The sequence below is a fragment of the Cucumis melo genome, chromosome 5, assembly GCF_025177605.1.
Source record: "Cucumis melo cultivar AY chromosome 5, USDA_Cmelo_AY_1.0, whole genome shotgun sequence".
In the NCBI taxonomy this organism is placed as follows: domain Eukaryota; kingdom Viridiplantae; phylum Streptophyta; class Magnoliopsida; order Cucurbitales; family Cucurbitaceae; genus Cucumis; species Cucumis melo.
The window spans coordinates 23,281,855-23,353,943 of record NC_066861.1 but is presented as its reverse complement, the minus strand read 5'-3'; the positions used below and the strand labels follow the sequence as shown (position 1 = coordinate 23,353,943).

At 33.1% G+C, this 72,089-nt stretch overlaps 1 protein-coding gene and 1 pseudogene across 1 annotated transcript; both read left to right on the top strand.

The window, feature by feature from the left end:
• Positions 1 to 27,349: 27,349 nt before the first annotated feature.
• On the top strand, positions 27,350 to 40,849 carry LOC103499152 (ABC transporter C family member 2-like). Its single transcript, XM_051084488.1, has 26 exons — positions 27,350 to 27,682; positions 28,185 to 28,363; positions 28,723 to 28,762; positions 28,951 to 29,113; positions 29,865 to 29,979; positions 30,163 to 30,243; positions 31,375 to 31,399; positions 31,564 to 31,620; positions 31,901 to 31,966; positions 32,369 to 32,443; positions 32,579 to 32,686; positions 33,235 to 33,369; positions 34,038 to 34,144; positions 34,234 to 34,327; positions 34,627 to 34,794; positions 34,979 to 35,127; positions 35,226 to 35,433; positions 35,528 to 35,626; positions 35,737 to 35,889; positions 36,160 to 36,557; positions 36,669 to 36,849; positions 37,037 to 37,360; positions 37,665 to 38,421; positions 38,820 to 38,941; positions 40,098 to 40,343; positions 40,587 to 40,849. Exons 1-26 carry the CDS (start codon positions 27,350 to 27,352, stop codon positions 40,737 to 40,739), a joined length of 4,536 nt encoding a protein of 1,511 aa, XP_050940445.1. The 3' UTR covers positions 40,740 to 40,849.
• Positions 40,850 to 45,999: 5,150 nt separating this feature from the next.
• Positions 46,000 to 50,158, top strand: LOC127149581 (ABC transporter C family member 2-like; annotated as a pseudogene).
• The last annotated feature ends 21,931 nt before the right edge of the window (positions 50,159 to 72,089 follow it).

Below are 72,089 nucleotides of genomic sequence, written 5' to 3'. Positions count from 1 at the left end.
TTCCTTCCTCTCCATCATGCCTTCGCATGAAGGAGGATAATTTTGTCAAATTGAGATAGAAAAGGTAGTTAGTTGGTCACAACAACTCTAGTCTTCCCTCTTAATTCTCCATTAATGCATTTTTAAAAACCTGTCACAATCACACTGAATCATTTTTTTCCTTCTCTTATCTTATTAGGTTTTGTCACAATCCATTGGAGCAATGAAGCCATATTTACGCCAATTCATTGATGTATAGACTTTTTTGTAGGTTTGGTAGAATTTTTTTTTTTGTTTAAATGTAGTAAAAGTAAATCTTTTTTTTTTTTGCAAGTTAAATTAGTGAGTTTCTTACCCTTTTTCTTGGCTTGCAACTAGTATATTATTTTTTTCACTTTGACTTTTTTTTGCTTTTTTCAACTTCTGCCAATCTATGAAGTATCGTAAGTTTCATTATTATCTAATTTTAACATTTACGAATAGTGATAGACTAAATTAAAAACTATAAGATGATAAGATACAAAACTAAAACTTCTCAATTTAAGCCATTAAAGATTTATTTATTTGTTGTATGTCAATGATGATGTTTTCTTGTGCTATTGTTTACAGTGAAAAACAAGGATTATTTGGATCAATATATTGTCTACTTGATTTTTTGGGTTGAATTTGATAGAAGATGAACTACAAAAGATCTTTGATAGCAACACTTCTCAATCCTCATGGTAACAAAGTTTTGAAACTTATTTATTTTGCAATTGCATTTTATATATTATTTGGATTTTTGTAGTCACTTTCTGATGTAAATTTTTAGATTGTTTGTTATTTGTTACATTGTTTGTTGTTTCTCAAAACATTGGTTGCAACTTTTGTTCTTTGAATAACTTTTAGAATAATATTAACTTAATTTATCATGAACTCTATTAAGGATCAAGTAATGAGTTAATATGTTGCATACAAAACAATAATTGTATAACCTATGTAGTTTGCTATTCATTATTAGGACTTCCAAACTGGCAAAAAAGAAGAAGCCTCTGTAGAGGGTAATCAAGATATGGGGTGAGGATTTAGTAAAAGAAAAAAGTGTGCTTTATATTTTGTAACGTAACTTAACTATTTTGTCTTAGGAATCATGTTAACATGTACTTTAGCATGCTTTGACTATCCTGTAGTGGTAGCCATTGAAAAGCTATTTTGTACGATCCGCTTAGACATATGTTTTAGGAATCATGTAGACATGTACTTAGGAACTAGATAATTTGGTGTTGACTATTCTGCAGTTATGCTAGTTATTGAAAAGTTATTTTATTCAATCCGCTTCGATATATGTTATAGGAATCACATTCACTTCATAATGAACACACTTCAACAACATAAAACACATACACACTTCAAGAATAATAACTTCTTAAGCTTAGCTAAATTCATCCCACAAACTAAGATAAATTACATACACACTTCAACAACACTTCATGATCAACAAAACACTTTAAGAACACTTCATAATCAACAACATTTTTTTATCAACACACTTCAACAACACTTCATGATGAACAACACACTTCAACATTTTTTTTTATCAACAACACACTTCAATAACATAAAGCACATACTTAGCTACATACACACTTCAAGATCAACAACACAAATCAACAACACACTTCAACAACATTATTGTATCTACAACACACATCAACAACACACTTCAACAACACTATTTTATCAACAACACACTTCAACAACACTTCATGATCAACAATACACTTTAACAACATAGAGCACATACTTAGCTAAATTACATACACACTTCAACATCAACAACACACTTTAACAACATAGAGCACATACTTAGCTAAATTACTTACACACTTCACATCAAAACACACATCAACAACATTTTTTTTATCAACACACTTCAACAACACTTCATGATCAACAACACGCTTCAACAACATAGAGCACATACTTAGCTAAATTACATACACACTTCACGATCAACAAAACACTTCAACAACATTTTTTTTATCAACAACACACTTAAACAACACTTCATGATCAACAACACACTTCAACAATATAGAGCACATACACACTTCAAGAATAATAACTTCCAAGCTTAGCTAAATTAAGCCCACAAACTTAGGTAAATTACATACACACTTGAATAACACTTCATGATCAACAACATTCATGATCAACAACACACTTCAACAATATTTTTTTTATCAACACACTTCAACAACACTTCATGATCAACAACACATATCAACCACACACTTCAACAACATAGAGCACATACTTAGCTAAATTACATACACACTTCAACAACACATCAGTGCAAATACCGAATTCAGTCCATAAACTTACCTACATTACATACACACTTCAAGAACACATAATCGCAAACACCAAATTCAGCCCACATACTTAACAAAACTCAAAGCTAAAACACCTACAAGCATATTGATGGCTAAAAGTAAGAAAATTGATCGAACGATGCACTAGCACAAAGTACAAAAGGAGAGAAAACCAATATTTTGAATGAAAATAGATTATGAAGTGTTGGGATTTGAAGTAGAAGGCTGAGAACAACTTTTAGCGTTTGGCAAGTAAAACAGAGTGTCTCATCTTAACAAAAAGTGTATTCAAGTTACATATACTAAATCAATAGAGATAATTTGATGAACTTCAAAAACTGCATTTTAGTAATTCTAAGATAACCTTACCTCATTGATATTGAACATGGCAACCGTATTTTCCTCCAGCACTGTATTTTCCATGGTAGCTCGAACACAAAAATATGTGACAAAAATATGTGACAAAATATGTGACAATGGCATTTGTCGATACAAATACTTTACTTTCTTGAGGATCGTAAAACAAACAACCTCTTGATTCCTTTGGATAACCTACAAATAGACATAATTTTGAACAATGTTCCAATTTTTTAGGATTTTGCACCAACACGTGTATCGGGCATCCCCAAATTCTAAAGTGACGTAAACTACCTTTACGCCCTTTCCGTAGCTCATAAGATGTTTCTGAAACACTTTTAGAGGTAATGTTATTCAAAATATAGATAGCTGCCTCAAAAGCATATCCCCAAAAAGAATCCGATAACTAAGCAAAACTCATTATAGAGCGAACCATGTCCAACAACGTTTGGTTTCTTCTTTCTGATACACTGTTCTGCTAAGGCGTACTAGGTGTAGAGAGTTGTGACTAGATTCCATATTATCAAATAGTCTTGGAATCGTAAATCCATATACTCTCAACCTCGATCTGATCGAAGTATCTTTATTGTTGTATTTAATCCATTCTCAACTACAACTTTATATTTTTTAAATCGTTGTCAGTCGGCTTCACGTCGTCTTTCGATCTAAGCTAGAAGGTAGTCCGGGAAGGGGTGTGACATTACATCCTCGAATCTCCTTGGACTAGACTAAAAATCCACTTTCAAACCTTTAAACTTCAAATTTAGATACTTAACCCCATGAGCTTCCAAGTTAGTTCAAATTCAACGCATCTTTTATGTAGATATGCTTTTTTAATCAATATTCATACCTTAGAGGTTTAGATTCATTAACAATCTCAATATGAAACTAACAAATAAATAACTTAGAAACTTACCCAAATTCATTTAAAATAACCTCAACCGTGTTGACCAATGACCCTAAATGCTTTAGTCTAGGCTAAACATTCCACCCTTGAACCTTAAACTTCACATTAAACTCTTAACAAGATGAGGATCCAAACTTAGTGTATACTTAATGGGTCTTGTATATTAATATGCTCTTAGTTGCAATATCAATAATATGAGAGATTTAGATCATTTAATAACAAACTCAACATCAAAGTAACAAGTCAATAACTTAAGAGATTACCTACACTTGTCCGAAACGAACTTTAAGTGCTGTGAACAATGCTTCGTAATTCTCTAAAGTCCCTAATTTTCCATTCAAACATTATGAGTAATATCTAGTTCATGCTAAAACTAAATGAGTATTTAAGGACTATGAGAGAACTCATTAAATTTACCCAAACCTTAATGATACCTTGTCGAAATAGCCTTAACCACACATTAACGACTTTCTAAATTCAAATTTAGTACCTAAAACCATTTTATGTTTCAAAGCTTATAGAAGTAATACCCAAGCGAACTCTAAAGTTAATGGAATGCCCATTTTCAACCCTTAACATTTAACTATAGGACTCGAGTATCATGGGTAATTCAATTTTAACACTTAAACTTAATGGACATTCAAGAACTCTAGGAAAACTCAACGTAATTACTCCAAACTTTCCAAGAACTTAACAACGTAATCTAAACTTCAATGTTCAATACCAAAACTGCCATCAAACTTCAAAATCTATCATCCAACACCATGGGTTATTCAATATTATCGCCAAAATTAGATGGGTACTCAAGACCCACTCCACAAAGCTTAAAATCCTACTCAAGTTGTGCCAAAACGCCTAATTTCGACCTTTCGAATAGCTGAACAATGACTCAAGCTTTTCTAAAACTTGAATCTAGCATCGAAAAGTAATGGGTAATGTTAAACTCAAGTTTAAACTTAATGGGTATTCAAAATCATCTAAAAAGATAACCCCGAACCATAAAGATCATACTTTAAATGGTTTATTTGAATTAAGAACAGATACGAAAAGTGGCTAAAATCTCCAAATACTCCACATCTAACAACAAAATGTAACGGGTATTGCAAAATCAAAGCCGGAACTTAATAGGTATATGAAAATCTTCAACAAACCCAACTAAAATAAAGAAAAATTACCCGAAATCTGAGATTCGACGAAAAAGAGTTGGAAGAAACAATGTTAGTGGCGATTCAGCTCGTGGAATGACAACAAAAGTTAATTACATGTTGAACATCTTCGAAGATGACGAAACCCATGGAGAACAAATAAAGCAACATCGATCAAGGTCGTCGGCTTCAAAACAACGTGAACAACGACGAAGCGAGTTACGTCGTTGTTGGCTAACGTTGCAACCCAAGTGCGAGGAAGATGGAAGAGTGTCGGTGTGTCAAGTTTTCTAGAGAAAAAATGGAGGGTGAGTTTGATGTAGAAGAAAGATGTAGAAGAAGGATGGAGAAGAAGAAGACAACTTCTGTTTTTTTTTTTTAAAAAAAAAGTAACACTAATAATATAAGAAAGACCATCTTGCCCCTCACTTCAAATTAAACTTACCTTTTTGCTCTTAGTTTCCTACTTTCAAACATTCAATTTCCAAACTAAATTTGTTCCAATTTCCTTATTAAAACAATTCAACCTTAAAGAATTGGCAATTAGATTTAAACTTGTTTTCACAACTTAGGAAATATTAATATAAATAAAAGAAGAATGGAACGAGGGTTTACAAGTTACTACCTCCTTTTTAAGAATTTCGTCCTCGAAATTCGATTGAAGTGATCAAATGAAAAGTTGTAGGCATCGAGTCCTCATTGCCTGATCACTTTCCCATGTTACTTCCTTAGCAGTATGGTTCCTCCAAAGAACCTTGACTAACGGTATGACTTGGTTTTCTTAGCACTTGTTTCTTCTTATCAAGAATTGGCTTAGGTTCCTCTTCGTAGGACAAGTTCTCTTTCAAAAGGACCAGTTGTGCCTCAAGAGTATGAGAGGGATCAAGAAAGTACTTATGCCACATTGACCATGAAACACATCATAGATCCTTGAAAGTTCCATAAGCAGCGCTAAACGATATGTGAATGGTCCAACACATTCCAATATCTCACAAGATCCAAGACCTTTTTCTACCAAGCAAAACTTCCCAAAGAAGATTAAGAGAAAACTTTAACACTGACTTCAAATTTATATAAATAACTCCTTTGGCAATAATGGGTTGTGTTTAGTATGTCTCTAATAACCTTTATTGTCTCTTTGGGGACTAGTATCAATTCTTAGACACTTCATTTCCTCACCCTTACTTAACACATAAAAATATTGTTACAATTTCCACTCTAGTAATTGAATTGGATTCAATAGTCCGGTTGCTTTTGTCTAAACAGTTTAACCTGTTGGCAAAACAAACATCTTAAGACATACTCAGCTATCTTGCGCTTCCTTCCAAGACACCAATGGTGTTGTTTTAAACTTCGATACACCTTGGTGCTTCCAAATGCATAGCCTAAGCAAAAGTGGTAAGTTTTCTCTTATATTTCATTGTTTACCTATAATTTACCATAAACACATGATCAAATATATCTTATCATTGCTCCATGACCTCCTAAGTTATAGCCTAATTGGAAGTCTTGATTCACTAAGTCTCTTATTTGCTTAAACCTTCAGTATTCTTATCATGAGCCTTTACTCTTGTTAATAAGATTCAATCTTACTCGAACTATACATGCAACCTCTCTGAGAGTCGCTATCAACTGCGCATTACAATTATTAATTGCAAAACATAAAAAGTTGATGACATCCAAGAAGCTTGCAATGAACTATCTTTTAATTTAAAGCATCAGTTACTACATTTGTTTTTTCCTAGATGGTAATCCAATGCATAGTCCATAAACTTCAATAACTTTACCATCTTCATTGTCTTATACTTGAATCCTTTTGATCCAAAGGTACTTTAAACTCTTGTGATCTGTCAAGATACGACACTTCTCTACATATAAAATTGTGTTGCCACTTTTTTAATAATAACACTATTGAGGCTATTCTCACATCATGAGTTGCATAGTTACACTCATGCTTCTTCGATTATTTGGAAGCATAAGTTATCACCTTACCTTTGTACATTAGAGCACAAACTAAACCTTGATGAGAAGCATCACAATAAGATTTAAACACAACATAAGGTATCAGAAGTGTAAAATAGTCATGGGAAACAAGTCGTCTCCCCAATTCCTAAAAACTTTGCTCACAATCTTCATCCACTTAAATTATGAGTCCTACTTGGCCTTGGTTAATAAAAGAGCTAACTTTGAAATTCCTTTTATAAAATGCTGGTAACATCCAATTAAACCAAGAAAACCACATATTTTAGTAATTGTCATGGGTTGCTTCCACTTACATATTATTTTAGCTTCCCGAGGATCCACTAGGACACCTTCGGTTGTAGCAACATGACCAAGGAATGTTATTTGTCTACGGCAAAATCTACGTGGACTGAACTTTACATACTTTTTATTGTCTTGTAACGTCAACGACAATATTCTAAGATGTATTATCATGCTTTTCTTTCCCCTTAGAATAAGTAATACATCTATAATGAGCACAATTGACAATTTACTCTAGCTTGAAATACTCGGTTCATTAAGTCTACAAAGGCAGTTGGTGCATTAGTCAAACCAACCATATTTCAAGAAATTAACAATGCTCATATTTCATTTTAAACATCATCTTTGTTACTTGGCTCCTTACTCTTTAATTGATGATATCTTGCTCTCAACTATTTTAAAGAACACTAAGGTGTCCTTTAGCTGATCGAACAAATCATCAATACATGGCAAAATGTACTTAATAAAGACGGTTACCTTGTCCAACTATCATTAATTATTACTTACCCTTAGGATGTCGTTTTCTTCTTAACAACTCAAGACTAGTGCATCCAAAGAGAAACATTGGGCTACATAGAACCCTTAATCATAAGTTTCTACATTGAGCCTTTAACTTCCTCAGTTTCGTTGGAGTCCGCTTGTATGGTGCGAAGGGATTTGTGTTATACCAATACTAACTCCATGAAGAAATCGATTCTCTCTATAGATAGTAATCCTCGTATTCTGTTTGGAAATACATTCTCAATACCTTTGTACCATAGAAATGTTCTCAAATTTTAGCTCTTGATTTGGGTATTTATTACATAAGCCAAGTAGGCAATACAACCCTTTCTTAAACTACCTCGCTCTTACCACGGAAATAACATACGCGAGAAATCTTTCCATTGCCTTTAAACTCACTTCAACGTCACCTTGTTACTTAAACACTTGATCTTTTATGATATAAACCTATAGTGGTGTGATACATTGACAAGAAATCTATTCCAATAGACTCATCAAATTCCAGGGTTAACCAGCCATTAGCCCCTTCAGATGATAAGTTCGCAAGATTAGCTATTCAAGCACCCCTTGAGATTCATTTCTCTACCTTATTCTCAAACAAGTTCTTTGCAACTTGTATAGCCGTAGTTATAAGTTCAACAACATCATCCATTCAGTACTAACAGTAGCAGCATATGAACCTCCGTTCTTAAACTATACTTAAAACTTTTTCATTTGTTCACCTCGTCTTTTATAACTAAAATAGAATATTTGGACGATTAGATGTGCTTCTTTCCATATTTTGCCATAAACACAGTTTCCTGTTAAAGCTTCCAAAATTCATTTCGCTTCCTATTTTCGAATGACCACTGATCGGGTTCTTACGGATAACTCTTTAAGATTCTTTGTAACTAATTAATCTACCATCAGACATAACGTAGAGAAACGCCATCAGTTCTTCACTCCTCTTTACAACAAGAGAGTGGCAGGTCAAGCCTTCATTTCATTTAGACAACTCATGGTTCCATGTTCTTTCCAACACACTAGTCTACCACTAAGGCTTAACTTAGTATAACGCCATCAACACTTTGCCCCTTTTTACAGTAAGAGAATGGCAAGTTCCACTCGCTTGTCTTATGTCGAATGTTGTTGTTCCTAGACTCTTTAAAAGCTCAAATCCTTAGTTTTTAAGACTGGCTCACATAATTCTCATGCCAACAACAATATTCTGAGTTAAATGAGATATCATCAGCTCACCAAAATTCTTTTTCCGCCTGAGGGTAACTAATGTCGCTTTAACTTCCTCAACTGCATGTCTAAACTATCAAGAGCATCACGAGTTTTCTTAGTAGGTTGCTTGGATCGTATGCCACAATTGTGTATGTTTCAATGTAACTTACTTATTCGATTCAAACTCTTGCTAACTCTTGAATGCAAAGGCTCTTGATTTTCCTAACTCTTGCACATAACCCTTAGGTTTCCCAAAACCATGCTCTGATACCAAAATTGTCGCACCCTGTTCTAAATTTTCCCCTCTAACCTAGATCGTGGTGTGAATCTACTCCTTAAACTCATTCCTTTCATAAATAGGATTAAGAAAACCTATTTCAAGAAATTCTATAGAAATTTCGACATAGTCTCCTCTGAAAAACGAACTAACCATACCTGAAAATAGAAGAAAGACACACTTCTAACCTTTTCAAAAACTCAAATATCATCGAGTGTGTCTCACTATACACTCATCCAACATAATCCAGAGTCCCAAACAAAGTTTATATTCAACTACGAATTAGTTGCAAAGGAAATACAATCTAATAAGAGACATTACATACTCAAATTCTCATCGTGACTATCGCTTCTTCTAATCACCCGGTAATGCAATAGAATACATAAAGAATATACATACTACAAAATGAGATACTACAAACACTGACAGGAAAGCACAACCAATGCTTGGTCCTTGACCATTACCTGGAGGGGAGAAAACATTGAAAACATGAGTTGAAACTCAATGAATGACAATTTTGTTTATTTTTCTTAAAAACTTATAAAACATATATTTAACTATTTAGTTATAAAATCAACATCGAAATGATAATTAAAACATTAGAATCATATATTACCATAAACCATAAGTAAGGCCAACAAACCTATATCCAAACTAACTATGGCAAGGCATCTAAATATACGGCCAAAGATAGCTCGCACATGACCAAAAATCATACGACCAAAACTAGCTCAAGCATATTTAGTACCTGCCACGATAACCTCTATCCAATCCAATCCAACCAATCAAACCCAACCATAATAGCATACTAAGCATACGGCCCAGGGATAGCTCACACGTGCTCCATATCCACCAGGAAACGCGCGGCCAAATGGAGCTCACGCATACTCAGCACCTACCACGGTAACAACATCCCACTCCTATGTGCACATAGAGCCACCCAACATGGGTTAAGCTAGGCCTAAAGCCATATCACAATCCTCCATCCATATCCTCACTTAGGCTCAGGTTCTCGGATCTCCGATCACAGCCTCTTTCAACCCTGAAATCCTCTGAAAACCATAGGTGGCGCTACAGAAACACATTCTCGTAGCCTTAAGGGTAATCACCAACATTCATAATATCACATATTTTATGTTTAACAACCAAACATGGTCGGGAACACATTTCATAAAGCCATTTTAAATCCTTAGCAACTAAAAACATGTTATAAGAATAACCTTTCATTCAAAACATCCACGTTTAATAACAGATCAAGTATTCCTTAAATCAGTTGCCGTATAAATCATGATTAATAAATTCGAGTTCAAACATGCTTTCGAAATATAAGAGTTCATGGAAAACAGAAAGACATATTTGAAAAAATTTCTAGCAGATGGTTCATAAAGTAATTATATTCGAAGTTCTCACAATCATGACATATTATAGGACATATATACATTGATAAGGAAATACTTGAAAATAAGCCACTCACAGTCAATAACTCGATCCCCTAAGATTATACGTTTTCCCCCATCAATTTGGCCTGAAACAACATTCAACGTCACATCATTGTTTTCACTTAGCAAGACAACACAATAATCTCTAAAAATACTTCTTTAAGAGCATTCAAGCTATTTTACATTTGTTGAGTCCTTACATGTAAACCCAATATTTTCTTGGTTTAATTTCTTTAAATGTGGAAAAAAAAGAGAGAAAAAAATGGAAATTAAGTGTGTTTGTATATATATAATTGTTTTATTAAGTAAAATAAAGAAAAAAGAAAAGAAAGGATAAAAGGAAAAAAAGAGAAGAAATTTTTCATTTTTCTTTTCTTCTTCTTCTCTTCCCTTGACCGCCAAACTTTTTCTTCAAAAAGTTCTCATCCATCTTCCATTTTTCCTTCTTCAATTTACAGGGAAAATTTAAGAGAGAGTTTGGAAGGAAGAAGAAGAGGAATTTTACTAGAGTTTTGAGGTTGAAGAAAAGAAGGAGAACTCAAGCAAAGTGTATCCATGGCAGAATCTTGGTTCATTCTGCACATCACTGTTTTTTAATTGAGTTTGAACTCTTCAAAAAGAATTAAGAGGCGAGGTTTACATTTACTGAAATTTAACTCATTTTCAAACGAATTGTATGAAGAAAGTTGGAGCAAATTCTGATATTCATTGGGTGCTTTTTGACAAAGAAAACAGGGTAGTTGGTTTTCACGTAAAATTAGGAGGTCTCTTGTTTTTCTTGTATTGTAGAGTGTACCGATGAAGTTAGGATCTCTATTTAGTATGGTTGTTATTCGATTTACTACAATGTTCATGAAGAAATCTTGAACCAAAAATGACTAAAAATAAGTTAAATCGTAGGGAAAAGTTAAAGAGGTCGTGTGCTCGTGATTCTGAAAGTTGTTCTGTTTCGAGGGTTATCTGAGTTTATTCACAAGGAATTAGATTTATATATCTTTAGGTAAGTTTTAGAGGACCTCAAAATGAAGATTTTGACATAAAGAACACTCATTTTGGTTAAGTATTGAGGGAGTTATAGTCATTTGAAGGTTATGTTAGAAATCTGGAAATTTCAGAGAGTTGTTGAAATAGGATTTTATTTCTTAAGCTTTGTTTTCGTGAGCGACATCTTTAGTGCGACATGTTATGTATATCTTTAGAAAACCAAAATGTTTAGAGTTCTAATACTCGGTTGGGTTGTTGGCAGGCCGAGAAGAACTAAACGAAGCTTATAGACCAAGGATCTAACCCAAGATTGTGAGTGACAAAACCAATTTTGAAATATTTTCCATAACTGTTATTTATGATTGAATGCGATGAATGTTTATTTCCGAAGCCATGAAAGGTATTTGAATTTCATGACTATTTTCAAGTATACGTTTGGAAACTAGATTTCTTAATGAAATTTATGCTAGCACGTGGATATTAAATGTTTGGAAAGTATTTAAACCACAATGTTTTAAGCAAAGCATGAATTAGTAAGAAGTTTTGTTTTAAGAACTACAGTTTTCCACGAAAGAGCTGAGTAAAGTTTGAGCTCTGTGTAAGATTTATAAGCAGGCATGTTTTAATATTTTTAGATGATTTATGAAATTTTCATTAACTACATGACTAAGATCTTAAGCATGAGGCTAGAGATTACCGTGTGCACACTGGTTAGATTCCGTTGTTGACACTGAGTGTACTCCGTAACAACATGCTGTCGTGACTGTTGGGCGGGCGCCACTACGACAAAGACAATGGGAGTGCTAGGTGGGTCCCACTACATCGTAGAGCTTGTAAGCCTTGTTGTACTAGGTGTACCCTACACAATGTAGATTTGTCATGTTAGTTAAAATATTTTGTTATACTTGATATGCCTTGCTAGATTTCAATGATGTATATGCTGAGTATTTGAGAAAGCTATTCTTACTACTATACATTTACATTTACGACTTGTATAAACAGATTTATATGTGTAAAGCTTTCACGTGTTCTTATCTTTAAATTTATAGTTTTAAACTGAGTCACTCACTAAGCTTTATAGTTCACCCTTTCCAAAATGTTTTACCCATTTTCCAGGTAGAGATCGAGTTTCTAGTGCCTGATAGACTGCCTTAGTCTGCCGAAGCTCCGTTATCGATTACCAGTACGTGTTTCGAGTTGGGCATAGAGTCTGTTGTGTTATGATGCATATACAACCTTGTATGTTATAGATACTCCACAGTTTGTATAAGCTTTAGGAGCTGCAGTTGTGTAAATTTATGTTGGTTATATTTTGATTAAGGTGTCTTTAGGTTTACTCGTGAAATCAGTAAATTTCGAGGTACACTTCATGTATGTGTATGATTAGTCTAGGATTCACTACGTTGTGTACATGTATAATAGTTTATATACTAGATTCGCAAGTTCATCTGATTAAAGTTTTAAGCAAAGTCGACAGATACAGGTAAAGAAAATCATTATCGATCGGCTTCACGCTGTCTTTCGGTCTAAGCTAGCAGGTAGTCCGAGAGGGGGTGTGACATTACATCCTCGAATCTCCTTGGACTAGACTAAAAATCCACTTTCAAACCTTTAAACTTCAAATTTAGATACTTAACCCCATGAGCTTCCAAGTTAGTTCAAATTCAACACATCTTTTATGTAGATATGATTTTTTAATCAATATTCATTCTTTAGAGGTTTAGATCCATTAATAATCTCAATATGAAATTAACAAATAAATAACTTAGAAACTTACCTAAATTCATTTAAAATAACCTCAACCGTGTTGACCAATGCTTCCAAGTTTTGAATTGAACTTTCCCCTAAATGCTTTAGTCTAGGCTAAACATTCCACCCTTGAACCTTAAACTTCACATTAAACTCTTAACAAGATGAGGATCCAAACTTAGTGTATACTTAATTGGTCTTGTATATTAATATGCTCTTAGTTGCAATATCAATAATATGAGAGATTTAGATCATTTAATAACAAACTCAACATGAAAGTAACAAGTCAATAACTTAAGAGATTATCCCCACTTGTCCTAAACGATCTTAAGTGCTGTGAACAATGCTTCATAGTTCTCTAAAGTCCCCAATTTTCCATTCAAACATTATGGGTAATATCAAGTTCATGCTAAAACTAAATTGGTATTTAAGGACTATGAGAGAACTCATTAAATTTACCTAAACCTTAATGATACCTTGTCAAAATAGCCTTGACCGCACATTAACGGCTTTCTAAATTCAAATTTAGTACCTAAAACAATTTTATGTTTCAAAGCTTATAGAAGTAATGCCCAAGTGAACTCTAAAGTTAATGGAATGCCCATTTTCAACCCTTAACATTCAACTATAGGACTCGAGTATCATGGGTAATTCAATTTTAACATTTAAACTTAATGAGCATTCAAGAACTTTAAGAAAACTCAACGTAATTACTCCAAACTTTCCAAGAACTTAACAATGTAATCTAAACTTCAATGTTTAGTACCAAAACTACCATCAAACTTCAAAATCTATCATCCAACACCATGAGTTACTGAATATTATTGCCAAAATTAGATGGGTATTCAAGACCCACTCCATAAAGCTTAGAATCTTACACAAGTTGTGCCAAAATGCCTAATTTCGACCTTTCGAATAGCTGAACAGTGACTCAAGCTCTTCTAAAACTTGAATCTAGCATCGAAAAGTAATGGGTAATGTTAAACTCAAGTCTAAACATAATGGGTATTCAAAACCATCCAAAAAGATAACCCCGAACCATAAAGATCATACTCTAAGTGGTTTATTTGAATGAAGAACGGATACAAAAAGTGGCTAAAATCTCCCAATACTCCACATCTAACAACAAAATGTAATGGGTATTGCAAAATCAAAGTTGAAACTTAATGGGTATATGAAAATCTTCGACAAACCCAACTAAAATAAAGAAAAATTACCCAAAATCTTAGATCCGACGAGAAGGAGTTGGAAGAAACAATGTTAGTGGCGATTCAGCTCGTGGAATGACAACAAAAGTTAATTACATGTTGAACATCTTCGAAGATGACGAAACCCATGGAGAACAGACAGAACAACACCGATCAAGGTCGTCGGCTTCAAAACAATGTGAACAGTGACGATGCGGTATGCTGGTCGTCATCAGCAACGGAGGAGCTTTGTCAGCGCCAGCGAGTTATGTCGTTGTGGCTAGCATCGCAACCCACGTGCATGGAAGATGGAAGAGCGTTGATGTGTCATGTTTTATAGAGAAAAAATGGAGGGTGAGTTTGATTTAGAAGAAGGATGGAGAAGAAGAAGACAACTTTTTTTTAAAAAAAATAAAAGTAACACTAATAATATAAGAAAGACCATCTTTCCCCTCACTTCAAATTAAACTTACCTTTTTGCTCTTAGTTTCCTTCTTTCAACATTCAAATTTTTCCAGTCTTATTCCAAACTAAATTTGTTCCAATTTCCTTATTAAAACAATTCAACCTTAAAAAATTGGCAATTAGATTTAAACTTGTTTTCACAACTTTGGAAATATTAATATAAATAAAAGAAGAATGGAACGAGGGCTTACATAACTTATATAAGTTTTTTCGAGTATAGCAGAACAGATTTGAATACCTTTATAGAAAATGAACGCTTCATTAATTTTAAAAGATATTTTAGACATTTGTTCAAAAATATAAGAGATAGATATTAAACTTCTTCTCATTTGAGGTACATACAAGATATTCTTAAGTATGACATATCTATCTTCAAAATACAACTTAAGATCTCCCACTGCTTCAGCTGAGACCATCTCTCCTGTTCCAACCTTGAGAGTGATCTCACCTTCTGAAAGCTTTTTCCAAGAACTATTTTCCTAAAATGAGAAATAAATATGGTTAGTGGCTCCTAAATCTAGTATCCAAATTGAATTTTCATATTCCTTTAAACATGTTTCAACAATTAGTAAATCATATTTACCTTGCGTCTCCTTCTTTGTCTTTTTCTCTACAAGGTACTTTAGGCAGTTCCTTAACAAGTGCCCGTTTTGGCCACAATGGTAATACTTACCTTTTTCTACATCTTTCTTTCCCTTGTTCTATTTGGGAGTCTTTCCCTTTTCCTTCTTCTTTATTTAAGCATTAGGTTTTGAGGGTTCAACTTTGGTTTTAGAGGATGATCCTCTTGAAAACTTCCTTTTTACGGTAGCAATATTTGCTTCCACTTGCTACCTCTTACCCATGGTAAGGTTTTGGAATCGCAGGAGCTCGTTTAGAAGGGTTGTCAGATTAAACTCTATCTTGTTCAGAGACGCATTTGTCTGAAATGGTATGAAGCTCTTCGAAAGAGACTCTAAGATAAAACAAACTTGATTAGCCTCATCAATGGCACCACTATTTACTTCGGCGATGTTAAACTGCATCATCATGTCTAGGACATGTTCTCTAATTGAGGTCCCCTCGTTTATACGCTTAATGTAAATGCATTTGATTCCTCGTTCTTAGGGACCATTCTGGTTACACAAACATTGCCTTTAATGAATCCATAATCTCTTTAGCCGTGGCTAAGGATTCATGTTTCTTTGCCAAAACTTCAAACATGCTGGTAAGAATGTAGACACGAGCTTTTTCATTAGCCTTTACCCATCGATCATATACTTTTCAACTAGTTCGGTTAGAATCAGAGGTGGGGGTTTGAGGACATTCCTCCATTAAGACAAATCTTAAATTGTCAACCACTAATATTATGTTAAGATTTGATTTCCATGCCACATAATTATCGCCATTAAGTTTTTCGGAAGCTAAAAGTTGGACTATTGAGTTATTCATGCTGAAGAAACAAACATATTCTCTTTAGAAGAAAAACTATAATTCTCTATAAATCAATCTATTTTAGCAATTATTAATAATGTACCCTTCACTATTATGTTTTGCAACCATATTTCAAACATTTAGAATAACCTCCACCGAAGGGTAGTTGTTTATTCCTCCCTTGAACCAAGACAATCTTGACTAGATGCTAACTCTAGAATAACTTTTTCTTCTTTATAGCATTTAGTCATCGCTTGTTTGGTCGAGAATGTACTAACAACTTAGTAATTCTTGTAAGTGTAACCCGCTATTTTTGGGTCTCAGAGATTAAAATCAATATGCTCCGAAAGTGGAAAGTCAATATGAAAACCAATCTAAGAAAACCTATCCATCTTTGGAATTTGCAGTGTTCCGAATTCTATACTAAAGGGAACGTCGCTCCAAGGCAGACTTGCAGACGCATTATAAGAATCTCACGGTGCGACCTAATGGAAAAGATCGTAGGATGTGTTGTCACATATCCCTCATCCACTTACTATGAACTATTTCCCCTATCCACCTTGTTATTGATCCATGCAAACACTCTTCGAAGGGAGTCCGCTCCTATGCACGGTCCAAAGCCCTGCATAGACCTCACGGTGTGAACTCTTAGGGACGCTAGAGTTAAAAATACATTATTTTTCTCTAGTTGAATTGTTCTATAACGGTTTTAAGGGTTTTCTATTACTTTAGGATTATGTTTAGGCTAACTTAAACAAATCCTAAGTTTAGGTGAAACATTCGAGCGTAACTATTATACTAGATTTTAACCTACGATGTCTAGGTGATAAACCAGTTTTATTACCTCTGAACTCTCACGAATGCTCATAAAACTAGGTTAACTAGGCTCAAGAACTGAATATGATCTCCAGGTAGCAGGTGTTCCGTAAATCGTCAACTTAAGAACCTTCAACCTTAGTCATCTTATATGACTTGTTGACAAGATCGAATCAGGTGAGCCTCTTGTAACCAGTTTTTCAAGATATCTACCTAATTCTATGAAAAAGATGGGTGGTATGTTTGACCTAGGTGAACATGCAACTTATCTTTGTTATAGATTTTAAGAGTACTTGATTTTGTAACACTTATAGGAAAATGCCGCCAAGAAGAGGTGCTCATAGGGGTGGTCAAGGAGGCCAAGGAAGAGGAGTAGGATGTGTCCAACCTGAAGTACAGCCTGTAGCTTAAGCTACCGACCCTGCTACACAAGTTACTCATGTGGACCTCGCTGCTATGGAACAGAGGTTCAGGGATTTGATTATCTAGATGCGGGAGCAGCAGCAGCCTGCCCCGCCATCTCCTGCTCCGGCTCTAATTGTACACCAGGGCTTATCGAATTAGTTGTCGACAGAGGCCAAACATTTGAGGGATGTCAGAAAGTACAACCCCACGATATTCGATAGGCCTTTGGAGGACCCCACCAAGGCTCAGATGTGGTTGTCTTCTTTGGAGACCATCGGTATATGAAGTACCCTGAGGATCAGAAAGTTCAGTGCGTCGTTTTCATGTTGACAGACAGAGGCATTGCCTGGTGGAAGACGGTAGAGAGGATGCTAGGGGGTGACGTGGGTCAGATCACTTGGGAACAGTTCATGGATAGTTTCTATGCGAAATTCTTCTATGCCAGTTTGCGAGATGCCAAGTGGCAAGAGTTCCTGAACTTGGAGCAGGATGATAGAACAGTGGAGCAGTATGATGCGGAGTTTGATATGTTGTCCCATTTCGCACCTGAGATGGTAGCGACCGAGGCTGCCAGAGTTGATAAGTTTGTCAGAGGTCTCCGGCTAGATATCCAGGGTCTTGTTCGAGCCTTATAACGACTAAGGAGACTGTTGATTAAACCTAAATTGTCTGACCAACTAAACTTAAAAACTGAGTCGTTAGCTTGGATGATATTGTGATGTGACTATTGTAGACGGTTTAGTATGGACTGGGGGGTAACAGTTAGCATTATCGATGGGGTAGTGTAGCTTGCAAGCACGGTGTCCTTCGGGATTCCTTGACTGATATGTGCATCCTTCAGGATCACTCAACTGATATGTGCATCATTTGGGATCACTAGACTAATTGATGTATCTGATGGGATCACTAGACTGATTGATGTGTGCATCCTACGGAGCCACTAGATTGTTTATGTAGGGTACTCCTTAATAGGAAGCTAACTGTATTACCCTAACGGGCCCAATAGTGGGTCCCTTACTGGGTATACTTTTATACTCACCCTTTTACTCTTTAACATTTTTAGGTAAGGGTAACGCGAGGGGCAGACCGGCGAGAGGCAAGAAGGATGCGTGAAGGCCATATGAACATGTCTACTTTTTGATGCTTTCGCTGAACGTATTTGTTATGTCTATTTCTTTTTAATTATTAAATGGAGTCATGGTTAGAACATCTGTTTTGCTGTATTGTTTTGACGATTTCATGTACTATGGTTTTGGAACTTTTGGAAAGTGATCTAAAATAGGGTCCGAAACTGATTTTGTTATATTTTGAATGTTCTTAATGAATCGTAAACAGGTCTTTTATGAGTTTGTGTGATTTAATGTCGAGTCTTAGCAGTAAGTAGTAACCTCGGCTTAGTCTAGAAAGTTGAGTCGTTACAACATCTCTTATACATGTAATGATTGTGCAAGACACGCGAAGTTTTGCTAGCATGTTATTGTTCAACACTCTGACACTTACAAAAAATGCGAAATGTAAGAAAAAGATCTCATATATGTAATTAATAGATTTATGATATTTTAAACCTAATTGCAATTTCTGGAAGTTGGTTTTAGGTTTAAAATATCATAAATCTATTAATTACATATATGAGATCTTTTTCTTACATTTCGCATTTTTTGTAAGTGTCAGAGTGTTGAACAATAACATGCTAGCAAAACTTCGCGTGTCTTGCATAATCATTCCAGGTATCAGTTTCCAATTTTTTATTTAAAAAGCATCTTTTAAATGAATAGAACCAAATAATAACAATAATATTTATAGACCCAAATAATATTTCCAATTTCTTAAGCATTCCAATGCTATTTATAGACCCAAATAATAACAATAATATTTATTATTATTATTTCCTTTTTCTTTTAGGATATATATATATATAATACCAAATATATACATATATCTTTATTTTCATTATCTTTCTTAAATAAATGTCTTAAATGCACAAAATCTTAGGCATTTATAATCATTAATAATAATAATAATACTTCTTTATTATTATTATTTTTCTCTCACCAAAATCTAAAATAAACATATATATTTATTTAAACTATCATTCTCTCCTGTAAATAAATATATATCTTTTTCGTCCAATCAAATCAACCATCTCTCTTCTCATGGATTATCTTATTTTCCAAACAAATATAATTATATTTTATAATATAATTAACTTCACTTTTCCAAATTATTAATTAAATATATATCCATATATATATACTCAATTAAATCCAATTACACCAAAACCAACTTTTCCCTCCAAAATCTCAAATTAACTTAAATCCTCAATTAATTTAATCAATCAAATCTTTTCCAATAAATCACTTATAACTTCAAACATGAATTATCTTAACCCAACCATAACAACTTCACTCCATAATCAAGATTTATCTTTCTGCAGAATAATTAATTATCTTCACAATAATTAATTATTATTTATCTTTCTCCAAAATAATTAATTATCTTCCACAATAATTAATTATTATTTATCTCATTCCAAAGTAATTATCCTTTTACAAATAATTACATTTTCCCAAAATATAATTATTTTACTTTTTCTCTCTTACTAAATATCATTTCTTCAAAATACAATTATCTTTTCCTTAAATAATTATATTTCAACAAATATAATTATCTTTTCCTTTAACATAATAATTATATATATATTTTCACATATACATATAATTATTAAATCTCCAACAAACTTTCCACCCCGCAATTTAATTAAATAACATCCATAATTATTTAATTAAATTCAACTTCAACAACACTAAAATCCACAACTTTACTTAATCCTCACAACATACCATTTAATCAAAAACTCAACAAACACCAAGTGCCAAAACCTCTAATTAATTAAATATTCATCCAACAAATATTTAATTAATTTCAATTCCTACATAAATCAAATAATTCTCATTAAATGAATTCAAAATAACGACCAATAAATTAAATCTAATTAAAAAAAATTAAGATAATTAACTCCAAAATTATCTTAATTTTTGGGGCGTTACAAAATATGTATAAAGAAAGATTCAAATGGATTTTTCCTTTTTGTTTTGAACGTAATATTATTATAGAGCAATATTTCCAAATTTTACAATTTTAAAATGTTACTTTATTTATATCCTTTTATTTAAATTTTGGTAGTTGAGAGAGTTATAATAATTAACTCAATTCTTTTCAACCTAAAGTCATGATACCCTTAATTTTAATTATAAAAAAAAAAAACAAAATTCAAATGGCTACGGACTAAAATCTAAATAAATAAAATAAAGGATAATATGAGATATAACAATGTTTTTAGGGGTTATTTTGAAAAATGGTAAAACCATTTATTATTTTTTGCAATATGCACGTGTGTCACATGCATGTTATTTTGTAAAATACCAAAATAACTTCATTCGATGACCGTAATTATTTCAATACTTGCTTTCTTATTAGAGTATCTCGAATGTAATTAATTTGTAGTTTAACTTTTTCAGGAGGTTGCCTTAGACTTTGGTTTGTATTGTAACATGTGAAATTGATTTGCTGGAAACTTTGCTCCATTTTAATTTGTTGGATTCTTTGTATTGATTTCTTAATATAAGGATATATGCATGCAACTTTGTAACTAAAAATATTAGAGCTGGGTTATAATTAATCTGGTTGAGAGGCTATTTCTTCCCCATTTTCTGATCTCAAGTTGTCGTATTGAATCAAAGAATTGATTGTAGCTCGACCTTTGATAGCATTGCTATTCGTAACTCTTTGCATTTTCTCCCTAAGTCTCTTGCTAAGTGAAACACACTTTTGTCGTGTCTAAGTATATTTGAATAATTTCTTTAAATGCTTATCAAGATTACAACTACCGTTCTTTAGGCTAAGCTACTTTTAAATTAGAAACAAACTAAAAGAAAGTGTGCATACAAAATACAAGATGCATCTCTTATACCTGAAGTGATGGTGCAAGACACCCAAGTTTTGCTAGTATGCTTTTGTTCAACATTCCGATACTTGTTGGGACACATTTCGCCAAAAAAGTATATATTATTGTAATTTAGAATTGACGTTATAAATAGTTTTAGTCTTAATTTTTTATCAATATAAACATAATTCAAACAACACAAATTGTATTTTCAATTATGCAAGCTTGGTGTGTGTGTGTGTATATATATATATATATGTATGTATATATGTATATATATGTATGTTTTAATATTTAAAAAACATTTATATACATACATATACATATATAATAACACTGCGTTTTCTTTTGAAGAAAAATTGTAAATATTGCTCTATAATAACATAATGTTGGCAAGAAAAAGGAAAAAGATGCTTGGATTTGAATCTTTCATATAACAAGTAGTGCAAACACCATTTGGTTCTCTACCCATTTTTAGGTTATTCTTCGATTATAAGCTATTTATATAAGCAATTATGATAGTTTGCAATATTATTACAATTAGAATATCTTACAGCTAATATTACTGTTTTCTCTCCGAATGTTCTTTTTAAAAAAAAAGAATTAAAAACCTAAAATTTCACTTTTTTTTTTCTCATATCTCTCAATTTCTTTAAAATTATAAATATTTCAAAATATTTTTTATATATAGTACAATTTTTATATTCGATTAATGGTTTGCTTTTTCAAGAAAATATATATTATTATAATTCAGAATATCTACATTCTAAATGGTCTTGTCTTGATTTTTTAAAATATAAACACAATTCAACCACTATAGATTGTACACTCAATTATGCAAGATTCGTATAGATATATGTGTATGTATATTTTATTAAAATAATGTTGTTTGGAAAACTTATTAAAAAAAATAATGCACTTTGAAAACAATTTTTAAAAAATTCGAAGATCGTTGAACACTTGATCAATATTTAAGAAAAAAATAATTTAAAAGCTAAGAAGTGGACGAGTCTCGTTTATTTTTCAATGTCTTCCCTTTTTTTAATCATTTTCTTTAATTTTGAAAAATATAATTTTCAATTTTTAATTATTATATATATATTTTAAAATAACTTAATTATATTACAAATACTATTAATATAAATAGATGGCCATAACCTTTGTTAATCCATTTATTATTCAACACTCGTGCCATGTGTCAAGTAAACATGGATTCTTAGTGGCCATATAACTCACCTCATACTTGTCAAATTGCCATATTTGGTGTAGTTGTAAGATACATCTACATTGGAAAAAAATTGTAAAATTTGTAAATACTGCTCTATAATAATATTAATGTTGAAAAGAAAAAGGAAAATTTGATTTGAATCTTTCATGTATGTAACAAGTAATACAAACTAACATTTGATTTTTCTATGAAATATTGCAAATATATAATGTTTTTGTTTTTAATTTTTATAAAAAGGAAAAAAGAAAACGGATTGGCCCATTAATTTGGTAAGACACATTTCAATTTATTATACTAAATTAAATTTCAACACAGTTGCAACAGCAAACAACAAACCGGATTTGAGATGAGCTTTCGGATTTGGGATGAGTATTATTTCCTTCATTTAATTTTTGGGATCGACATTATTTCCTTAATTAAATCTTTTTCAGTAAACTTGCAAACTGGATTTGGGTTGGCCATATTATAAGGAAAGAATATATAGACAAATTTAGTAATAATTTGTTTTTGCAATGACAAATGTGGTAATAATTAATTTTTGTAACGATAAATTTAGTAATAATTGATTTATTTGATTGCATTTTAAGAGTAATAATTAAAGAGTATGGTAATTTAGAAAGAAGTGTGATAAAAGAAAGTTTACATACACATCTCTTATAACTGGAATGATTGTGCAAGACACTCAAGTTTTGCTAGCATGTTATTGTTCAACGTTCTGATACATACAAAAAAATGCGAATATTTCACTTTTTTTTAGGAAAGAAGTCTAAAAAATTTAAACTAAACGTGTCATATAAGAAAAAGATCTCATATATGTAATTAATATATTTATGATATTTTAAACCTAAAAATAATTTTCAGAAATTGCAATTACCGTCTAAGATTCAAAAATTCAAAACTACTACTAAAATTGATTTAAATATTAAAAACAACTATTAAATCCCGAAATATATGAAAAAGTTTACCATTTAAAATAACATTGTATTGAAATTAAAAAAAAAAAAGGTGAGATTCAACCAATAAATAATAATAATATGATTATTTTAAAATTAAATAAAGTTGTTAAAATCTTAAAAAATATATTAGGAAGGTTATGATAGAGGTTGCTATACCTCTACAAGTCGAAATTAATTACAAAAATTCATAACACAGATTAATTACATTGGAGAGACTCTGATAAGAACGCAAGTATTGAAATAATTACAGATTAATTATTGTAATTCAGAATATTTACATTTTCAAAATATAAACACAATTCAACCACCACAGATTGTACATTCAATTATACAATATTCGTGTGTGTATATATATATATATATATATATATATATATAAAAGCTCCTATATGGAGAAATTTTTTTAGTTCATTTTACCCTTTTGATTATAAGTATTCTTAATGTTCATTTGATGACAATTTATCATTCAACTTCAAGGATGGATAGTGGGTGAATTTTAACCATTTTTCTCCATTTCTTTAACCATTTCAATATTTAATTGAAAAATATTTATGACCCATGGTAGTGGAAGAATTTGTATAGGTATGATAATAAATTCAAAGAAGCCTTTTAGAATTCTCTAACTCACACTTTCACCAATTTATTCAATATAAATGTATGTCGCCCCTTGCTTCCTTATAGCAACAAAAATGGAGATGGAAGTGCAATGAGACAAGAAATATGAGAAGATAAGATAAATAGTGAATTTAGAAAATCACAACATCAACTAGGAGAAAAGGAAAATGCAAGAAGACAATTTTTTTTTCGGTGTTGGAGATCTATAAAAATATTTTCTTTCATTTCTTTGTAAATATTTTTTTTCTTTTGTTATCTTTTAGTTATATAGATGAGTAAATGAAAAATTTTCTTTCATATTATTTTCTATTTTTTTTCCTTTTATTTTTCTAACTAAAATGAGAAAGAAAAATGACATAAGAACTTATGTTTTCTAGATCAACATTTTAAAATTTCTCATTTTTTTTTGGAGAATGTGTTTTTAAATTTAAAAATTAGTATTATTATATTACTTAACTCTCTTTTTCTTCTTTTTGTTTTATAACTTCTACTTCGTTCAATAATCTTCAGTAATATTAATTTAAAATTATTCTATAATTTAGAGATAAAATATTAAATTTTAAAAAAAGTAAATTAAATATTATCACATTTTAATTCATAACTAACCTTGAAACAAAGAGACTAAAAATATAGTTTGCATTCACTGTTTAATAGAAATTAATTTTTAAAATATTTCTATCATTAATTATAATTATCAATAAAACATTAATTCTAAATAGAAGCAAAAAAGGATGAGATGTAACGTGCGTGTGCGCATATTTAAAAATAATATTGTTTGGAGAACTTATTAAAAAAATAGTGCACTTTTAGAAATAATTTTAAAAAAACCAGAAGATTGTTGAACACTTGAGCAATATTTAAGAAAAAAAATAAATTCAATGGTAAGAAATGGGCGAGTCAGCTCATTTATTTTTCAATGTCTTGGCTCTTTTTTAATCATTTTCTTTAATTTAAGAAAATGTTAATTTTAATATTTAATTATTATATATATGTTATAAAAAAACTTAATTATATTACAAATACTATTAATATAAATAGACGGTCATAGTCATGTGTCAATCTATTTATTATCTAACACTCATGCCATGTGTCAAATAAACATAAATTTTTAGTTGCTATGTAATACACTTCATTTGAGAGAAATTGTAAAATTTGTAAATATTGCTCTATAATAATATTAATGTCGAAAAGAAAAAGGAAAATTTGATTCGGATATTTGTATGTAACAAATAGTACAACCAATATTTGATTATATACCCATTTTTACCAAATATTGTAAATATATAAATCTTTTTATTTTAATTTTTATAAAAAGGAAAAAGGAAAACTGATTGGCCCATTAATTTGGAAAAGAAAACTGATTGGCCATTAATTTGGTAGGACATCCTTCTATTTGTTATACTAAATTAATTGACTTTTGTAATGAAATTTGGTAATAATTGATTTTTGTAATGACAAATTTAGTAATAACTGATTTTTGTGATTTCATTTCAAAAGTAATAATTAAAGAGGATGGTAATTTAGAAGGAAGTGCTATAAATGAACAACTTTCGGGGAGGAACAATGAAGAAGAAAGAAAAAAAGAAGAAAATTAAAACAAGAGGTCAGTAAAAGAAAGATTGTTATCTACAATCGGAGGATAGTTCATGCTTTGTTGTTCTTGAGTTGCCTGCAACTCTTGAAGTAGCATATCTTCACAACTCATTCTGTGGTAAGCTAAAGCCTGGGCGAGGTTCAATAGTGTTGGGCTTGAAGTAAGTCTTTGATAAACACTGGGTGGAAGAGGTATCTCATTTTGTCCCCTACGACCCTTTTCTGTTGTCCCCATCACCGGTGAAAAGTTCTTGAATAAAACATAGTTTTATCACTTTCTAGATCATCTTTGGCTAGAGGACTTACTTTTAAATGTTTTCTTTGAATAAAAACCATATACTGAGTTCTAATCCTTAATGTAAATTTATTATAATGTATTTATTTATTTTTCTTCTCATAGTTTGTGAATGTTTTAGGCATAGTATAATCTACTCCACAGTGATTGGAAGATTATGAAAGAAACAAATAAATTATTTTTAAAACTTAAATTCTTTGTTTGTGTAATTGTATCAAATTTGGTAATAAGATAAATTATATATATATAGTTATGGTGTATTTTTATGTATTTATTTTACATATTTTATTTAGTTAGTAATATTTTTGTGTATTTATTGCAGTTAATTATATAATATTTTGGTTTAATTATCATACATATTTTGTGTAACTAATAATACTAACTAACAAGAGCATAACTTAATTGTACTATTGATATTAAGATAAGAGATTCAATTATTTTCACTTAATATATCATAAAAAAAAACACCTAGCCTGAAAATGCATGAAAAAAAGAACTTACATCGCAATCTTTTGTTTTAATTTTGATGATATATATTTCAAATAGTACACAATTTGTAAGGATTATTTCAAAACGATGTCATAAAAGAATTCTTTTTTTAAATGGAAAGATTTGTTATTTTTCCTTTTTTTTTTCTTGGAAAGAATCTCATAATTAATTAATATAAAAGAGATGATGGTCCATAACATAGGAAAAATCAAGAATGATCACAATGTACTATTAATTAAGGATACAAATATTTTTTAAAAAATTACTGATGCTATAGAAAATAAAACCCGACTTTTTTTTTTTTTGTTCAGAGGAAGGATTCGAAATGAATTTCAAAATTACGAAGTCATAGTCATACTTATTTTTTTTTTCCTTATGCTCTTATTTGTTCTCTCATTCAATTTTATCTTTGTTTTTGTTTTGATTTAAGAGGTGGTTCAAAGAAGTTTGTCATTTCAATTACCCCTACTGCCTTCCTTTCCAAGATCTTTTTATTTTAATAAGTGGATTTTTCATTATAAATTATTAGTTCGGTTGTCTATGGTCGCCTTCTTAATTCCTTCCTTATGTTGTTCTCAATATGAGGTTTTTGTTAATTATTTCATTCTGTTTAACTAATTTTATATTATCCTTTATTCTTTTTTTTTTCTCCTTTGATTTTGGCATTTTGTTGTATTTTTAAGCAATATTCTCTTGTTATATTGTATTTAATATAATGATCTTGATTGTTTCGTTTATTGTAGGTGTGTCAAAAATAAAAATAAAAAAAAACTCGAAACTTATGACCATGAAGACTATATTTTTCTGGTATTGTCGACCACCAGTTATAGGTGGTGTTTGGAGCAAGTCTGCATTTGGCGTTTACACGCCATGTGCCATTGACTCACTTGTGCTCTCTATTTCTCACATGCTTCTTCTAGCTCTATGTATGTATAGAATTTGGCTCATCTTCTACAAATATAAATCACAAAGGTTTTGCTTCAAGTCTAACATCTTCAACTATTTCTTATCTTTTTTGGCTACTTACTTTGCCATTGAGCCTTTGTTTAAATTGATAGCCAAAATTCCAATCTTCAATTTAGATGCCCAACAACCTGGATTTGCCCCATTTGAGGTATACCTAATTTTCTTTTTCTTCTTATAATATTCTAATTTTTTTTCTTTTTTTTACTTCAATGAATAGGTTAAGATTTATTAGCTAAATTATTTTACACAGTTTGATGGAAAAAAGAAAAAACAAAGAATATGCTTCAAATATGAGAAAACGAAAGAGAAGACTTTCTGATTTTCTTTTTGATTGGGTTAATTAATAGAAACTTAAAAGGTTTTTGAGTTAGAATTCTGTCTTGATTGGTTTCTCCTTTTCTTTCTTTTTTTTTTTTTTTTTTTTTTTTTTTTTGTTTTTTTGTTTTTTGTTTTTTCCTTTTCTTTTCTCTTCTTCTCTCTCTGGTTGGGTAGAGAATCAAATCTTTGACCTCAAGATTAACTATATAAGTTTTATGTCAGTCAAATATGTTCATATGGGTCGTTAAACATTCTACTAGCTTGATGGGTGAATTTTATGATACGGAATCGACCAATATTAATTAAGGCATTTCTTCTTTTTATTATCTCAGGTGGTTAACTCGATGATTCGAGCTCTTACATGGGGCTCCATGCTTGTAATGTTGGTTGTTGAAACCAAAGTTTACATATTTCAATTTCGATGGGCCATTAGGTTTGGGGTTGTTTACGTATTAGTGGCCAAGATTGTAATGCTCAATTTAATTCTTTCAGTCAGGGATATGTACAAGAGGTATTTTATTTTATTTTATCCTTTAACTTTTGATGGCATCGTCAGTAAATAACATATAAAATAAAATTAATATATTAATTAGAAATTGAATTGAAATGTTATATATATATGTACATATATATATACACATATATATATGTACATCTATAATACATATGTACATATATAGATGTATATATGTACATATATAATTTACATGTATATATGTACATATATACACACATATATGTATATCCTAGATAGATGTGAAAAATAAGTTTAATATTTGTAGACTCAACAAGATCATATATTCTATGTTTGTACATCATTGAAGTCTTATTCCAATCATGTTTGACCGTTAGTGTGTTTGTCTTTTGCAGATATATTCTATGTTTGTACATCATTGAAGTCTTCTTCCAGGCATGTTTGTCTTATATTACGCTCAAATTTAGGAAAAAAAAGAAAAAAAGCTTGAGTGTGGTATAGCCGATCAGGCAGCCCCCACATACAAATTTGACACATGGCTTTTAGAGTACATATTGTTAGATTTTATCTTGTTCCACCTCATTGCTAGCTAGCTCTTACAAAAGATTTTATTAATCGTGCAGGCTTTATTTGGTGTTCTCTTACTTGCATATTTTCCTAGCTTAGATGTTCTCAGTGATGAAGGTACAGATGTGATTACTAATAAACTTGTGGATACTTTAGAAAATGAAGAACTTGTCCAAGGAGAACATTTATGTCCCGAGCGACATGCAAACTTATATTCAAGTCAGTATCAATTTTACAACATCTTGTGATATTATTACCTTTAACGATACAGATCGATATTTTATGTTTTTTCCTTTTTGCACACCAAGACATGAAGACAACAGATAAACATTGTAGTACATATTAATATGCACATATTTACGAAGAATAAAAACTAGAAAAATAATGCAACTCGAATTGTACCTTTGAAAACAATAAATCTATAAAGATATAATAACAAAAATAGAAGAAATAAAAATGGAATTTTGAATATGGAACAAGTATGTGTTGTATTGAAATAATTGATGTATACAAACACGGTGAGTTTAATAAATGAAAAAAAATAGACTAAGGAAGTATTTGGGGCATTGAGTTGGTTGTTATAATTAATAAATATTGTAGCTTGTGAGTTTTAATATAATCCATGTTGGGAGTATAGGCTATTTTATCGTGCGGGCAGAAAATAGTAAAACTATGTAAGAAAGAGATAAATAGAGGACAAGTAGAAAAGAATAAACATTGTAACAAAAATTTGAATCGGTAAAACTACGTTTAATTGTAGGTTATAATAGTTGAAAATACCAATATATATATATAATTGGAGCTCAAATATAGAGTGGGTGATATATATTGACCCACTTAAAGTTTGTAATCCAAACACTTATCCTGTGGCAGATCATGTGATTAGCAGTTCGAGTCCGATAGTCTCCCTAATCAAAAGTGATGAATTTAATGTTTGTTCTTTTAATTGTGGCTACCATGACTTTACTAGAAATGACTTTCGCATGGATGAATCACATAATAAAGATAGGATACAAAAGACCTCTGACAGAGAAGGATGTATGGAAATTGGATACATGGGACCAAACTGAAACATTATTCAATTGGTGTGTTTACCTCTCTCTCTCAACATTATTATTTTTCTTTTTCTTTTTTTTTTTTTTTTGTGGTTTTTTTGCAAATATTATTAAACCGGTAGCCCATCTATCTTAAACGATGTTTCTTTTTTTTTTTTTTTTTCAATATATATGAGATCTTCAACACTTGTTTTAATAATCATTTTTTTGTAGCTTTCAAAGAACTTGGGAGGAAGAATGTAAAAAGTCCAAACCATATCTTCTTAGAGCGTTACATAGTAGCTTTGGAGGAAGGTAAGTAGTAAGGGCGGTATCACTATCTACACATCATATGAACAATGTTTGGATAAACTATTAAAGGAATAATAGGTTGTTTGTTTTTCCTTTGAATTTTTGATTTGATTGCATCCCAAATATAAATATAATAACGTACTTATTAACTTCCATGCGTTCCTTTTAAAATTTAGAGGTATAGCCTTCACTATACATATTTCACGAACGTGCTGCTTTTCATATATATTTCATTACTAAATTCTCTTAGTTTTAGGATAAAATTAACCGCATACTCAAATCTACCTTGGTTAATTTTTAAAATTCTAACTCTTTATTATAATGTTTTTTTTTGTATTATATATACAATAATGTATCATTATATGCAATGAGTTTTTTTTTTTTTTTGTATATATTATTTTTTGCAATATTTTTGTATGTAAATAGCTTTTTATAGTATATTTAACTACTTTTTAGTATGATATTATGTGGTTTTTTTTTGTGATAACCTTTTTTAATTATAAAGTTTCTTATCTTGTAACTTTTTTGAATATATATTGTGTTATATTCACCGTAGATTTTTTTAATTACATAATTTCCCATCTTGTAACCTTTTTTTAATATAGACTGTGTTATATTCGGTATATATAGACCCTCGAGCTTTTGATTGAGCGTCTTCCTTAGTCGTCTATTTGAAAATAAATTATTAATGAAAATATATTTATTTTAGATGTGATTCTATATTATTTTTCAATTTTTTTAAACCCTCGTAATTATGACAAGGGTTTATGAGACCGTTCAGCATGACATTTATGAAAAATCTTAGCATATTAGGCTATTTATGAAAAAGTAGTGAATTTAGACTAGACTGTTGTAACATTCATTCTCAGGGGTATGATAAATTTAGCAATAAAATGATCCTCCAAATTTAATCTAGCTAATTAATAGGGTTTCATCATCATAATTAAACAACTTCTTCTTTGAAATTTTAGCCGCTGGAAATCAATTATGCGTATAGAGTAAATGAATTATTGAATGTGTTTCTATAGTTTTATTTAGCATATATATACTACAAAATACCACTAGTTTTAATCTGTTACCTCATTCTTTATATCGTCTTTCATTAATTTTTTTCATACACTTTTCTAATTGTAGGTTTTGGTTTGGTGGCCTGTGGAAGGTAATACACAATCTTATCTCGCGATATATAAATAAATATCACATTTAGGAAAACAATTTTTGGGAATAACAAATACTTAAAGAAATATTTTGCTTTATATTTAGCGTTAATAATATATTTGTTATATTACTACTCCTATTTGACTAAGAAGTTGGTACTTGTAGACTGGCAGTGATGTTTCTCAATTTGTGGGACCTGTCCTTTTATGTAAACTTTTAGAGGTTGGTTAATTCCCATTTTTGTTTTTGTTTCTTTTCTCTCTTTTGAATGCTATCTTTTATATCATTAAAATTGATTTTGAATTATTAAAAAGGTTATTTCGAATGATTTTGAAATTAACAAAAATGATTTTTAACTATTTTAACGTCATTAAAAAAACATAGGTTAACTCTATTCCTAATATATTCACATATATACAAATATATATATATATATATATATATATATATATATATATATATATATATATATATATATATTTAAATAAATTTGTATATGCAGTGCATACAGCGTGGAGATCCACCTAGAATTGGTTACATTTATGCCTTCTCAATATTTGTAGGAGTGGTATGACCCAAATCCTTCTTTCTTATTTTAACCACATCCATGCATGTGAATCAATTTGTAGGTTGCCTTTTTCATTATATTCAGTTGTTTTAATTTATCACTCATGGTTTTTCTTGTTCAATCATAAACAAACTTTTTAATGATTAAACTTTTTAATGAATGATTTAAAAGGAAGTGGTATTTATATGAGACTACAACCTTTATAATTTGAAATGGAACTAATAGTTTTAAGAAGGTTTGTTAATTAAACAAATCCTAATATATGTGCCTTCAAACAGTTGCCAAAAGAGCTTGTTTTGAAGGCTTTGAAAACTCTAGCTTTGGGCATATACACATATACACATACACACATACATATGTATATAATTATATTAATAATATTATGTTTCTTTTTTGTTGCAGCTATTTGGAGTGTTATGTGAAGCACAATATCTTCATAATGTAATGCGTGTTGGTTTTCGATTGAGATCAGTCTTGGTAATTAATTTTTTTTCAATCATGCTTTATTTGATCTTTTAGTTAATTCAAATGCTTTGAATAGTTAATGTTTTTGTTTTCTTTGATTTAGTTTGATTGTAGTTTGAGCATTAGTCTGTTTTGATATACTTGTAGGTTGCGTCTATTTTTCGTAAATCAATGAGGTTAACCCATGAGGATAGCAACAAATTTGGTACAGGAAAGATAACCAACTTGATGACTTCCGATACTGCAGCACTTGAGGTACATTCCAATTTTTTAACTGAATTATAGTAATGCATTTTGCTTTAGTTACCTTAGGACAGGGTCATGCACATTATCCACTTTTCAAAATTTTCTGCACATTAATGCTTTCATAAAAGTAATTATGAGGAAAGTTTATGCTAAATCAAGTTATAAAGTCTAGAATTAATACGTTGGAATTAGAAAAGTTGATGCAGTGGTGCAGAGATTTTTAAGATAATTTATTTTTTGATAAATATAAAAAAGAGATAATCTCGGTAGTAAATCATTTTCATTTCTGTTAGTTTGAATCATGCACATGATATTGAAACAAGAGTTTGTGTAGTGAATGCTTTTGATGACAACAATAAATTATATTGTATATATGTGTGAGTTTTTCAATACTATTTTTCTATTATATTTGAACTTTTGTTTTTATCTTTTCTACTTTTATGTGAAGAGAATTGTTTGTGTAGAAACAACTTTTATTATCAAATTGTTTTTTCTTCGTGTTTCTTATTGAATAAATTTCTAACAATACTAATGAGGGTAATTTTACGTACATCCAGAATATAACCAAGTCACTTCACGAATTATGGTCATCTATATTTCGTATAATAGTTGCAATGGTTCTCATATACCGCCAATTGGGGGTTTCATCACTTCTTGGTGCATCATTGCTTATTCTTTTGTTTCCCATCCAGGTATATGTGTATAACAATAATATTCTTTATCAATAATATTCATTATATAAGGACGTTTGGGATGCTTAGTTTGTTATTATAATCTATGGGTTATAATAGTCTGACTATTTTAGTATGAGTAGAAAATAATGAAAGGAGAAATAAAAAAGAATGAGTAGGAAATATTAAACATGAAAAACAAATAGTAAACATGGTAGCAAAGAGGGATTTGAAATAGGTAACGTTGTAGTTAATTTGTTTTTTTTTTTTTTACAACAATTGGTGGGTGAAGAATAAAATCTCGTACCTATAGAATGGAGTGTCATATTAGACTGCTGAGCTAAGCTAACACTACAAGAATTTTGGGCTCTGTTGATAGTTTTTTCTAGCAACAAAAAAAATGTACGGACAATTCTCTTGTTCGTACATTGCAACCGCTCTTTAGATTTGAAATAGGTAACGTTTTAGTTAATTAGTTTTTTTATTTGTACAACAATTGGAGGGTAAAGGATCAAGCGTCGTACCTATAGGATGGAAGGTCATGTCAGTTACAGCTAAGCTCGTTGCAGTTAAATGGTAGGTTATAATAGTTAAGTTTTGGTCAGCAGCATTTATTATTGCTTGGCTTCCAACATTAAACTAAATCCAAACGTAATAGTTAAAATTTTATTATGTGTTTTTATTTACAGAAACTCGTGACCAATAGATTGCGGAAACAATCCAAAGAGCAGTTGCAATGTACAGACAAGAGAATTGGTCTTATCAATGAGATTTTAGCTGCAATGGAGACAGTGAAGTACGCAATAAGGAATAATATATATTTAGTCTTTTATAATTTAAAATAAAATTTGTTGATAATTTATTTGTCATTTATAAACGGATTAGATATTATGTTTGGGAGAGTAGTTTTCAATCCAAAGTACAAAGCATTCGAAAGTTGGAATTGTCATGGTTTCAGAAAGCAGCATTTCTCAAATCGGTAAGTTATATATACATTTATACTAGTTCTTGTAACGTTATTTTTTTTTTTTTTTATGTTTATCGTCACATTGTGATTTTAAAAGGAAAATTAAACTTTGTTGTTAATTAGGTAGCTCTACATTTATATTTATTCAATATAATGTTCTAGAGTATATTGTTAGGAGTATAACAAAATTAATGGTACAAGTTGTCATTATATAGTTCATATACATATATAAAAAACATTTTTTAACGATGATCTCACATTTACAAAATATTTCTGTTGGAATTTTAATGATAATTTAATTGGTTTTGCAGATCAATAGTTTCATAGTTCATATCATTCCTTGTTTGGTGGTTGTGACTTCCTTTGGATTATTCACAGTTTTTGAAGGAAACTTGACTCCATCTAGAGCATATACATCCCTTTCACTGCTTTCAGTACTCATATTTTCTTTATGCATGTTTTTCGGTGCAATACCTCAGGTTCTATTACCTTCCTTAATTTAATGTCAAGCTTTTTTTTTTTCCTTTTTCCTTTGTAATACTTTAAGTCCTCTTATTATATTATATACTTGATCTTTGATCAGACTATGCCATTATTTTGGTTTTATTTCTATTATATACATGCCACTTAAAAATAGATGATGGCGTTGGATTGAGTACACAGGTGGTAAATGCGGTTGTATCGTTAAAGCGTGTGGAGGAGTTAGTTGTAGCTAAAGAGAGAATTGTACTTCCAAATCCACCATTAAATCCAGACCTTCCATCCATCTTAATAAAGAATGGAAACTTTGCTTGGGATATAAATCATGTAAGGTATCCTTTGGAGTTGAAATTGGTTAGTGAAAAAAGAAATAACATGATTTATTATAATAATAACGTTGATCACTTAATTAATTTAAGCAGAGTGAGAGGTTCACGTTGTCAAACATTAATTTGGAGATACCAATGGGTAGCTTAGTGGGAGTTGTTGGAAGTACAGGGGAAGGAAAGACATCACTACTATCAGCCATGCTTGGAGAACTTCCACCAGTACCTAGGGATGCGGATGCAAATGCTTCTGTTTTTATTCAAGGAGATGTTGCTTATGTTCCACAAGTTTCATGGATTTTTAATGCAACAGTAAGTATGAATATTATACAATAATTGATTACTAGCTTCTTCACTATTACTTTACTTTAATTGCATTGCTTATGCATTTTTAATTAATTTGTAGGTGCGTGAGAATATTTTATTTGGTTCTCCATTTGATTCTGCCAAATATGAAAAGACAATCGATATAACTGCATTACACCTTGACATTGACTTACTACCAGTAAGTTGTTTTCCATATTATTTATTTTTGAACAATACCTAGTTTTAATATATATACACATATTATCTATGTGACTATGATAGGAAATTAATTATTTATTTTGTTGTTAGGGTGGTGATCTTACTGAAATTGGAGAAAGAGGAGTGAATATCAGCGGTGGTCAAAAACAAAGAGTTTCATTGGCAAGGGCAGTCTACTCCAATTCTGATGTATACATTTTTGATGATCCTTTTAGTGCTCTTGATGCTCATGTCGCTACTCAGGTATCCATAGCTAGCTAATACACCATACTAATATCACTAACTAGGATCCTTACAGAAACTTAATTAAGGTAAAAAGATGGAAATTACACATTGCTTTGCTTTGAAGTTTCCTTCCCTCATTTAAATCAAGGGTTTATATTTGGATTACTGTATGTATATATCGCGTACCTATTCTTTCATGTATTCCTCCTCTGTTTTTGGAGAGAAATTTTTAGTGTAATTTTGGATTTTCTTGTACTATATCATCAATAGATGCCCAATTGTGACCAGGTTTTTGAAAAATGCATTAACGGAGAATTAAGAGGGAAGACTAGAGTTGTTGTGACCAACCAACTACACTTTCTACCTCAATTTGACAAAATTATCCTCCTTCATGAAGGCATGGTGAAGGAGGAAGGAACGTATGAAGAACTAAAAGAAAACGGGAAGTTGTTCCAAACGCTAATGAAAAATGCAGGAGTATCAAAAGAAAGTGATGAAGTTTGGGAAGACGGAGAAACCAATGGTACTAAAAAATCATCATCAGGACTTCCACTTGCTAATAACGAGATCGAAAATGATTCTGTAGATGCTACTACATCACAATACCTTACTAGGCAACAAAACACTACTCTGATCATGCAAGAAGAACGAGAAACGGGCCTACTTGGTTGGAATATTGTACTTAGGTACATTTTTCCTTCTAAATCACCAATTACATATTATCCGGTTTTAATTTGTGTATATACGATCATTAATTTATTGCCGTCTCTAATTCCTTTTCTTTTGATTCCTTTCAGATACATGAAGGCATTAGGAGGTGTTTGGGTTGTTATTATACTCCTCGTGTATTTGGTTTTGTCAATCACTCTTACAATTCTTGAGAACCTATGGTTGAAGAAATGGACTGGCCAACGTAGCTTAGGACGAACTCAAACTTTATACAACAACGCCATATATGCCGTCTTGTTATTTAGTCTGGTACGTGTATAATCGATTAATATTTTTATGAGACACTTAATTATTACTCATTAAAAAGTATTACTCGTTGCAATTTTTTTTATTTATTTGTTTTCTTCATTTCCCACACAAAAGCTGACTCAATCCTACATACCTTTTCACTTTCTAATTTATATCATATGTAAGCTTAAACAACTTTTGTTATCAGGTATTGTTGAGACTACTATATTCTATATGGTTCATCACGTCGAGCCTACATGCAGCTAGAACGTTGCACGACCAAATGCTTTTGTCTACTATAAAAGCTCCAATGTTGTTCTTCAACATCAATCCTCTTGGGAGGATCGTCAATCGATTTTCGAAGGATATAGGGGAGATTGATAGAATCATTCCACAACGTCTCCATGTGCTTTTGGAGCAAATTTCATCTATCCTTTGTACTTTCATCTTGATTGGAATTTTGAGCACTCTATCGTTGTGTGCAATCTTTCCTCTTATCTTATGCTTTTATGTAGTCTATTTATACTACCAGGTAACCAACATGCATTTTCTATTTTATTATTATTCTTACAAGTAAATTAAATAACTAGTTAATTATTGTATAATACATCATTGTTGAGTTTTGACAAAATATTTGAAGTGTAATTCTCCTAAATCGAAAAAATTCAAGAAAGTGATGAGCTCTAAGTACTTTAGAAGAAGCACATGACTTTTGTTTTCAAATTGTTTTTTGTGTCGATTCTCTATTAATTGTTTACACTTTTTTGCTTATATTTATGTGTCAATTTCACAAACCGTTAATTTAAACCTATTTTTTTTATTGTTTTTTTATGTAGAGGACATCTCGCGAAGTACGACGACTAGACTCGATAAGTAGATCTCCTGTTTATGCACAATTTACTGAAGCTCTAAATGGGGTATCAACCATTCGTGCATACAAAGCTTATGATAGGATTGTTGAAACCAATGGAAAATCTATGGACAACAACATTAGATTTAGCCTTGCGATGATAAGTGGAAACCAATGGCTAGCCATTCGCTTACAAACTGTGGGAGCTCTAATGATTTGGCTTACAACAACTTTTGCAGTGATGAGGAATAGCAAAGAAAAAAACCAACAAGCATTTGCAACCACCATGGGACTTCTAATTACAAATGTTTTAACTATTACTTCTTTGTTGACAGATGTACTCACACTTGGAAGTATGGTTGAAAATAGTTTAAACTCGGTCGAGCGCGTTGGGAGGTATATAGATTTAGCTTCGGAAGCACCATCAATTATCGAGAGCAATCGACCGCCCTCGGGATGGCCTTCGTTTGGAGTTATAAAATTTGATAGTGTTGTTTTACGCTATAGACCCGAACTCCCACCCGTCTTGCATGGGATCTCTTTTAGTGTTCTTTCTAAGGAAAAGGTTGGAATAGTTGGACGGACTGGGGCTGGAAAATCAAGCATACTTAATGCTTTATTTCGTATTGTTGAACTAGATACAGGAAGAATATTCATTGATGGTTTGGACATTGCAAAATTTGGATTGTGGGATTTGAGAAAAGTTGTTGGGATTATACCACAGTCACCTGTTCTTTTTTCAGGTAAAGGATGTGATCATATTTAATCATCTTGGTTTCTTAGGTCCCGTTTGGGTAAGCCTGATTGGTTTTTGTAAATTTAGTTTTTTTAACACCTCTTTCACCCTGGTGTTTCTGGCTTAGATACGTTCTTTTTACTGATGTTTTAAAATATTAGCACAAGTATTCAAAATTAAAATAAATAGGTAGTTTTTAAAAGTTTGCTTTTGTTTTTAGAACTTTAGTTAAGAATAATTCAATTATTGTACTTAAGAAAGATAAAGGTCATAGTAAAAAATGAAGAGAAAATAGTCTTAGTTTTTAAAAACCAAAAACATAAGAAAGATAAAGAGTTAACAAATTGGGTTATAGTTACAGCGTATTCTTCCGTTTTTCTCATTGTATTGTTTTGTTTTATGTAGGAAGTGTTAGGTTTAATCTAGATCCATTCCAAGAACACGCTGACTTTGATCTTTGGGAAGTTCTTGAGAGGACACATTTAATGGATGTCATAAGGAGGAATACGTTGGGCTTGGATGCTGAGGTATGTTTCATTTCGATCGACTTTTGTGAGAAATAGTTTATGTGTGGAATTTGATAGTAGTTTAAGTCATATGATTCTTTATTTAAATTCTTTGTTCAATTTGATAGTCTTTTTTAGAAGATTTCCTTAGACTTTGGTTTGTTTTGTAATATGTGAAATTGATTTGCTGGAAACTTTGCTCCATTTTTTTGGATTCTTTGTATTGATTTCTTAATATTATGATATATGCATGCAACTTTGTAACTAAAAATATTAGAGCTGAGTTATAATTAATCTGGTTGAGAGGCTATTTCTTCCCCATTTTCTGCTCTCAAACTGTTGTATTGAATTAATGAATTGTTTGTAGCTCGGCCTTTGATAGCATTGTTGTTCGTAATCTTGCTAAGTGAAACACACTTCGGTCTTGTCAAATATATTTGAATAACTTCTTTAGATATTTATCAAGATTACAACTACCGTTCTTTAGGTTTAGACACTTTTAAATTAGAAACAAATTAAAAGAAAGTGTGCATACAAAATAAAATACGCATCCCTTATACCTGAAGTGATTGTGCACGACACCCAAGTTTTGCTGGCATGTTTTTGTTTAACACTCCGACACTTGTTGGAACACATATCAAACACTTGGTCTTTTTGTCAACAAAAAATACCTTCTCATTAATATAATAATAAATAGAAATATAAATACACAAAGGATACAAACTTCAAAGGAAAGAGAATAAGGAAAAAACACAAACAAACAAAATACAACCAAATAGATCATATTAGATTGGATGGACACGTTTTAGAACACAATAGAAGTTAGACAAAAATTATATAAAGTCAATATAGGTCCAATATAATGTTTATCCGACACATATTAATATACTAGTTAAGTATATTAAACAAACTCATTTTGTAGAGTTAGCATAGGATGGACACTTTTTAGAACACAATATAATGTTTATAACAAACTCATTTAGTATATTAAACATATTCATTTTGAAATGCTTGTATAAATATGATATATACTTTTAATAAATGTGTTCTTGGTATGGCGCCATATTCTAAAATATTTATTAAGAAAACGATCTGCATGTATCACACCATGTTCGTATCGGCCCATATCCATCTCTATTCAGAATTATATATGTTAAACTTATTTAAGTTTTTATAGGTTTTAGAGGGTGGACAGAATTTTAGTGTTGGGCAAAGGCAACTATTAAGCCTTGCTAGAGCACTTCTTCGACGATCAAAAATACTTGTTCTTGATGAAGCAACTGCGGCGGTTGATGTACAAACTGATGCCTTAATTCAGAAAAGTATTAAGGAAGAGTTTAAATCTTGTACAATGCTCACTATTGCACATAGATTAAATACCATCATAGACTGTGATCGAATTCTTCTACTTGAGTTTGGACAGGTAAAGGATGTTTTTTTTTTTTTACTTTCAATAATCATTCAAACGATCCACTTAATTACTCTTATTAATATTCTAGTTTTTTTCAACATGAGCTTAACTCAATTGGTATTTGTATGTACCACTTATTTTAATACCTGTTTAAAATTATAGATTCTAGTTTTGTTTGAGTTGTATTATATCTTTTTGTATCTTTGTACTACAAAAAAGCATTAGTTTCTTATTCTTTGCGTTTTTACATAATAGGTGTTGGAGTACGACACTCCAGAACAACTTTTATCGAATCAAGAAAGTGGTTTTTCAAAGATTGTTCAAAGTACAGGAGTTACCAATGCCCAATACTTGCACAAATTAGTATTTGAAGGTCAAGACAACATAGAAACAAGCAAGGAAATGTGAACATATATCATATATAATAATGTAATTAAATTCTTCTTAATTAGAATCGAATTATTGTATTGTGAACAAATATCATATATATTAATGTAATTAAATTCTTCTTAATTAGAATCAAATTTTTGTATTTCCCGACGGTTAAACGTTGTTATAAGTCTTTAATTAATTCATAGTATGAGTTACAAGTTTAATTATGTGTTGATGTAACGACCCAATTTTCCGAACTAAGCTGAGGTCACTACTTACTGCTAAGACTCGACAGTAAAACCCACAAACTCATAAAGACCTGTTTACGATTCATTAAAATATTCAAAATGTAACAAAAACAGTTTCGGGCCCTATTTTAGATCACTTTCCAAAAGTTCCAAAACATAGTCCATGAAGTCATCAAAACAAAACAGCAAAACAGATGTTCTAACCATGACTCCATTTAATAATTAAAAAGAAATAGAAATAACAAATACATTAAGCGGAAGCATAAAAAAACTAGACATGTTCATATGACCTTCAAGCATCCTTCTTGCCTCTCGTCGGTCTGCCCCTCGCGTTACCTTTACCTGAAAAAAAAAATTAAAGAGGAAAGAGTGAGTATAGAATATACCCAGTAAGGGACCCACTACTGGGCCTGTTAGGGTAATAACAGTTAGCTTCCTATTAAGGGGTAACCTATATAAACAGTCAAGTGGTTCTGTAGAACGCACACATCAAACAGACTAGTGATCCCGTTGGATACACATATCAGTCTAGTGATTCCGAAGGATACAAGTATCAATCTAGTGATCCCGAAGGATGCACATATCAGTCGAGTGATCTCGAAGGATGGACATATCAGTCGAGGAATCCCGAAGGATGTCGTACCTGCAAGGTACACTACCCCATAGATAAAGCTAACTGTTACCCCTCAGTCCATACTAAACCGTCTACAACAGTCACATCACAATATCGTTCAAGCTAATGGCTCAGTTTATAAGCTTAGTCAGTCAAACAGTTTAGGTTTAGTCAACAGTCTCATCAGTCGCTATACATATATCTAACCCACACGATACTGTCATCTTATCTAAGCCCTGTCAACGAATCAATCATCGCTAAGTAAATACACCTGACAATCATTTCGTCTCAGTCCAAATGCTACCATATCTACAAGTAAACTATATTATGCATAACGTCTATATAATGCTTAACGTTCCTATTCAGTCTACAGCACAGTCCATCAGCAAATACACAAATTTACACATGAGGTTGCCGAACCCTTAGTCCATCAACGACATAACTCGATAATAAGCAGCCCAACAACATACTTCAACTATATATATAACATCAAGATTTTCATAATCCATCGACATTATTATTTCAGTTAACAGCACGACCCATCAACATAACTAAATTACAAAGAACATACGAGCATCTGTACTCCATCGGCAGAAGATCCCATTCACATATATATGTATATAAGCTACTATTAACAATCATGTCACCAAGAGTGCATACTAGTGATGTTTTCTAAGCATACATGCAACAGTCAATTCAGTACAGATGCTATTGTATAATCTTCATATGGGTTACTATGTTTCTAGTCTCGGTCTGGGGTCCAGTAGTAAGAAATCTCTTACCTGAGATGTAGCTAAAATTCTTGTTCAAGTTAGTGTCCAAATGAATCCACATAAACACAAATATAAGGATTTAAATGATGACACCATCAAAATCTATATTTAAAACGCTCAAGGCAACATCCACAGACTTACCCAAGTAGAGGAGAGTTGACTCCAAACTACTAGGGGTGTACATAAGCCGGGTTGGGCTGGGTTGGAGAAAAAATGTGGACCAACCCAAAGTGACCGGGTTGGCAAAATTTGAACCCTATCGGTTCAATATTCAAGGGTCAACCCAACCCAACCCAACCCTAAAAATTCGGGTTGGGTCGGGTTGGTCTTTTTTTTTAATTATATTGTATTTTAAAATTTTATATTGGTAAGAATTTAATTTTCACCATTTTCATAGTCTTTCAACCCAAATTTTCATATTCTTTTCAAATTTGAAGTCTACAATAATATTCATTCAAAAGTTTACAATCATTAAAAAAAATTAATCACACAAAATAGCAATGTCCATTAAAATTTAAAAATACATTCAAAAATTCAAAATCATACAAAAATTAATAATCACATGAAATAGGAATATCAATAATGTCTAATAATGTCCATTCAAATTGAAAAATGATTCAAAAGTTCAAAATTAAATAATGTCTACTAAAAATACATTAATATGTTCAAGGTTCAATAAAAAACTATTCCAATTTGGCCTCCACAATGTGCCACGACAATGATGATTTTGGGTGATGGTTCTTCTGAAAAAATTATTTCAATTTTTTCTTCTCTTCAAGATATAGTTGATATATATCTCTAGCTATTGTTACTCTCGATGGAACATCAAACTTAGGACATGCAATACTACAAAAGTGTCTAAAACCCTTACTCTCAACAAATCTGAATGACAACTCATTCATAATTATCATCTTAGCACATGCTAGTCTACATGATGATTGGCTAAACAATGTAGTCACAAAATTACTAGCATTGGCTCCCTTCCCATCATTTTTAGGTACAAGAGTTAAGGTGGTTTGTTCTTTACTTTCTTCTCTGTATAGGTACTTTTTACATTGATTTCTTAAATGCTTCCACAAAGTGCTAGTTCCACAACTATTACTATCACATGCATAATCCTTGCTACAATAGTTACACTTGCACCTAGCTCCGTCTTTAGCACTTGCTTCCATTTTTGTGAAATGATCCCACACGGAAGAAGTTTGTTGATTAGGTCTCTTTCTTTTAGACTTGGGAGGTAGAGGTGGTACATGTTGTGTAGTTTGGCTTGTATTAGGAGGGGGAGGAGGAAGGGGAGAAGGCATTTCATTGTTACCAGTAGCACTCGCATTCTCACTACTGCTATCCATCTATATAAAAATAAATGAAATCAGCATCTAATTAACATTCCAATTAAACTTTAAACATCAACATACACCAATTAAATATATACATATGTAATTCCAACACCAACATATAATGAAAAGAAAGTGTTAACCATCAAAATATTTAACTTACCGTAAAGTTAAACAAGGGTGATTCCGCAGTATCTGAAACCGTGTCCGTGGTGACGAGTTTTAAAGAAACTCAAATATAAATATTTGAGACACTGTTAAAAGAAAGTGAAAAAAAAAGTATTATAGCTAGGATCAATCAAATATAAAAACCTCGAGTTATAAGAAAGTCATAGCTTAAGACAAAGTTCCTAATTTAGGGACCAAAATGATTAATATACACAATAATCAATATAACCATGGACCAAAATGACTCCTCAAATTTATATAAGCATTAGAACTTAAAACTTACATGATTGTATAACTATCCAACTAAACCCGTAATTTTTAGATGAATTTATAATGACACACAACCTTTTGGCACCTCTCCAATTGATAAAATACAGTACTTTAGTTAATTTAATAATGATGTTCTGCATTTAGAAGGTGACCAAAATTAGTGTTTCCGAGATGCATACAGGCAGGCCTTCTCATCACTCACTCAGCAACAAACAGCAATGTAACAATACAAGAATGGGACTTTGGACTATATATCAATTAACCCAAAATCTTACTCTTTAATTGAAAAGAAAAATAGAGTCAAAGACAGTAAATCTTCTACCTTCGTTATCCCCCAAACCACTATTTTATAAACACTTCTAAATATTCAATTCCACACAGTACTCTCATAAGTCATAAGCCACCCCTCAAATAAAATCATCTACAAAGGATTTTTCTATGTGTGATTAGAATTAATAAGCTGAAAATAATAATAATAATACAGACTGAGGTTTGGACAAAATATTGCAGTATTTTTCAAAGCAAAAAAAAAACAATTAGAAAAAAAAATGAAAGTTAGGTCAGATGGGAACAATGAACAAACCTTGTACAAAACAAGATGAAGAACCCGACAAAGCAAGATGAAGAACCCAGAATGTGAAGTCCGTATAACTTGCGATCTGAATGTGCAGTTGAACTTGCAATTGGAAAGCCGTCGGAATGTGTCGTGCCGTCGAACTTAAATGTGCAAAGGCTGCCGGAATGTAAGGGTCGCCGAAATCTTAACGGCTATCGCCGAAGGGATTACGAAATGTGTCGAACTGTCGAAGGGATTGAATGCGCTAAAAGGGGATGGGGCGACGACGAACGCGAAACAAAATGGAACGCTCAACGCTGAAATGGAAATGGAAATGTTAATTTAGGTTTTTTTTTTCTATATATATATATATATATATATATATATATATATATATATATATATATACCCCTAAACCGGGTTGGGTTGGGTCAACCCGGCCCTTAATTTCCCAACCCGGTAACTCGACCCATCTTTTTTTTTTTTTCAATTTTTTAACCCAACCCAACCTAAAACATAATTTAACCCAACCCAACCCTTACGGTTTGGGTTGGGTAGTCCAGGTTGGTCGGGTTACGGAATTTTTTGAATACCCCTACAAACTACACTTGCCGTAAAACCCAAGAATTAGAGCGTCACCTCTTTAAACACCTTCAAGGATCAAAAGATAACCCAACCAATAAGTCCAAAATTTTGTTCCAACATTTATACTCGAATCAACTATAGATAACATTAGGAACTCATTAAATTGTCCTTACCAAAACTCAGTGGGACTCAGCGCGGATGGAAATGGCTTAAGTGGCTCGGTGAACAGAGATCGGCTTGGAAAATCGGCTTGGGTTGGGAGGAAAATCAGCTCGGGTCGGCTCAAGTCAGCTCGGCTCGACTCGGTTCGTGGCTCGACTCGTCTCGATTTGGCTTAGTTTATGGCTCGACTCTGCTCGGACGGTTTGGCTTCACGCGGCTTGAAGAAATCAGGTGTTGAGTCGGTTTGGGCGCGACGCGAACCGTTTGAAATAGGCGTACATGAACCGCTGGCTTTCGAGGGAACGATGACAAGCGAAGAAGCAGCGGCTGATTGATGCACGGACAGTGAAGAACGACAAGGATGGAGACGGAGGAGCCGACGACACGTTCGACTGAGGGCAGCAACAGCTGACAGATGACTGTGCTTCAAGGAGAGACGACGAGCGGCGACAGATCTGGCTTCGCGTCTTCGCGGTTGTGATGGTTGAAGAAGGGGAAGAAAAAGGTTGAAGGCGACCGGCGACTGGGTAACTCTGGATGGGTGACGCGAGGTGGTCTTCAGCGTGCTTGAACGGGGAAGAACGAAGATGGGGGCTAGGGTGACTGTTGTTGGTTGTGGAAGGAGAAGAAAAAGAAGGGGGGTCGTGTTGCGCGCGTGGAGAGGAAGGAGATTTAGGTTTTATTTTAATACATACATACATATATATATATATATATATATATATATATATATATATATATATATATATATATATATATATATTAAATAATAATAATAATATAAAATTCATATTATATTATTATTTGATTAGTTTATATTATATCATATTATTAAAATTTACACCCTTTATTTTCTTTTTCTTTTCTCTTCTAAACTAAATAAATTTTAAAACACAATTTTTTTATTCTCAAAATTAATATAAAATGTTAAAAATTTACCTAAAAATTCTGGGCGTTACGGTTGATCTATAAACTTTGAAAAATAATACGGGAACTTACACTTATGGCAAATATAAAATTAAAATTGAGCTCATGACTCAACACTACTTGAAAATTGCATGAATGAAAATTTAAAAGTCCAACCCAAATGAAAAATTATCGGATTACCAAAATGTCCGCACAGTAAAAAATGCTTCCTAAATTGGATATTGTTAGAATATCAGTGGGCCAATCTTAGGAAGTGTACAAAATATTTTATTAAACGAACGTTCTTAGTGTAAAAGATATTCTTTTAATTAAAAGTTTATCTCAAGATATTATCTTTGAAAGATTTGGTGGCTCAAGATTTTGTCTTCCCTTTTGTAGAAAATAGCAGTATCTAGGGTTCCTATTTATTTTGTGTTCATCGGCATTTTGGTGAGTATGCAGAAAATTGAAGGGCGATTCGTATCCTTATGAAGCAATTGAACATGATTCAGATTCAAATTGAAATTATTGTGCCTAGTAGTATTCATGATTCAGATTGCTTTTAATTGTTGTGATTTAGCTTCAGAAGCATCATTAATTATTTGAGAGTAATCGGCCACCCTTGCGATGGCCTTTGTCTGGACTTATAAAATTTGATAGTGTTGTATACACTATAGACCCGAGCTCCGACCCGTCTTGCATGGATCCCTTTTAGTGTTTTTTCTAATAAAAAGGTTGGAATAGTCGGATGGATTGGGGCTGGAAAATCAAGCATACTTAATGCTTTATTTCGTATTGTTGAACTAGAAACAGAAAGAATATTCATTGATGGTTTTGATATTGCAAAATTTGGATTGTGGGATTTGAGAAAAGTTGTTGGGATTATAGCAGTCACTTTTTCTTTTTTCAGGTAAAGGGTGACCATATTTAATCATTTTGGTTTCTTAGGTCCCGTTTGGGTAAGCCTGATTGGTTTTTGTAAATTTAGTTTTTTTAACACTTCTTTCACTTGGGAGTTTTTGGCTTAGATATGTTCTTTTTACTGATGTTTTAAAAAATTAGTACAAGTATTCAAAATTAAAATAAAAAGGTTGTTTTTAAAAGTTTTGCTTATATTTTTAGAACTTTAGTCAAGAAGAATTCATTTATTGTACATAATAAAAGTCATGGAAAAAAATGAGGAGGAAATAGTCTTAGTTTTTAAAAACCAAAAACTTAAGAAAGATAAAGGGTTAACAAATTGGGTTATAGTTATAGCGTTTTTTTTTTTTTTTCGTTTTTCTCATTGTATGGTTTTGTTTTATGTAGGAAGTGTTAGGTTTAATCTAGATCCATTCCAAGAACACACGGACGTTGATCTTTGGGAAGTTCGTGAGAGGGAACTCTTAAAGGATTTCATAAGAACGAATACGTTGGGCTTGGATGCTGAGGTATGTTTCATTTCGCTCGACTTTTATGAAAAATAATTTATGTGTGTGGAATTTGATAGTAGTTTAAGTCAGATGATTCTTTTTATTTAAATTCTTTGGTCAATTTGATAGTTTAACTTTTTCAGAAGATTGCCTTAGACTTTGGTTTGTATTGTAACATGTGAAATTGATTTGCTGGAAACTTTGCTCCATTTTAATTTGTTGGATTCTTTGTATTGATTTATATAATAATATTAATGTTGAAAAGAAAAAGGAAATTTTGATTTGGATCTTTCTTGTATGTAACAAGTAGTAAAAACAACATTTGATTATGTACCCATTTTTATGAAATATTGCAAATATATAAATTTTTTGTTTTTAATTTTTATAAAAAGGAAAAAAAAAACTTATTGACCCATTAATTTGGTAGGACAGCTTTCAATTTATTATACTAAATTAAATTTCAACACAGTTTGGGATGAGCTTTATTTCCTTGATTAAATTTTTGCCTTCAATAATTTTTTGGATCGACATTATTTCCTTAATTAAATTTTTTTAGTAAACTTGCAAACTGGATTTGGGATGGCCATATTGTAAGGAAAGAATATATGGACAAATTTAGTAATAATTGATTTTTGTGATTGCATTTCAAGGGAGATTTATTTTTAATAATGTATTTTTAAAAACTATTGTCAAAAATTAGGTAGAAGGCAGACTATGGACAAAAATAGAGTGATTTGGGCAAAATTGTGTACCAACTTTACTTGGAGGTCGTAGACGGGATCCACGACTTCAATCCGTGAACCTCAGAGTTTTGTTTTCTCACATTATTTAATATATATAGATATATAATTTTAATATTTAATATAGTGTGGATCCCACACCTTTTTAACATATTTAATATATATATATAAATTTAATATTTAATAAATTGTGGACCCTACCCCTTTTATATATATATAATAATTAATATATATATTAAATATTCAAAATTTCAAATTTCAATTTTAGAAAATATATTTCTTATAAAATATTTTTTCAAATTCCAATTTTTAATTTTTAAAAATTAATTTTCTCATTAATTATCTTTTCAAATTTCAAATATCAATCTTCAATTTTTTTAAAAAAAGATATATATTAACAAAATATATTATTAAATATTTAAATCTCCAAATTTCAAATTTAAAATATATATTTTCTTATTAAATATTTCAAAATTCTAATTTTCAATTTTAAAAAATGATCTTTCCAATTTTCAAATTCCAATATCTATAAATTCTTATATATTTTCGATCTCCAAATATATTTTTGAAAATTATAATTTGGAGATTTAAATATTTAATAACATATTTTGTTAATATATATCTTTTTTAAAAAAATTGAAGATTGGTATTTGAAATTTGGAAAGATAATTAATGAAAAAAATTATTTTTAAAAATTGAAAATTGGAATTTGAAAAAATATTTAATAAGAAAGTTATTTTTTAAAATTGAAATTTGAAATTTTAATATAAATATATTAATTATCTTAACAATAAAATGTGGGGTCCACAATATTTAAATATTAAATATATATATACTAAATATTTTAAAAGGGTGTGGGGTCTACGATATATTAAATATTAAAATATATATATATACATAAATTAAATAAAAAAATGAAGTTGTTAAAATCTTAGAACATATATTAGGAAGGTTATGATAGGGGTTGCTAGACCTCTATACGTCGAAATTAATTACACAAATCCATAACACAGATTAATTATATTAGAGAAACTCTGATAAGAACGCAAGTATTGAAATATAATTGTTTGCACTTTTTTACTTATATTTATGTTTCAATTTCACAAACCGTTAATTTAGACCTATTTTTTATTCTTTTCTTTTTTTTTTATGTAGAGGACATCTCAAGAAGTATGATGACTAGACTCGATAAGTAGATCTCCCATTTACGCACAATTTATCGAAGCTCTAAATGGTGTATCAACCATTCGTGCATACAAAGCTTATGATAGGATTGTTGAAACCAATGGAAAATCTATGGACAATAACATTAAGATTTAGCCTTGTGATGATAAGTGGAAACCAATGGCTAGCCATTCGCTTACAAACTGTGGGAGCTCTAATGATTTGGCTTACAGCAACTTTTGCAGTGATGGGGAATAGCAAAGAAAAAACCAACAAGCATTTGCATCCACCATGGACTTCTAATTACAAATGTTTTAACTATTACTTCTTTGTTGACAGATGTACTCACACTTGAAAGTATGTTTGAAAATAGTTTAAACTCGGTCAAGCGCATTGGGAGGTATATAGATTTAGCTTCGGAAGCACCATCAATTATCGAGAGCAATCGACCGCCGTCGGGATGGCCTTCGTTTGGAGTTATAAAATTTTATAGTGTTGTATTACGCTATAGACTCGAGCTCTGACTCGTCTTCATGGGATCTCTTTTAGTGTTTTTTGTAATGAAAAATGTTGGAATCGTTGGATGGGCTGGGGCTGGAAAATCAAGCATACTTAATGCTACTTAATGCTTTATTTCGGATTGTTGAACTAGAAATAGGAAGAATATTCATTGATGGTTTGGATATTGCAAAATTTGAATTGTGGGATTTGAGAAAAGTTGTTGGGATTATGCCAATCACCTGTTCTTTTTTTCAGGTAAAGGATGTGATCATATTTAATCATCTTGGTTTCTTAGGTCTCGTTCGGATAAGTCTAATTGGTTTTTGTAAATTTAGTTTTGTTAACACATCTTTCACCCGTGAGTTTCTGGCTTAGACATATTCTTTTTACTGATGTTTTAAAAAATTAGTACAAGTATTCAAAATTAAAATAAAAAGATAGTTTTTAAAAGTTTGCTTATATTTTTAGAACTTTACTTAAGAATAATACAATTATTGTACTTAAGAAAGATAAAGGTCATGGTAAAAAATGAAGAGAAAATAGTCTCAATTCTTAAAAACCAAAAACTTAAGAAAGATAAAGGGTTAACCAATTGGGTTATAGTTATAGCGTTTTCTTTCATTTTTCTCATTGTATTGTTTTGTTTTATGTAGGAAGTGTTAGGTTTAATCTAGATCCATTCCAAGAACACGCTGACATTAATCTTTGTTTTACGTTGTGCTTGGATGTTGAGGTATGTTTCATTGCGATCGACTTTTGTGAGAAATAATTTGTGTGGAATTTGATAGCAGTCTAAGTTGGATGATTGTTTATTTAAATTTTTTGGTCAATTTGATAGTCTAACTTTTTCCTAAGATTGCCTTAGGCTTTGGTTTGTTTTGTAACTTGTAAAATTGATTTGCCGGAAACTTTGCTCCATTTTGTTGGATTCTTTGTATTGAATTCTTAATATTAGGATATATGCATGAAACTTTGTAACTAAAATTATTAGAGTTGGGTTATAATTAATCTGGTTGAGAGGCCGTTTCTTCCCCATTTTCTGCTCTCAAGCTGTCGAATTGAATCAACGAATTGATTGTAGCTCGGCCTTTGATAGCATTGTAATTCATAATTCTTTGCATTTTCTAGCTAAGCCTCTTGCTAAGTGAAACACACTTTGGTCGTGTCAAATATATTTGAATAACTTCTTTAGATGCTTATCAAGATTACAACTACCGTTCTTTAGGCTCAGCCACTTTTTAATTAGAAACAAATTAAAGGAAAGTGTGCATACAAAATAAAATATACGTCTCTTATACCTGAGATGATTGTGTAAGACACCTAAGTTTTTCTGGCATGTTTTTGCTCAACACTCCGACACTTGTTGGGACACATATCAAACATTTAGTTTTTTTTTCAACAAAAAATACCTTCTCATTAATATAATAATAATAAATAGAAATATAAATACACAAAGGATAAAATCTTTGAAGTGTAGCCACCTAATTTTATCCTACATTTTTTATTATTCTTTAAAATATTAATTGTAGCAATGGTTAAGATATTTTATTCATTTTATTTTGTTAAAAAAAAAGTAATTTTTTTATAATAATATAAAATCTTATAATAATTGTTATTATTATTTAAATCTTTCATTAATGAAAGTATCTATCTTAAAAAAAATCAATTAATCACGTTTATCATTTTAGAAAAAGAAATATTTTATTAATATCATATTTGACTTATCATTTTAGGAAAAAAGTAAAATAATTTATTTCATACAAAATTCTTTTAATTTATCTTTATCATTTTAGGAAAAAAAACAAAGTATTTTATTTTATTAATATCATATTTGATTTATCATTTTAGGAAAAAAGTAAAATAATTTATTTCATACAAAATTCTTTTAATTTATCTTTATCATTTTAGGAAAAAAAACAAAGTATTTTATTTTATACAAAATCTTTCAATATCATATTTTTACTATTTTAGAAAAAAAGAAATTCAATAAAATAACCTAATTTGATTTTATACTTATTTTTTCCTAATTTGTGGCACACCCCGGGGTCTATAAAAAGGGATCTTTTGTCATTTGAAAAAGAGAGAGAAAAAAAGTGTATTAGAAAGAATATCTACGAGAGAAAACAATTTTTTTTATTGCTTAGAGAATCTCTGTAGATTTTTTGTTGTTGTTGTTGCTGTTGTTGTTGTTGTTGTTGTTATTGCCAGAACTCTTCCCTCCCTATTTTGCCATTTTCTCTCAAAAATTCTAGCAATCTTCTTTACTCTTCTCTTTCCATTCTACCATTTTTCTCCCAAAAACTCCAACTATCTTTTTTATCCAATGAAAAGGTAATCTTCTAAGAGGTAAAAAGGCAATGAGTATTCCATTTGTTTGAGAGTTTCTTCCCTTTCTTTCTACTTTTTGTTTGCGAATTAAATTTGCATCTATAAAACAACTTGTTTTTATTTTTTTTACAAATTCTCTTGATATTCCCTACATATTCTTTTATATGTTTTCCTTTTTCTACTAACCACTTTCCTTTCAAGCTTTGATTTCAAGAATTTTTATTAACAATCATTCTCTTGGGTCTAACATCCTAACTTGCCACCAAGCTACAGTAAAAATTAAGAGTAAATATTTTTTTTCTTTTGTAAGTTAAATTGGTGAGTTCCTTATTCTTTTTCTTGGTTCTTGGCTTGCATCTAGCATATTACATTTTTCAATTAGTAAAAAAAATTAATTTTTCCTTAGATGATGTTTTTTGGTTTTTCAAACTTGTGCTAATCTATGAAGTATCATGCTATGTAAGTTTCATTATTATCTAATTTTAACATTTATGAATAGTGATAGACTAAATTTAAAACTATACGAGGATAAGATACAAAACTATGACTTCTCAATTTAAGCCATTAAAGATTTACTTATGTGTTGTATGTCAATGATAATGTTTTCTTGTGCTATGGTTCCCAGGGAAAAACAATGATTATTTGGATCAATGTATTGTCTACTATATTTTTTGCGTTGAATTTGATAAAAGAGGAACTACAAGAGATCTTTGATAACAACACTTCCCAATCCTCATGGTAAGAAAGTTTTAAAACTTACTTATTTTTCAACTGCATTTTATATATTATTTGGATTTTTGGAGTCACCTTCTGATGTAAATTTTTAGAGTGTTTGTTATTTGTTACATTGTTTGTTGTTTTCTCATAACATTGGTTGTAACTTTTGTTCTTGGAATAACTTTGATGATGATGTTAACTTAATTTATCAAAAACCTCTGTGGAGGGTAATCAAGATATGGAAGTGTGGATTTGGTAAGCATGCTTTATGTTTTGCAACCATAACTTAACTATTTTGTTTTAGGAATCATGTTGACATGTACTTAGGAATGTTGCTTTGATTATCCTACAGTGGTAGCCATTGAAAAAATATTTTGTGCAATCCACTTAGACATATGTTTTAGGATTCGTGTTGACATATATTTAGGAACTTGATACTTTGTTACGTTGACACCAAACATGTGTTGACATATAAGCCTTTATTCAATAGAAACAGTATCGTCAAAGCACATTTCTTGACAATAATTGTGTGACGAAACATTTACAATGACAATATATTAGTGTCGAGTTATATTGAAAGATAACACACTTAAAGCGTCGTTATAAGAGTATTAATGACAATATATTTGTATCCAGTGATAGATAACGGTGACACATTTAAATTGTCAATGTAATAATATTAATGACAATATATTCGTGTCGAGTGATAGGTTACGGTGACACATTTAAAGTGTTAATGTAAGGATATTAATGACAATATATTCGTGTCAAGGTATATATAACAATTACACATTTAAAGCGTCAATATAAAGTTATTAATGACAATAAATTCGTGTCGAGTAATAGATAATGGTGACACATTTAAAGTTTCAATCTAAGAGTATTAATAACAATATATTAGTCTCAAGATATAGATAACGGTGACACATGATTTGCGTCAATATAAGGGTATTGATGACAACATATTGGTGTCGAGTTATAAATAACGGTGACATATTTATTGCGTCAAGGTAAAGGTATTAATGACACAATTTTGGTGTCATCTAAGCACATTTAGTGACACGTTTTCCAAAGTATTGTTAAATAGACTTTCTTGGCAGTGGCTTCAATGACACAAAAATTGGCTTCAATGACACAAAAATTGTGTCGTTGAAAGTCTTTATGACGCAAAACTTGCGTAGTTAAAACCTAAATTTGTAGTAGTGTTCCAATACAACTAATACTTCTATACGTTGTCCTTGTTTAAAGTGTGAAAATTGTCAAAAACATAAAGCCAATGATATAAGAGATCATTTATATTTTAATGTCATTGATGAAAGTTATAGGATTTGGTTTTGGCATGGTGAATATTCATCCTTCCATGGAGATTCCTCTAAGTGTATGTATGAAGAGAATGATGTTGGAAATATAAAAAAAATGGTTCAAATTGCTCATGAGCAATATTCAAAGGATCCAAGTGGTTTTGAGAAATTGCTTAATGATGTTGAACAGTCGTTATACGAAGGATGCAAAAAATTCACCAAATTGTCTACATTAATGAAGTTGTATAACTTAAAAGTTAGATATGGATGGAGTAACATTAGTTTCTCAAAACTCCTGAAAGCATTAAAAGACATCTTACCTTCTCCTAATGACCTCTCTACATCAATGTATGATGCAAAGAAAATGTTAGTTGCACTAGGAATGAAATATGAAAAGATTCATGCATGCCCTAATCATTGTTGCTTGTATCGAAAGGAATATGCCAACACAATTGTGTGCTCGGAATGCAGTGAGTCTAGGTGTGGTACTTTCCACCTATTCAACGATTTCAACAAATGTTTAGAAGTGTTGAATGTGCTAAAAACTTAACTTGGTATGTTAATGAAAGAGAAATTGAAGATAAATTGAGGCACCGTGATGACTCTCTAGCTTGGAAGTTAGTTAACACCATGTGGCCAAATTTTAGTTCTGTACTGTAACACCCCAAATTTTTTAAGTAAATTTCTTGACACTTGTACTAATTTTTGAAGGATTTAAAAATTTTTGGGTGTTAAAATTTATTTGGTTTAGAAGAGAAAAGAAAAAGAAAATGAAGGGTGTAAATTTTAATAATAATAATTTAATATGAATTTTATTATATTATTATTATTATATTATATTATTATTATTATTATTATTTTAGAAAAAACCTAAATCTCTCTTCTTCTCTCATGCGTGCCGCCAGCCCCCTTGCGTTTTCTTCTTCTTATTCTTCCTCTAGTCGCGCCTCTCCCCCAACTCTCATCTTCAATCTCTTCTCTCCTCTTCTCCGTCCGCCGCAGCCATCGAGCCCCTGTCTTCTCCCCGTGTATCGTTCGACGAAGCCCAGTCACCACCGCCACGCATCTCCTCGTTCGTCGGCCAGATCTATCTCTATTTGTGAAGTCTGGCAGTCACATGGTGGAGCAATTTACATCGCGTCTTCGGTCTTCCTCTATCCGTCGACTGCCAGCCATCTCAGTCCCTCTCCGTCCTTCGTTTGCTGCATCCTCGCAAGACCCAGCTACCGCGTCTGTCTTTATCCGACCCGACCCAAATCATCTTCTTTTCCAGCCGACACCTATTTAACCAAGCCGAACTGAGAACCAAGCCGAGCCGAACCGAGTCGACCCGAGGCGAGCTACCTCCCAAGCCAAGTCAATTTTCCAAGTTGATCTCCCTGTTCACCGAGCCACTTAAGTCGTTTCCCTCCACGCAGAGTCATGGTGAGTCTTTGGTAAGGGTGAGTTAGTGAGTTCCTAACGTTTTCTATAGCCGATTCGAGTATAAATGTTGAAATAAAATGTTAGACCTATTGGTTGGGTTAACTTTTGATCCTTGAAGTGTTAAAGAGGTGACGCTCGAATTCTTAGGTTTTACGGCAAATGTAGTTTGCAGTCAACTTTCATATACTTAGGTAAGTCTGTGGATGTTGCTTTGGAGCGTTTTAAATGTTGATTTTGGTGGTGTCATCGTTTAAATCCTTATGTTCGTGTATAGGTTGATTCGTTTGGACGTTGACTCAAACAAGGATTGTAGCTAAATCTTATGTAACGGATTTCTTACTACTAGACCCCAAACCGGGACTTGAAATATAGTAACTCATATGAAGATTACACAATAGCGACTGTACTAAACTGATTGATGCATGTATGCCTAGAAAACATCATTAGTATGCACTCTTGACTGATTAAAAGTTACATGATTGTTAGTTGTAGATTACATGTATATACATGTGAATGGGTTATTCTGCCGATGGAGTACGGATGCCCTAATGTTCTGTGTAATTTAGTTATATTGATGGACCGTGCTGTTAACTGAAATAGTAATGTCGATGGATTATGAAAACCTTGATGCTATGTATAGTTGAAGTATGTTGTTGGGCTGCTATTTATTGAGTTACGTCCTTAATGGACTAAGGGTTCGGGAACCTCATGTGTAGATTTTGTCTTCGCTGATGGACTGTGTTGTAGATTGAATAGGGACGTTAAGCATAATGTGGACGTTATGCATAATATAGTTTACTCATAGTTGTGTTAGCATTTGGACTGAGAAAAAATGATGGTCAGCTATATTTACATAGTGATGATTTGATTCGTTGACTGGACTTAGATAAGGTGACAGTATTGTGTGAATTGGATATATGTTTAATGACTGATGAGACTGTTGACTAAACCTAAACTGTCTAACTGACTAAGCTTATAAACTAAGTCGTTAGCTTAAACGATATTGTGATGTGACTATTGTATATGGTTTAGTATGGACTGAGGAGTAACGGTTAGCTTTATCTATGAGGTAGTGTACCTTGTAGGCATGGTGTCCTTCGAGATTCCTACATTAATCCGTGCATCCTCCAAGATCACTAGACTAATATATGTATCCTTTGGGATCATTGAACTGATATCCTCCGGGATCACTAGACTAATATTTGTATCCTTCGGGATCACTAGACTGATATGTGCATCCTTCGGGATCACTAGACTGATATGTGGATCCTCCAGGATCGCTAGACTGATATATGTATCTTTCGGGATCAGTAGACTGGTATGTGCATCCTTCGGGATTACTAAATTGATATGTGTATACTCCGAGATTACTAGACTGATATGTGTATCCTCCAAGATCACTAGAATGATATATGCATTCTTCGGGATCATTAGACTGATATGTGTATTCGATCGGATCACTAGACTGATACGTGTATCCTCCAGGATCAATAGACTGATTGATGTGTGCGTTTTACGAAACCACTAGACTGTTTTATGTAGGGTACCTCTTAATAAGAAGCTAACTGTTATTACCCCAGCAGGACCAGTAGTGAATCCCTTACTTGGTATATTTTTATACTCAACCTTTACTCTTTAACTTTTTCAAGCAAAGGTAACACGAGGGACAAACCGACGAGAGGCAAGAAGGATGCTTGAAGGCCATATGGACATGTCTAGTTTTTTTATGCTTCCGCTGAACGTATTTGTTATTTATGTTTCATTTTACTTATTAAATGGAGTCATGGTTGGAACAACTGTTCTTCTGTTTTGTCTTGATGAATCGTAAACAGGTCTTTTTGAAAGCGATTTAAAATAGGGCCCGAAATTACTTTTCTTATGTATTGAAGGTTTTTAATGAATTGTAAACAGGTTTTTTTATGAGTTTATGTGTTTTATTGTCGAACCTTAGCAATAAGTAGTAACCTAAGCTTAATCCGAAAAGTTGGATCGTTACAGTAGGTATCAAAGCCTAAGTTTTAGGTTCTATAGACTAACTTACGATGTGAGTCTGTGTTTTATGTCCCTCTAGCTAAAACGATCCTTTGCCACTCGTCAGGTACGGTTTCATGAAATTATATGTATAACTCTATATGTATGACCTTGCATAAGTTAAACTGTGAAGTAAATTATTGTATGTATTGTATGAGACTAACGGAGACATTGGTGGTTGTTAGGAATATGCCGCCAAGGAGAGGTGCTCGTAGGGGTGGTCGAGGAGGTCGAGAAAGAGGAGCAGGACTTGTCCAACCTGAAGTGCAGCCTATAGCTTAAGCTACCGACCCTGCAGCGCTAGTCACTCATGCAGACCTCGCTGCTATGGAACAGAGGTTTAGGGATTTGATTATACAGATGCGAGAGCCGCAGCAGGTATCAGAGCCATCAATAAGTATTAACCTCAGCTTAGTCCGAAAAGTTGGATCGTTACAGTAGGTATCAGAGCCTAAGTTTTAGGTTTTGTAGACTGACTTACGATGTGAGTTTGTGTTTTGTGTCCCTATGGCTAAACGATCCTTTGCCACTCGTCAGGTACACTTTCATGAAATTATATGTATAACTCTATATGTATGACCTTGAATAAGTTAAACTATAAAGTAAATTATTGTATGAGACTAACGGAGTCATTGGTGGTTGTTAGAAATATGCCGCCAAGGAGAGGTGCTCATAGGGGTGGTCGAAGAGGTCGAGGAAGAGGAGCAGGACGTGTTCAACCTGAAGTGCAACCTGTAGCTGAAGCTATCGACCCTGCTTCACTAGTCACTCATGCAGACCTCGCTGCTATGGAGTAGAGGTTCAGGGATTTTATTATGTAGATGCGGGAGTCGTAGTAGGCTGCCCCATTAGCTCCTACTCAGGCTCCAACTGTACCCCAGAACGTACCGGACTAGTTTTCAGTAGAAGCTAAACATTTGAGGGATTTCAGAAAGTACAACCCTACGAAATTCAACGAATCTTTGGAGGACCCCACAAAGGCTCAAATGATGATCAGAAACTTCAGTGCGTCATTTTTATGTTAACAGACAGAGGCAATGCCTGGTGGGAGACGGTAGAGAGGAGGTGATGTGGATAAGATCACTTGGGAATAGTAATAGGAGAGTTTCTATGCGAAATTCTTCTCTGCCAGTTTGCAAGATGCCAAGCGGCAAGAGTTTCTAAACCTAGAGCAAGGCGATAAGACAGTGGAGTAGTATGATGCAGATTTTGATATGTTGTCCCGCTTCGCTCTTGAGATGATAGCAACCAAGGCTGCCAAAGCTTATAAGTTTTTTAGAGGTCTTAAGCTAGATATCCAGGGTCTCGTTTGAGCCTTTCGACCAGTCACCAATGCCGATGCACTGCGCCTGACAGTGGATCTCAATTTACAGTAGAGGGTTAACTCCTTCAAGATCGCAGGAAGAGGGTCGACTTCAGGACAGAAAAGAAAGGCTAAGTAGCAGCCTATTACACTGTCGTCGAGGAACTTTAGATCAGGTGGAGATATTCGTCGTTTCCAGCAGAAACCTTTTAAGGCAGGGGAAGTTGCTAGAGGGAAGCCTTTATGTACCACCTGTGGGAAGTACCATCTGGGTCGTTGTTTGTTTGGGACCAGGAATTGTTTCAAGTGTAAGCAAGAGGGCTTATGAATGATAGATGCCCGATGAGACTTACCAGGGTTGCACAGAATTAGGGACCAGGTGCTTCAGAGCAAGGTAGAGTCTTTGCTATGAATAAGTCTGAGGTTGAGAGAGCAGACACTATAGTGATAGGTACGCTTCCAGTGTTAGGGCATTATGCCTTAGTTCTTTTTTATTTTGGTTCGTCGCATTCCTTTATCTCTTCTGCATTTGTGTTGCATGCACGCTTAGAGGTAGAGCCCCTAAACCATGTTTTATCAGTATCTACTCCTTCTAGGGAGAGTATGTTGTCAAAAGAAAAGGTAAAGGCATGCCAGATTGAGATAACAGGTCATGTAATAGAAGTAACATTGTTAGTCTTGGATATGCATGATTTTGATGTAATTCTGAGTATGGATTGGCTAGCTGCTAACCATGCTAGTATAGATTGTTCCCGTAAGGAGGTAGCGTTTAACCCTTCCTTTATGGCCAGCTTTAAATTTAAAGGGGAAGGATCAAGGTCGTTGTCTAAGGTAATCTCAGCTATGAAGGCCAGCAAACTGCTTAACCAGGGAACTTGAAGTATCTTGGCCAATGTGGTAGATAATAGAGAGGTTGATGTGTTGTTGTCATCGGAACCAGTTGTGAGGGACTATCCAGATGTTTTTCTCGAAGAACTTCCAGGATTACCTCATCACAGAGAGATTGATTTTGCTATTGAGCTGGAACCTGGTACTATCCTATATCTAGAGCTCCATATAGAATGGCCCCAGCAGAGTTGAAAGAGCTAAAAGTGCAGTTACACGAGTTGCTTAACAAAGGCTTCATTCGATCGAGTGTGTCACCTTGGGGTGCACCACTTTTGTTTGTTAAAAAGAATGATGGTCGATGCGCTCATGTATTGGCTATAGAGAGTTGAATAAGGTAACTGTTAAAAACAAATATCCTTTGCCCAAAATCGATGATCTGTTTGACTAGTTATAGGGATTTATAGTGTTCTCTAAGATTGATCTCCAGTCAGGATATCATCAGTTGAGGATTAAGGATAGTGATATACTGAAAACAACCTTTCGTTCTAGATATGGGCATTATGAGTTTATTGTGATGTCCTTTGGTTTGATGAATGCCCCAGCAGTGTTTATGAATTTGATGAACATGGTGTTTAGGGATTTCCTAGACACTTTTGTGATTGTGTTTATTGACGATATTTTGATATATTTCAAGACAGAGGCAGAGCATGAGGAGCATTAACGCATGGTTCTAGAAACCCTTCGAGCTAATAAATTGTATGCAAAGTTTCAAAATGTAAGTTTTGGTTGAAGCATGTATCTTTTCTAGGCCATGCAGTTTCCAAAGCTGGTGTTTCTGTGGATCTAGCTAAGATAGAGGCAGTTACCAGTTGGTTCTAACCTTCCACAGTCAGTGAAGTTCGTAGCTTTTTGGGTTTAGCAGGCTAGTACCGATGGTTTGTGGAGGAATTTTCCCGTATAGCTACTTCTCTTACTTAGTTGACCAGGAAGTGAGCTCCTTTTGTTTGAAGCAAGGCCTGTAAGGATAGTTTTCAAAACCTTAAACAGAAGCTCATTACTGCACCGGTTCTTACTGTACCTGATGGTTCAGGAAGTTTTGTAATTTACAGTGATGCTTCTAAGAAATGTTTAGGTTGTGTTTTGATGCAGCAAGATAAGGTAGTCACTTATGCTTCTCGTCAGTTGAAGAGTCATGAGCAGAATTACCTTACCCATGATTCAGAGTTGGCAGCAGTAGTTTTTGCACTGAAGATATGGAGACATTACTTGTATGGTGAAAAGATATAGATCTTTACGAATCATAAAAGCTTGAAATACTTCTTCACTCAGAAGAAGTTGAATATGAGACAACGAAGATGGCTTGAATTAGTAAAGGATTACGATTGTAAGATATTGTATCATTCTGGCAAGACAAATGTGGTAGTTGATGCTCTTAGTAGAAAGGTATCACATTCAGCAGCACTTATTACCAGACAGACCCCGTTGTACCGAGATTTTGAGAGGGCTGAGATTGCAGTATCAGTAGGGGCAGTCGCCTCGTAGTTAGCTCAGTTGTCGGTGCAGGCGAATTTGAGACAAAAGATTATTGTTGCTTAGCGTAACGATCCTTATTTGGTTGAGAAGTGTTGCCTAACAAAAGCAGGGCAAGTTGTTGAGTTCTCCATATCCTTTGATGGTGGGCTTTTGTTTGAGAGGCACCTTTGTGTGCTAGCAAACGATGTAGTAAAACAAAATTATTGACTGAGGCTCATAGTTCCTCATTTTCCATGCACCCAGGAAATACAAAAATGTATCAGGACCTGAAACGAGTTTGTTGGTGGCGTAATATGAAAAGAGAGGTGGCAGAATTTGTCAGTAAATGTTTGGTGTGTCAGCAAGTTAAAGCACCAAGGCAGAAACTAGCAGGTTTATTACAACCCTTGAGTGTGCCGGAATGGAAGTGGGAAAATGTGTCTATGGATTTCATTATAGAACTGCCTAGAACTTTGAGGGGTTTTACAGTGATTTTGGTTGTTGTTGATAGGCTTACCAAATCAGCACACTTCATTCCGAGAAAATCCTGGGCATAGTTGTACTTGACTGAGATAGTGAGACTGCATGGAGTGCCAGCGTTGATTGTTTCTAATAGAGATGCTCGTTTCACTTCCAAGTTCTAGAAGGGTTTACAGGCTGCTATGAGCATGAGGTTAGACTTCTGTACTACTTTCCACCCACAGACTGATGGTCAGACTAAGCGTCTGAACCAAATTTTAGAGGATATGTTACGAGCTTGCGCATTAGAATTTTCAGGTAGTTGGGATTCTCACTTGCATTTGATGGAATTTGCTTATAATAACAGTTTTCAGGCTACCTTGGCATGACACCGTTTAAGGCCTTGTATGGCAAATGTTGTAGATCCTCTATTTACTGGGATGAGGTTGGTAAGCACAGTTAATGGGTCCTGAGCTAGTTTAGTCTACTAACGAAGCAATACAGAAAAGTAGAGCACGTATGCAGACCGTACAAGGTAGATAGAAGAGTTATGCTGATGTGAGACGGAAAGATCTTGAGTTTGATGTGGGAGACAAAGTGTTCTTGAAAGTAGCACCTATGAAAGGTGTCTTACATTTGAAAAGAAGGGAAAGTTGAGTTCTCATTTCGTTGGACCGTTTGAGATTCTGGAGCAAATTGGCCCTATGGCGTATCGTTTGGTGTTGCCGCCATCACTCTCGGTAGTTCATGACATAGTCCATGTTTTTATGTTGAGAAAGTATGTGTTAGATCCATCCCATGTACTAGATTACGAGCCATTAGAGATAGATGAAAATTTGAGTTCTACAGAACAACCAGCTAAAATATTGGCTAAAGGGGTAGAGATGTTGAGAAACATAGAGATCCCTTTAGTTAAAGTCTTATGGCGGAATCACAAAGTTGAAGAGGCTACATGGAAGAGAGAAGATGACATGAGAGCTCGTTATCCAGAGTTGTTCGAGGAATAGAACTTTCGAGGACGAAAGTTCCTTAAAGAGGGAAGAATGTAATGCTCCAGATTTTTTAGGTAAATTTCTTGACACTTGTACTAATTTGATGATTTAAAAATTTTTGGGTGTTAAATTTATTTGGTTTAGAATAGAAAAGAAAAAGAAAATGAAGGGTGTAAATTTTAATAATATGATATATTATAAAATAATAAAATAATAATATGATATGAATTTTATTATAGTAATATTATATTATTATTATTATTATTATTATTATTTAAAAAAAAACCTAAATCTCTCTTCTTCTCTCCCGCGCGTCGCCAGCTCCCCTGCGTTTTCTTCTTCTTCTTCTTCTTCCTCCAGCGGCGCCTCTCCCCCCTACGCTCATCTTCAATCTCTTCTCTCCTCTTCTCTGTCCGTCGTCGCAGCCGTCGAGCCCCTGTCTTCTCCTCGTGTGTCGTTCGACGAAGCCCAATAGCCACCGCCGTGCATCTTCTCGTTCGTCGGTAAAATCTGTCTCTATTTGTGAAGTCCGGCAGCCGCGTGGTGGAGCGATTTACGTCACATCTTCGATTTTCTTGTATCCATAGACCGTCGGCCATCTCAATCCCTCTCCGTCCTTCGTTTGTCGCATTCTTGCAAGACCCAGTCACCGCTTCTGTCTTTATCTGACCCGACCCAAATCATCTCCTCTTCCGGTCGATGCCTATTTAACCAAGTCGAGCTGCGAGCAGAGCCGAGCCACGAGGCGATCTGAGCCGACTCGAGACGAGCTGCCTTCCAAGGCAAGCCAATTTTATAAGCTGATCTCCCTGTTCACCAAGTCACTTAAGCCGTTTCCCTCCAGCTGAGTCACAGTAAGTCTTTGGTAAGGGTGAATTAGTGAGTTCCTAACGTTTTCTATAGCCTATTCGAGTATAGATGTTGAAATAAAACGTTAGATTTATTGGTTGGGTTAACTTTTGATCCTTGAAGGCGTTAAAGAGGTGATGCTCGAATTCTTGGGTTTTACGGCAAGTGTAGTTTGGAGTTAACTCTCCTCTACTTGGGTAAGTCTGTGAATGTTTCTTTGGAGTGTTTTAAACGTGGATTTTTGTGGTGTCATCGTTTAAATCCTTATGTTCGTTTATAGGTTGATTTGTTTGGACGTTGACTCGAACAAGGATTGTAGCTAAATCTCAGGTAAAGGATTTCTTACTACCGGACCCCAAACCAAGACTGGAAATGTAGTAACTCATATGAAGATTACAAAATAGCGACTGTACTGAACTGATTGATGCATGTATGCCTAGAAAACATCATTAGTATGTACTCTTGACTGATTAAAGGTGATATGATTGTCAGTTGTAGATTACATGTATATACATGTGAATGGGTTGTTCTGCCGATGAAGTATGGATGCTCGGATGTTCTATGTAATTTAGTTATATTGATGGACCGTGCTGTTAACTGAAATAGTAATGTCGATGGATTATGAAAATCTTGATGCTATGTCTAGTTAAAGAATGTTGTTGGGTTGCTATTTGTTGAGTTACGTCGTTGATGGACCAAGGGTTCGGAAACCTCGTGTGTAGATTCTGTATTCGCTGATGGAATGTGTTGTAGACTGAATAGGGACGTTAAGCATAATATGGACGTTATGCATAATATAATTTACTTGTAGTTATGCTAGCGTTTGGACTGAAACGAAATGATTGTCGGGTGTATTTCCGTAGTGATGATTTGATTCATTGGCTGGACTTAGATAAGATGACAGTATTGTTTGAATTGGATATATGTATAGTGACTGATGAAACTGTTGACTAAACCTAAACTGTCTGACTGACTAAGCTTATAAATTGAGCCGTTAGCTCGAACGATGATGTGATGTGACTGTTGTAGACGGTTTAGTATGGACAGAGGGGTAATAGTTAGCTTTATCTATGGGGTAGTGTACCTTGCAAGTACAGTGTCCTTCGGGATTCCTTGACTGATACGTGCATCCTCCGAGATCACTAGACTGATATGTGCATCCTTTAAGATCACTAGACTGATATGTGTATCCTCCGGGATCACTAAACTGATGTGTATCCTCTAGGATCACTAGACTGGTATGTGCAAACTTCGGGATCACTAGACTGATATGTGTATCTTTCTAGATCACTAGACTGATATGTATATCCTCTGAGATCATTAGACTGATATGTGTATCCGACGGGATCACTAGACTGATACGTGTATACTTTATGATCACTAGACTTATTGATGTGTGCGTTCTACGGAACCACTAGACTGTTTTATGTAAGGTACCCCTTAACAAGAAGCTAACTGTTATTACCCCACCGGGCGTAGTATTGAATCCCTTACTAGGTATATTTTTATACTCACCCTTTACTCTTTAACTTTTTCAGGCAAAGGTAACGTGAGGTGCTGACCGGCGAGAGGCAAGAAGGATGCGTGAAGGCCATATGGACATGTCTAGTTTTTTTATGCTTCTGCTGAATGTATTTGTTATTTCTGTTTCTTTTTACTTATTAAATGGAGTCATGGTTGGAACAACTGTTCTTCTGTTTTGTCTTCATGACGCCATGAACTATATTTTGAAACTTTTGGAAAGTGATTTAAAATAGGACCCGAAATTGCTTTTCTTTTTATGAGTTTGCATGTTTTACTGTCAAGTTTTAGCAGTAAGTAGTAACCTCAACTTAGTCCGAAAAGTTGGGTCGTTACATGAACCTAGGAATTTTCGTTTAGCATTGTTAGCAGATGGAATAAATCCTTATAGTGATATGAGCTCCAAGTACAGTTATTGGCCAGTCGTGATGGTGATTTATAATCTTTCCCCCATGGTTATGTATGAAACAAAAGTTCATGATGTTATCAATTTTGATTTTGGGTCCAAAGCAACCAGGAGATGACATTGGGATATGCTCAGAACCATTGATTGATGATTTAAAACTTTTGTGGAAATGTGGTGTGCAATGTTATGATGCCTATAATGAGGAACTATTCAACCTAAGAACAGTTCTATTATGGACGATTAACAAGTTTCCAACATATGGAAACCTTAGTGGATGTAATGTGAAAGGGTATAAGGCATGTCCAATTTCTGAAGATAACACATCTTCAATACGATCGAAATATGGAAAAAAAATGGTAACCTTGGGCATTGAAAATTTCTACCACATAATCATCCTTTTCGTTGTCAAAAGAAATCGTTTAATGGTCAGTGAGAACTTGGAAGTATTCCAGAACCTTTGTCTAGGTAGGTTGTATTTGAAAAAAAACTAAAGATCTGACTTTGAAAGAGGAAAAATAAACAATAAAAGAAAACACTCTAAAGGAAGTACCAAGAGTTTTTGGAATAGGAGGTCTGCTTTTTTTGAGCTCCCCTATTGGAAGCATCTTCATGTTAGACATTGTTTAGATGTGATGCATATTGAGAAAAATGTTTGCACGAATATTTTAGGTACACTTCTCGATATTCCAGGAAAACTAAGGACGGTCTGAATGCTAGACGTGATTTAGTTGATTTGAAGATTTGACCTGAGCTTACTCCTATTAATGGGGATAAAAAAAAATTCATTCCCTCTGCTTGTTATAAACTTACTGAGAAAGAAAAGATGTTTCTTTAGAAGACGTTATCAAAAATGAAAGTTCCTCGGGGTTACTCATCCAATGATAGGAATCTTGTGTCAATAGAAGATTCAAAATTGAATGGTCTAAAATCTCATGATTGTCATGTCCTCTTACAACAATTGCTCCCCGTTACCATCAGATCTGTACTTTCAAAACATGTTCGATATGCTATAACTCGTTTGTGTCTCTTTTTTTAATTCTATATGTAACAAAGTTATAGATGTTACACAAGTAGAGAAGCTGCAAGAAGACATTATGATTACATTATGTTTACTAGAGAAGTACTTCTCTCCTTCATTCTTCACGATAATGGTCCATTTCACTGTACACCTTGTTAGAGAAGTAAAACTTTGTGGGCCCATTTATTTGCGATGGATGTATCATTTTGAAAGGTTCATGAAGGTTAGAAAAAATGCTGTGAGGAATCAACATCATCTAGAGGGTTGTATTGCTGAAGGTTATATATTAAAAGAAGTTGTTAAATTTTGTTCAGAATTTTTAAGTGGAGTAGATCCTATTGGACTTGGTTGTCAAAAGTTAAGAGACAATTTTGACAATTCAGAACTTGGTAGACCATTGTTAAGTGGAGTTACTAGCCTACCTGAACGAGAGCTTTTACATCAAGCTCATCGATATGTTTTGGAGAATACTGTTATTGTGCAACCATATATAGAGTAAGTTCTTCTATCTATAATCTATTTATTTGATTGAAATTCATGAAACTAAAAGTAATTACATTTCAACATCCTTGTTGTACATCACAAGGAAACATATGATCACATTGCAACAACAACACAGAGTAGATCAAAAAAGAAATGGATTTAAGATGAACACAATCAAACCTTCATATCATGGTTACGAGAAAAGGTATAACTTGAAATTAATTATTTAACATTAACTAATGTTGTTTTAGTCGTTGTCACTTAGGTTGGAATGGAACTTGCAACAGAAGATGTGGAGATTTCAGATAACTTGCGGTCGATTGCTCATGGCCCTCATCCAGTTGTGACTAGTTACAATAGTTACACTATTAATAGATGTCACTACCACACAAAGTCGCATGACAAGAACAAAACTGTACAGAATAGTGGAGTTAGTTTAGTTGCAAAAACAATGCAAGTATGTAGCGCGAAAGATAAAAAATCCTATAATCGGATAAATGTCTTTTTATGGTGTGATAGAAGAGATTTGGGAACTTAATTATAATTCATTCAAGGATGCTATTTTTAAATGTGATTGGGTTGAAAATAGTGGTGATATCAAAACTGACGAGCTTGGGTTTGTGTTAGTTGACTTAAGTAGAGTAGGGAATAAGAACGATTCTTTTATATTTGCAACCCAAGCAAAAAACAAGTGTTTTTTGTCGAGGATCTAAGTGATAGTCGGTGGTCTATTGTTCTTACTCTACCCCAAAGAGATTTCGAGGATCAACACAATGATGACAAATTTGGAAATACAGTTCTAAATTGTCAAGGAATGCCCAAAGATACATTAGATATTGAATCTAGACCTGATTAAGATGAGAACACTCCAACATATGTACGAGCTGATTGTGAAGGCACATGGATTTCTAATGAGTAAATGTTTGGGTGTGTTTTTACTTGTTAATTTTTATGAATATTTTGCATCTTACACTTTCCTAACTAAACTTTATTTTATTTCTTAGATTGATTCTTATACAATGGAGCTACCAACTAATGAGGACTTAACACTTGGATTGAACGATTTATTCGTGTCAAGTAAAGGTATACTTGACGGTTTTTTAGTGTCAAGTAATCTGACTATACTTGATAGTTGATTACTTGATGCTTTTAAAAACATCAAGTAAAGGTTTACTTAATACTATATTAACGTCAAGTAATCCAATTTTTGAAGTAGTGATTCAAAACAACTATTCAAAGTACAGGAGTTACCAATGCTCAATACTTGCACAAATTAGTATTTGAAGGTCAAGACAACATATAAACAAGCAAAAGAAAGGTGAACATATATTATATATTATAATAATGTAATTAGAATCTTCTTAATTAGGATCGAATTAAATATATTTTCCTTTTATTTATATATATTTTAGAATATAATTACCATCTTTATCATATTATTGGTCTTTAATTAATTCATAGTATGAGCTACAACTTTAATTATGCGTTGATTTGTAAATTTTGAAAAATAACATTGGCTAGGACATGGCAAAATATAAAATTAAAATTGAGCCCATGACCCCTGTTCACGCGAGATTTTTGAAGAAATTTGATTTGTGGAGTTAAACTTGTGTTGATGTTGTATTTATGTTGATCTGATGTGATGTGGTTCGATCTCTAGAATTTGATCCTCTGATTCTCTCTCAGCTGGATGCTTACGCTTGATTTGAGAGAGCAGAACACGTGATATTCTTAAAGTTTGAGTCTTGGAAGAAAGCTTGTATCTTCAAAGGAGTTTCAATCTTTGAATGTGGTCGACTTAAGGAGTTGAGAGTCTTACACATGATCATATTATGCATACCAGCTACATCAAAGCATAATAAAAGAATTTCATGCAAGCTCTCACTTCAATACGAAGGTCTAGTAGGAAAATCTCTTACCTAGAGATTAGCTTAAACCAAAATTATCCTAACAGTCACGGTCAAGCTTTCCAACAGTAAAGTCCTAAACAACAAGAGAACTTAATAACTAAAGTAAATAAATTATTTAGCAGTCGCTTAAGGATTAAAATTCTAATTATTTCAACTTATCCAAAGTCGACAACACTGGTGGAAATTTGCAACTTGCGCGGGTTAATGGCTGGAGTTGGGGCGTGCGTGCTACTCAGACTGCGCTCGAAGACGGCTCTTCGAACAGATGGAGCGCATTTATTGACGACGGCGAGCGATAAACCGTGACGGCAAGCGGACGACCGGGACTTGCAACGGAGATGCTGACGGCTATAGACGGGCGACGGAGGCGAACGACTGGCGAAATGCGAGCGGCGAGAATGATGGGCTGGACGTGGTGGCTACGATGGAAAACCACGGCGACGACAGCGATTGTCTCGGCTTGCGACGAAGGAGTTGTAACGACTTGAGGTTGAAGCAGTGACGGCGGCAGTGGACTTGGGAGGCAAGGGTTTTTTTTTTCAAAAAAGAAGAAGATGAATAGGGTTCCCACGTTTTCGAAGGCTATTTAATAATAATAATAATAAATTATTATTGTTGTTCTTTTTTTCTTTCTTTTCCCAAATAAACCAACCATATCTTCTTTTACTTCATTTAAAACCCATCAAATCCTCTTTTAAATCAATTATTCTCCCACGCTCCAATCACATCAACTTTTTCTCTAAAAACAAACTACTAATCTTATATAATTATATTATCCTCATACTATAATTATTTTATTCTAAAATAATTATTTTAACTTCACAGTCAATTAATTAGACAATGAAATATATAATTAATCAAATTTCCACAAATAAGTAACACCAAAAAATTAAAAATTTAACTTGAGATAATTACAAATAAATTACCTTAAATTTGCCGCATTACAATCTTTCCTCCTTTGAGAAACATTTGTTCTCGAAAGTTCTAATCCACTGTAACGACCCAACTTTCCGGACTAAGCTGAGGTCACTACTAAATACCAAAACTCGACCACACAACATAAAATTTAAAACGGACCGGTTACGATTCATTAAAAACGTTAGAAACATTACAAAAAAAAAACAGTTTCGGGCCCTATTTTAAACCAGTCATAAAAGTCTCAAATAAAAACTCAAGTCATCAGTTCAAAATCCCAAACCAAATATTCTGACAAAAATACATAGCGGAAGCAATAAGAAAACCAGACGCGTCCATATGGCCTTCACGCGTCCTTCCTGCCTCTCGTCGGTCTGCCCCTCGCTGTGCCCTTACCTGAAAAGTTTAAGAAGAGAAAAGGGTGAGTATAAACATACCCAGTAAGGGACCCACTACTGGGCCCGTCAGGGAACAACAGTTAACTTCCTATTCAGGGGTACCCTACATAACAGTCTAGTGGTTCCGTAGAACGCACATATCAGTCTAGTGCTCCCGAAGGATGCACAGATCAGTCTAGTGCTCCCGAAGGATACACACATCAGTCTAGTGCTCCCGAAGGATGCACACATCAGTCTAGTGCTCCCGAAGGATGCACATATCAGTAAGGCACACTACCCCATAGATGAAGCTAACCGTTACCCCTCAGTCCATACTAAACCGTCTACAACAGTCATACCCCGTCCACACTCATATTACAATTTCGCCATAGGCTTTGCCAGTCAGATAGAACAGGTTTAAACAACTACATCCTCAGTTGCCATACGCGTAACCGTAACTTCAAGGTCCATCGACATGAAATTCCAATCTACCACGTAGCCCGTTAACATAACCACACTATACCGAACATCTAGCATCGGGGTCTACTAGCAAGAAACTCCTTATACCCGATAACGCACAAATTACAACTAGCGGTCGCATTTCTCCTACATCAGACAAGAATATATCAACAATGCTTAAAAGTCAAACACACATATATTTATTCGGTACAATTACTAACGTGTAATCCCCTGTGGACTACTACGTTTCCAGCCTCGCTCCGAGGTCCAGTAGTAGGAAAACCCTTACCTGAAACTCGGTTATGCCCCTCGATCGAGTCCACGCTCAACGGATCCACCTAAACGAAAACACGAAGGTTTTAATCGATGACACTAGTAGAAGTCATTTTAAATGGTCCTAAGCGACATCCGTTGACTTACCCAAGGGAAGGAAAGCTATCTCCAACCAAGCCTGCCGCGGAACCCGAAAACTTGAACGTCAACTCCTTAATACCTTCAAGGGATAAAAGGTAGGACCAAATCTTCTTTCAAATATTCAAACTCGAATCGGATGCAGCAACATTAGGGAATTCATCAAAACAATCCTTACCGACAACTCACCGTGACCCGGAGTGGAGGAAGGAAGGCTTAGGTGGCTCGGCTCGGCTTGGCTCACTCTCGGCTCGGCTCGGCTTGACCTCGGCTCACAACTCGGCTCACTCTCGGCTCGGCTCGGCTCGGCTTGGCCTCGGCTCACAGCTCGGCTCAACTCGGCTCGGCTCGGCTTGGCCTCGGCTCAGCTCGGCTCAACTCGGCTCGGCTTGGCTTGCGGCTCGGCTCGCAGCTTGAAACACGGGTCGGATTTGATTCGGGTTTTCGGGTCGGGTCGGCTTGAAAACGGGCAACCTCAACGACAACTTCAGGCGTTCGACGACGGGGATGTGTCGCGGCTGGGAGGAGTCCGACGACTGCTCTGTTTTCACGCGGCGGAGGACGACGGCTTGACGGCGGACACGGTCGGACGATTTGAAACCGAGAGGAGATCCGAAATGGTAGGGGCCGCGGCGGTAGGACAATGAAGCTGGAGAGTTCGACGGTGTAGACGGAGGCGAACGACCACCACGGAGACGGAGATGGAGAT

Coding starts and splice junctions, on each gene's coding strand:
- LOC103499152 (XM_051084488.1), top strand. CDS start 27,350: ATGACCATGAAGACTATATTTTTCTGGTATTGTCGACCACCAGTTATA. Junction 34,328..34,626: donor AAGCAGCATTTCTCAAATCG/GTAAGTTATATA, acceptor TTGGTTTTGCAG/ATCAATAGTTTCATAGTTCA. Junction 36,850..37,036: donor CCGTCTTGTTATTTAGTCTG/GTACGTGTATAA, acceptor TTTTGTTATCAG/GTATTGTTGAGACTACTATA.